We start from the raw sequence: 72089 nt of genomic DNA on the forward strand, positions 1-72089 counted from the left end.
AGGGTGCTGCAGTGCGGCTGGGGACATAGGCGCGGGCGTTTAAATCGGCGACCTCCAGGGAGGTGGAGAGAGTCCGTGCCTCAGTTAGGCTGAGGTCGTCTTTCTCCAGCATCCGCTTGCGGATAGCGGCAGACTGCATCCCAGCCACGTAAGCATCTCTAATCAGAAGTTCCATGTGCTCCGTGGCTGAAACTTGGAGGCAGGTGCAATTCCTCCCCAGGACAGCGAGGGCCTGGTAAAAATCGTCTAATGACTCACCGGGGAGCTGTTGTCTGGTAGCCAGCAGATGTCGGGCGAATACTCTGTTTACCGGTTTAAGAAACTGTCCTTTCAGCTTATCCATGGCCGCGTCATAATCTTTTTCCTCCGAAATCATCGTGTTGGCCGCCATGCCCACGCTGGAGTGGAGGATGTGAAGCTTCTGTGCCATGGTGGGGGGGCTGTTTGCGGATGCCAGGTAACCATCGAATCATGCCAGCCAATGTTTAAAGATTTCTGAAGCGTACTGAGTTTGCGGGCTGATGCGGAGGCATTCGGGCTTGATCCGGAGCTCCATCTTCAAAAATCTAGCTTATTAAATTGATGAACCATCAATTGAACGCGAGACGAGTTGCTGTACAAAAGTAAGGCTTTAATAAGCTACATGTTAGCCCTGCGGTCGACTACAGTAAATGGACGACCGCCGGGCGTACTGGGTATTTGTACCTCGCCCTGGAGGCGGAGTTAACTCAGCCTCTCGACCAATCGGGGAGCCGTCACATGACTGGTCTCAACCAATCGGTCGAGAGGCACATGACCGACCAGGGCCAATGGTAAGCCGGTGTTCTGCACCAATGTCAGGCAGCTATGTTAATCATACCACTACAGTCAGTCCGTCCAGGAATCGCCTCATCCCCACCCGGTCCCCCGGGTGGTTCCGAAGTGTACAGCTTCCTATAAAAGTTCCTAAAGACCTTGTTCAGCCCTGCTGGATCACCCACTAGATTACCTTCCCCATCCACTACCCTCCCTATTTCCCTAGCCGCTTCCCTCTTCCTCAGTGGCTGCGCAAGCATTCTACTGGCCTTCTCCCCATGCTGATAAATCTCACCTTTTACCTTTCTAAGATGTTCTAAGCCTTGCCTGTAGTCAGCACCCCAAATTCGGCCTGCAGCCTCTGTCGTTTCCTTAGTAACTCTGGCCTTGGGGATTCCGTGTAACTCCTGTCCGTCCGTAGAATTTCCTTAATCAGTCAGTCTATCTCTGCCCTATCTGTCCTGTCCCTGTACGCCCGGATTGAAATCAGCTCTCCACTGCCGTCAGTGCCTCCCAGAGCACCGCTGCCGAGACTTCTCCAGTATCGTTCACCTGCAGGTAATTCTGCATGCATTTCCTCAGCCTCTCACACACCTCCTCGTCCGTGAGTAGTCCAACTTCCAGCCTCCATGGTGGGCGGCGAAAGCTGTCCTTACAAAACTGCAGGTCTACCCAGTGCAGAGCAGGTCCGATATGGCAATTGCAGAATATTCTGCCTCCACTATTCCGGCCAGCAGGTCCCTACCCATCACAAAGTAGTCAATTTGGGAATACGCCTTGTGGACGTGGGAGTAATACCAGAACTCCCTCGCCGTCGGCTGGCTAAATCTCCACGGATCTGCTCCCCTCATTTGCTCCATGAACCCTCTCAGTTCCTTTGCCATCGCTGGCAACCTGCCCGTTCTTGAGCATGACCGGTCCAGGCTCGGGTCCAGGACTGTATTAAAGTCCCCGCCCATGATCAACTTACATGAGTCCAAGTCTGCGATCTTCCCTAGCACCCTCCTAATAAAATCCGCATCGTCCCAATTAGGGGCATACGCACTGACCAGGACTACTCTCACCCCTTCGAGCTTACCCCTCACCATAACGAACCTGCCACCCCCATCCACGAATGTGCCCTCCGCCTCAAATTGTACCCTTTTATTAATCAGGATCACAACCCCTCTCTTCTTAGAATCAAGCCCCGAATGAAAGGCCTGACTGACCCAGCCCTTCCTTAACCTAACCTGGTCTGCCACTTTCAGGTGCGTCTCCTGCAACAAGACTATGTCCGCCTTCAGAACCCGCAGATGCGCAAACACACGCGCCCTCTTCACTGGCCCGTTTAACCCTCTAACATTCCAGGTGTTTTGCCTGATTGGGGGGCACTTCAGCGCCCCCCCCCCCCCCCCCGCCTTTGACGATCAGCCATCCCCTTTCCTTGGCCAGCCCCCCAGCCACATGTTGCGCTTCCTCTGGCCCGCCTCCTGGCCGGCTCCACCCATGACCTCCTCACTGTTATCATGCCCAGTTTCCATCCCCGCCAGCAGAACAACACCCCCCTCCAGCCCCCTAGCAACACCATCCTATCACCTAACCCCTGCTCTAATCTAACTATATGGACACCCCCCACCTCGGCTCCCATTGGTTAGCTGCACTCAGCTAGCCTGGGGCTCCCAGCCTCGGCACCAGCCTGTCTCCCACCCATTGTTCCCAGTCACCCTTGACCCCTCCGCACCACTTCCGCAGATCAGCCCTACTTAAGCAAACACTCTATACAAGTCAGAAACAACCCCCACAATAGCACAATTCAAGTTAAACAAGAAAAAAAAGAGATAAGAAATAACAGGCACTCTTCAGTCCTAGCCATACAGCCACAGAAAACGATTGCACAAGGTCCCCCTGAAGCATCCATTTCAACCCAACCCTTTTAACTGTTTTCTTTATTAATTCTCCCCCAGCCAAACTCCAACTAAGCAAAGAGCCCAAACAGGAAACATTCAGGAAAACCACTCAAAAAGCAGGCAAAAACAAGAAAAAAAAGATACATCCCAAAACAGGAGACACACCAGCTATACTTAAAAGGCCTAACATGAGACCAAACATCCTCAGCTCAAGGCCAGCCCATGCTTCTTAACAAAGTCCATCGCCTCTTTGGGTTCCTCGAAATAGTGGTGCTGACCCTATACGTAACCCACAGTCGTGCCGGAAAAAGCAGCCCGAATTTCACATTGTTTTTATACAGTATCTCCTTCACCTGCCTGTAGCCTCCCCTCCTCCTGACCACCTCCGCGATCAAATCTTGGTACACACACAGGGTGGTATTGTCCCAAATACTGCTTTGTGTGCTCTTTGCCCATTGCAGCACCCGTTCCTTGTCCAGGTACCTGTGAAAGCATACCACCATCGCTCGTGGGGGACCCCCTTGTCGCAGCTGCCTCACTGGCACTTTGTGTGCCCTCTCCACCACCGGCGGGCGGGGGAACACCTCGTTCCCCAGCAACTTCTGAAACATACCCTCCACATATGCGGCAGCGCCTAGCCCCTCTGCCCCCTCCGGAAGCCCACAATTCTCACGTTCTGCCAGCGAGATCTGTTGTTCAGGTCCTCCAGCCTTTCCAGAAGCACATTTTGCTGGTCCCTCAGCCTCCAAATCTCCACATCCGCCACCATTTGAAAGTCAGCCTGCTCCTCCACTGGCTTGTCCAACTGCTGGAGCTTCTCAGCCTGATCATCCAGCCTTCTTCCCATCTGATCCATCGACTTCTGAAGCGGCTGCAAGTTGTCATGCTTCAAAGCCAAAAAGCCCTCCTGCATAGTCTGCAGCAGCTGCTCCATTGTGGGCTGGGCTGTCGGCTCCCTGCACTGAACACCAGCCATGCTGGTCTCTCTCACAACCTCCACTGTGCCCTTACTCGACCACTTCATCTGTTGTTTACGGTCCCTCTGGCTTCTTAGGTCCATACAATTTTGTATGGGTCCTGTGCCTGAGTACTATTGCTTTCCAGTTCCGCGCTCAAAAGCGCAAAAATGTCAGGGGAAAAGGTCCAAAAGTCCGACCGAAACGGGAGCCACCAAATGTGCGACCTACTCCCTCATAGCCGCCACCGGAAGTCAGGTGCAATATGGTTAAGGGATGTACGGAAGGGGTTGGGTGGGAAATGTCTTGTTTACCACGTTGATGTTTATATTATTATTGTTTTGTTTGTTATTGTTATAAAAGTTTTTGCAAATACTTCAATAAAAATATTTTTAAAAACAAGGAAACTTGTAACTCTTAGCTGTACCAGGATTAAATGTCAGCTAATTAGCTAGTCAAAAACTGAATTCTAACACATTGCAATACTGAGTTTAACAACACAGATCAATGTTGCTCCTCTCCAAAACACCAAACCGGTTTCTTAATGGTTGTCTGTTTTGTACAGTTAATCGGCGGATGTAGGACACCTGGTGGAGCTTTCCCATCCAAACACAATCCCTTCAGGAGTTGCTAAACTTACCTTTAATGAGGATAAATAACGGTGACCTTCTGCAGGAATCTGGGAGAAAAACAATTCAGTTTTGTGGTCTTACGTTTAAAAGAGATCAGTTTAAAAAAGATATGTACAGAATGATATATGAGAAATAGTACATAAGATGCATTGCACACAATTATGGGAAGGATACTGTAAGAATACTTCTTGAGGCAGCCTGTGCCAAGAATGTGTATCCCATTTAACCTGCAAAGCAAGGACATAATGATGTAACCAGGTCATTAGTAACTGATTACATATGATTATGTGTTATTGTAAATGCCCTAATTGACGGGCTTGGTAGAGTCTGGATTGCTCGTTTTGCATATAAATTGGCACAAGATGCTATTGATATGTATTAAAGCTTTAGTCAAAGTGAACAGTCACAGTCTTGCATCTGTCACGTGACGCAGCAGCAATGTGGCAGCGGTGCCTGCCTTTGTCTTGTTTGGATCATATCAAACTCTGATGTTGTGCTCATTAGTTGCAACAGTCAAAATGCTATGCAAATGAGCCTCACCAGGGGATTGGGACTAATACACTGTCAGCATGAAATCAGTCAGCACTTTGTGATGGATTAAAATTAACTTCAGTTCAAAGGAATGCCAGAAACTCTGGGGAGAGAGAGGAACTAGAGGACGGAGTGTGAACAATTCCCCACAGCAATATTTAGATTTCCTCTGGGCCATTTTTCAACTCTTGTCAAATTATTTCCCAAGTTATTATTACACAGGACATTTGGCAGATGCAAGCTTTTAATGGAGAAAACATCTTTAGATTTATAAATATTGTTCTTTTCTTACCCCACTTATCCTGAGTCTGCATAAGCTTGGAACAATGCCTTCACATTATTCTCTATGTTCACAAAACATTGTTAGTTATAATCATTTGGTGGTACAGAAGTTGGGTATTGCTGAAAAAAAAGACATGCTGTCAAAGATTTTCTTCTCACACTCATCAGAACAGATTTGCAAGAACACCAATTGTAAAAGGAACAACAACTTATACGCATGAGAAGAGATAGCTGATTGGTTGACAAGTGGACTCTGATAAATCTATCAATTGATTCTTGATTGGTCAATATATAAATGTTGGGATTCCAAGTACTCCATGCACTATAAAATTGGTCTTATTGGTAACATCGTAAATAGGACATAAGTCATTTGCTCACCGTGCAAGCTTGATGTTGATTAGGCGCATCAAAGCAATCTACTGGATAATGGCTAACCTGATCAGATAAATTGCCCACTGCATATCACACAAGCTCATGAACGATCCTGAAAAGTGTCCAGTTTTTTAAGCAATTGCTCATTACGTTAAAGATGACTGCAACATTCTTTGTTTTATTATTTCTCTTCCCTCCATCACCCATGAACAAACCGTGTTAGATCTTGACTTGAGACAGTCATGTAAAATGATGCTAGTGAATCCAGTCATCTCCCCATTATTACTTCCTATCAGGAGAAATGTGAAACACACTGCTGCACAAAGCCATTCCTCTGCCTTATGCCAGGTTTTGCTTCCACAGAATCATTTGCATTGGTCTTTATAAGTGGACACTGAGACAGAAGAGATCTGATTTGAAGTTATCTGAGACTGGTGTGCTGGCTATCTGCCATGTAATGTGACTTGCGTAATCTCGCCACCAATACTGTCGTTCAGAGCTCAATGCATCCTAACAAATATAGCTGCATAACATAGCTTCATCATTTGTAGCACACATTCCTAGTAACCAGCATTGTTATGCTTTTTACTATTTAATAAACAAGACTAGAACCTTTCTCACTGGTCTTCACATCTTTCCTTACCTTATACCAAATTGCAAAACTACAGTTAGAAACCAGAATACCAAGCTTCCCTTCTGGAATTTGGAATATCCTAGCATTTAACATCAGCTGGGCTCTTAAAAAAATGTAAATTCAGGATTTGCAAGTAAAGAACAACATCAAGGAAACAGAGATTATTATATTTGCACACAGCTTCTCTGATCTAGGCAATGTTTTAGGAGGAATCTGGAACATACTTAATTCAAAAAATATACCACAAAGCTACAAAATTAACCAGTCCAGCCTTGATGTTTAATAGGTCAATAAAATCGACTCAGTACTCTCAATACCCGTTGGTATTGTAAAAGAAAACAAGTGTGCCTGTAAACGCTACCACATGTTTACATTTGCAGCACTGTGAGCCTTCATATATTCATCAAAACCTAACAGGAAAGAACTGAATTACGTTCTGATTATTCAGTTTTAACACAGCAAATGAATTTGATTTGTGCTTTGTCAACAAAAGAGGAAAACATGAATGCATTGGAGATAAATCAGAAAAGATTCGAGAGATGAGGGACTTCAGTTATGAGAATAGATTGGGGAAGCTATGGTTGTTCATAGAAGATTAAGAGGAGATTTTATAGAGGTGTTTTAAATCATGAAAGAGTCTAGATGGAGTGGATAGAAACTGTTTCCTTTGCTGAGGTGGTGGGGCGGGGGTGGGGGGAGGTTGTTAGGTGGGCGGGGGGGAAGAGTCAGGAGACACAGGTTTAAAGAGGTTGGCAAAAGAACCAAAGGCAATATGAGGAAAAACATTATTTACCAGTGAATGGTTACAATCTGGAATGCATTACTTAAAAGGGTGGTGGAGACAAATTTAATTGTGGCTTTCAAAGGGAAATTGGATAGGCACATTAAAGGAAACAAATTGCATGGCTGCAAGGAAAGGACACGGGAATGGGACAAGCTCTCTGACAGAGAGCCAGCACAGGCTTGATGGGCTAAATGGTCTCCTTCTGTGTTGCAGCCATTTTACATTTATATTTCCATGTTATGTCCAGTCATACACAATATTTTCTAACTGGAACCTCTGGAGCTCAATGCGGAACTGAACTCATCGGTTACAAATAAGCATTAGAATAAACAGGATGTAAACTTGGATTTTGACGATAATTCAGTTAAAACAAATGAAAGAAAGAATTACATGTCCACAGAAATTAGGAAACTACAAACAGGTTAACTGCACAATGGAAGTTGTCACATACATCTTCATTGAAATGGTGAGTGACTGAGGCAATCGCTGCACAAATAGCTATCAAATTGATTGATACAGTAACAAAGCCCAGTGAAAAGAATGCTCAATTACTTGATGGATAACCTCCAAGTATGAGGAAGCTGCCAGTAGTTGTGATTGAAAGGATAAGTAGAGAAAGGTACAGCCTGTTTTAAAATTGCTCTCTCTGTCTCTCTCCTGCTCAATATCTCTATCCATTTCACATTCTCAAATTGAATATTGGAGGCATTTCCTTGTTTTGATTTTCCTGTGTTCTTGGTGTCGGTTTTTGTTTCTATTCCTTGAAGTGCAATCTTACAAATCGCATATTTAATTTACTTATTGGTGCTGAGTTAATTGATGTCAGGTTTCCTGCTGTTGCTGGGCTAAACAAGAAGAAAATCCCTCAGGATTGCTGCCCATGATCACTATCATAAAATCCCTGATTGGAGATTTGCTTCTGTGGAAGTTGTTAAGATGCCCTTCCTCTCCTCCCCACTCCCCCAACTCCAGGCTGGCAAGAGGCCAATACTTGCAAATAACGTGATAGAATTGGTCCCTTGTATAAGGTATCGGTATATGGTTGTGTCCACCTACAGAACTGCATCCTTTTGTAACTTTCAAAAGGAAAGGTGGGAAAGCTAGAAAGAAGAAAAAGCAATTCTGAAGTATTATTGTTTCAAACGTTGAACCATCTGTGCATTTTCTTTTCAAAAAATTCAACAGAGAATATGAGCAGGACCTCTGGTTGTTTAATTTGGAACACAACAGCATGATTTGATTATAAGAAGCTTTTTGCATTTGTTTGTATTGTTCAAACGTAACCTGTTGGGAAAACAAAGGTAGTTTTATGGGATTTATACATATATTGATAAACAAGAAATAAGTTATAGTTTTAAGTGGGTTTAATTTAATGTTGCTGTGCCTGGAAGGGTAAAACCAATAGTTAGATCCATGCTGAAAAAAGGTGTTTGTATGTGTGGGGGTTGGTTATGTTCCAACTATGCTTCTATTGTGCTTAGACGGCTACGGCATGAAGAATAAATAAGCCAGCAGTGCTTGCTTAGCAAGTGGGGCCTTGTAAAGTAGCGAAGATTTTAATCTTTTGTATATCTGATTTGTGGGCAGTTGAAGATAGGTGGTGAGAAAGAAGCAGTTGGTTTTTGAAGGCTAAAGAGGGAACATCTCTCTCAGTTTTGCTGAAAGAAAAGCCATACTGCAGAGTAATAGTTAAGAAAACAAATGCCAGAAATCTTAAGTCCAGCTAGTTAAGGAAACTAGAGAAATGAAGAGAAGTTTCCAAGAAGTCTGACAGGGAACCAGAACAGATTATTGTTCAATAAAGTCAGAGAAAATTGAAAAGGCTTTGGATATTGAAAGGCCAGAAATATATCTGAAGTGATTTTCAGGTTTGTGAGATTTTACTGCAGCTTATGGAATGTGAGTTGAAATAACTATGGAAATCGGTGGTTGGATCTCAGAGTTTGTATAAAAGCAGTTAAGACAAAGGAAACCTGAAAGGGGGTAGTGTGAAATCCTGGACCGGATTCACTGTTACAAGTAGAGCAGGAGCTTGGGTTATAAGAGTCATTTGCAAAGCCTAGACTGGATTTCAGAATGCAAGCCACTTAAAAAAGCATTATTATGAGAGAAGATTTTAAATTGTATTTTGGGGAGTGGGGTTTGGAAACTCTCATGCAATTATAATCTGGGGGGATTCTGAGGAGAAATCCACAGGCATTAGTTTAGGTCCTTGTATTTGATCATAGTCATCTCATTAGCTTAAAAGGGAATTTTTTGTGGTGATGAGACCATTGTTGCTCAAGATGTACTTTGATAATCTTTAACTCTGTGCAAGCAGCATGGTGGTGCAGTGGTTAGCACTGCTGTCTCACGGCGCTGTCTCACGGCACTGAGGTCCCAGGTTCAATGCCGGCCCTGGGTCACTGTCTGTGTGGAGTTTGCACAATCTTCCCGTGTGTGTGTGAGTTTCACCCCCACAACCCAAAGATGTGCAGGGTAGGTGGACTGGCCATGCTAAATTGCCTCTTAATTGGAAATAAAATTATTGGGTACTCTAAATTTAAAAAGAACTGTGTGCATTTGTTAAGCTAAGGGGGAGTAAAGGAGTACTGTATTATAATTAAATTTTTAAAATGTTTAATAAATGTTCTTTTCTTGTTGTTGAAACTAATTAGTGGTCCTTTGACATTTTATTTTTAAAAATGCAGTTACGGTCTTTTGAACTAGGGTTTCATCCTAGGATTTTCCCATCCAGTAATATCAACAGGGATCATCACAATCCAGTTGACAGAATAGGCCAAGATTTCCACTGTGGACTTTCGAACGCCACAGTCAGGATTAAATGTGGTCTAGTGCCTGCACTGTATGGGAAACAGTCACTCCTGATTTTTCTCAGAGTGATCAGCTATTGCCCAGCAGGTGTCCAATGTGGTGGGTAGGCGTCCCCTTCCAACCATGGTCTGGCCACCTCCACGCAGCTAACCTGTTTCCCACCACCCACGAGAACCTCAAGGCCAACTGGAAAACTCCAATCAACCTCAACTGACTTTAAAGTAAATATTTTAATTGGCTACTTGGTGTATGACAGTCACCCAAGGTCAGAATTAAATCTGGGTCCCTCGGGGCTGTGAGGCAGCAGTGCTAACCACTGTGCCACCACGCCACCCCTAATTGTATGCATGAATGGACCTTGGGGGTCTCTTCTGGGGGGCATCCAGACAGGGTTCTCTCTTCTTGGGGTCTCTGTGGGGGGCCGTCTTTAATTTGAGGTCTCTGGTGGGGGGATGAAGGGGGGTTGGTGGAGGCAGGGTGGCCCATTGTGGGGGGGGGGGGGGAGGGTAGCCCTCCAATTGACTTTGAAGGCAGCTCCCTTAAAGAGTTACCTCTACGGCACACCGCAAGGTCAACTCCATCAGGCCACACTTGTCAAGACCTGCACCAATTCTCGTCCAAACGATTCTCGGCCCAGAGGCCCGGAGAATCACATGTGCCTGGAGAATATGGTGTCCGGCCCATTAATAGGATGCTAATGGGTCTTAATGACCCATTTGCATCCTTCCGCTGTCATGGGTGCGAACCTTAATCCCGACGCCAGGTGGGGACAGGAGAATCGCATCCCGTTTTCTGCCCAACATAAGGGGCGGGACTTTCTAATCCCGCAGCAGAGTGACCACGCCATCGTAAACGCCGTCGCATTGTACAACGGCTGAACAGGCCGAGCCGAGGACTAATTCTGGCCCCTACAGGGGGCCAGCATGGCACTGGAGCGGTTGACGCTGCACCAGCTGCCGATCCTGGCGCGAACTGTGCTTTGCATGATCTGCGCATGCGCAATGGCTGGAGAATCACGGGAGGGCCACGTAGAGCGATCCCGACTGCCGCCACACTGACCATGCAGGCCCCAATGGCGGCGATTCTCCGCTCTGTGGAGAATCGCGTCCCAGCATCGGGGCAGTGTGGCACGATTCGCGCGGCCCCCCGGCGACTCTGTGGCCTGGATGTCCGGAGCCGGCGCCGTTCGAACTTGCTCTGAGATAGCGGGACCCCGCCCTGGATTCTCCGCTGCCTGATGCCAGTAGTGGAGATCCCAATGTGGCGGAAAATCCAGCCCCAGATAACCTGGCTGTTGTGATGTTGATTGAGGGATAAATATTGTCCAGGACACCAGATGTAATACCTGGCTTCAAACGGGATCTTTGATATCCACCTGAGCAGGCAGATGTCTTGCAATGCTTTAGAATAATTGTGCATTTTCTAAATGAACTGCAGAGTTGAGTTATATTGTTGCCTTGAGAGCAAGAGACCTAAAAATCCACCTATGTCCCTTCTTTATTATGAGAGCCATTCATTTGTTTTCAAGTGTCTTTGATAGAACATTTGAAGGAAAGCACCTCGAGCAGCTCTCTCGTAATACTGGACTGGAGTGCAGGCCTTGTTTCTGTGCTCCAACCCTAAAGTGGTACTCAAACCCAAAACCTCGTGATTCAGAAATTATAGTACTACCAACTGAGCCACGGCTGATAAGTCTGAAGTAGAAGATGGTGGTCTTGGGATGGAGCATGACAGAATGGACATGAACGTGGTTTGATTATTCTACAAACGTCCTTTACCTCAAATAGTTAACCCAATCTGATTAATTTGGAATGACAGCAGGGAAGTGCCCAGTATGCACATTATACAAGTAATTACAGCACAGATGTTTTATTTTTTAAATCTCCAGTTGAACATCAGAATGAAAGACAAAGGGCTAATTCCAGGATGAAATATACTTTGGTATACTTACATTCTGATTCAAATGTATAAAGAGCCCATGTAAATAATGATATAAAACATAAATATAGTCCAGAAGTTCTGTATTTAAACCACTCAGTGTAAGCTTAGGCACATTTTTGCATCTGTTGGATGAAGTGGTGACATTTTCCATGTTTTTTGAGGAAATTCACCACATGATTCAATTCATACATGAGTCAATTCATCAAACATTCATTCTGGTAATTACATATTTAGATTTAGTTAAATATCTGAGGCAAATTATTTTGAGCATAGCATAGATAGCTATTAGAAATTGTTTTCTCGACTTCCGGTGGCGGCAATGCGGAGCTAAGCCGCAGGTTCGGCAGCTCCCGCTTTTTTTGGACTTTCGGGCTCTTTTAAGAGCCCGCAACGGCGCTGTTTCGACTTTTCCCCCGGGGGAAACACAGCCAGTGTGCCCAGCGGCCGGTGGATGGACGGGACTCGCAGTGGAGCTGTATTACCACAGAGAGAGGTGAGAGGCAGAAAAAGAAAGATGGTGGCAGGCGGGGAAGCAGCAGCGTGGCAGCTGTGGGCGCAGGAGCAACAGGAGCTGCTTCAGCGCTCCTTCAAGGAGCTCAAAGCCGAGATTTTGGAGCCGTTTAAGGCCTCGCTGGACAAGCTGGTGGCGACTCAGGCGGGGGAGATTCGGGAGCTGCGGCACAAGGCTTCGGAGAATGAGGATGAGCTTTTGGGCCTGGCAGTGAAAGTGGAGTCGCACGAGGCACTGCACAAGAAATGGCAGACGAGGATGGAGGAGATGGAGAACCACACCCGCCGGAAGAATCTACGGATTTTGGGCCTCTCGGAGGGGCTGGAAGGTTCGGATTTGGCGGCCTATGTGGTCCTAATGTTAAACTCGTTGATGGGTGCAGGGTCATTTCGTGGCCCCCTGGAGCTGGAAGGCGCCCATCGAGTGCTGCAGCAGAAGCCCAGGCCGAACGAACCGCCCAGGGTGGTGCTGGTCCGTTTTCACCGCTTGGTTGACCGGGAGTGCGTGTTGAGGTGGGCGAAGAAGGCGAGGAGCAGCAGGTGGGAGAACACGGACGTTCGGATTTTTCAGGACTGGAGCGCGGAGGTAGCGAGGAGAAGAGCTGGCTTCAATTGAGCGAAGGGAGTGCTTCATATGAAGGGGGTGAAGTTTGGCCTTCTACAGACGGCTCGCCTCTGGGTCACGTACAAGGACCGCCAGCTCTATTTTGACTCTCCAGAGGAGGCCTGGGCTTTTGTCCAGGCTGAGAACTTGGATTCGGACTGAGGACTGGGGGGCTGGGGGGTAATGTACTTTGCTTGGAGGCTTTGCCCTCTTAGGTATCCTTTCGCCAATAGTGGCTGTGTAGAAGTGGATTTCATTTGGAACTTCACTGATAGGGTTAATATAACAGTTCTGAAAAGCTCTGTGAAAGAGATGTCAACAGGTCAAGGGATGAAATAAAGGGAGTGTGTTCTGACCGGCATCTGTGAAAGCAAAGATGTCAGAAGGTTATGGGATGGAATATAGGGAGTGTAGCTTGGCTCCATTTAATGGCCTGACCCGCATCTGTGAAAGCAGAGAGGTCAAAAAGGCAAAGAATGGAATGAATGGGAACCGGTACTTTATTGCAGAGATAACGTAATTAAGCTCGTTTGACCAGTTGGAACAAATAAACATTGAAATGTAAAAGGAAGGGCCTTGGAATGAGATAAGCCAGATGGCCATGGGATACAAAAACCTTTGTATTAATATTGATAGTGACTTGTGCTAATGATTATGTCAAAAATAACCTCCCGACCTCGAAGAATAATTCCATATATGTACATGTTCTGGATCCTTGCCAAATCATAGGTGTATCTAGGAATTTAAGGGGACCACCCCTAAGCTGTAAGATGTATAAAAATACCGTCCTTATTCTGGGATTTTGGCACTTCTCAAAGGTGGTTACCCGACTGCTTAGAGATTTGTCCCGGCCGTAAATAAACAAATATTCGTTACTGACGTGTTCGAGTGTTTTACTTCTGGACTGACGATCAGATACGTGAAAGCGCAATTCACATTTGGTGGCCCGTACGGGGATCTCCAGAGGGGTCTGCGCAACTAACCGGCGTAATTGACTGAGCTCGTTCAAAGTAGAGGACGAATTTGGCCCCCAACGTGAGTAAAAATTTCTTTTCCACCTTGGTATTCGCCTACTACCAGTTTGATCGTTGCTCAGCCTTGCCGTTGGTTGTCGAGAAGCCTCTGCGAGATCCAGGTCAGTCCAGCGAACCCGTTTTAAAGAGGGTAAGTGAGTGAACCCTGCGGTTATCGTCTCTAGGGGCAGCCTGAGACCGCCGCCGTGTTTCCAGGCAGCGTTCGCTGGAGTTACGGGCGGGGTTGTCAGGACTGCTAGGGGCAGCCTGAGACGACCGCCGTGATTCCAGGCAGCGTTCTCTGGAGGTACGGGCGGGGTTGTCAGGACTGCTAGGGGCAGCCTGAGACGGCCGCCGTGATTCCAGGCAGCGTTCGCTGGAGTTACGGGCGGGGTTCTCAGGACTGCTAGGGGACGATTCCGGGCTGTGGGCTCCGGACGGGACTGCCGCCGTGATTCCAGGCAGCGTTCTCTGGAAGTTACGGGCGGGGTTCTCGGAGCCTATCCCCCGGTATAACCCATACCTTCACCGAAGAATTTTACCTACTTACCCCTTAATAGCATTGGTGTCCTGGGTCCTGTGTTATTAAGGAAGTGAAGTAAGCTAATAACCACTTAAAATCTGGTCTTCTTGAGTTGTATTAGCTGTTTAAACTCGGCTGCTTTCCTTGTCTTTCTCCAGCAGGCTGCGTCTCTCTCTCTCTCTCTCTCTCTCCTGTTGCTGTTGCAGAGTGCTGCTGCTTCTGCTCCCTGGGTTTATATTCTCTTTCGAAGAGTTATTAAGTTTTAACGACTGTATTATATATGGGCTTGTTTCACTTTGATAGTTTAAAAGTATCTTTGATGTAAACATCTTACTACAACTAATTATTCATTTCAGGCATATCGTCTCCTCTCAGATTTGATTTAAAAAATGCTTTTGTTTCAATAGTTAACTTTTATTTCTGTGGTTTCAAATCATTTAATTTTCCAATTGTCCCCAGTTCATAACTTTGCCTTTGATTTTGACTTAAATGATGTTTCTCGTAGCCAGGTCATCTCCAATTTTCTTTTAATTAACTTGATGTTCGTAGAATTTTACCCCTTAAATTGACACTAAATTCGACTGAGCATCTTCCATTCTTTCCAGCTGTTTACTAAGAGAGTTTATTTCAATTAAGGTGTGAAACTTTGCTCTTAGCTGTATGCTAAAATTTAACTTGGTTGTGACTTGAAAGACTTGCCTGTTTTAAACATTCGTCACTTAATGCAATTGAAACTCTCATCCATGCTTTTTCAGATGCTTTCTGAGATAGTTACATTCCATGAAGGTGTGAGCCATTGTTTCTGCTGAAACCTGCTTGTGAGCAAGAATCTGCATTTTATAACCCTGCTCTTTGCAGCTGCTATTAACCTTTTGTGGGATCTTTCCCTGTACCCTCTCAAACCAGATATTGCCAGACTTTCATGTTTCAAATGACACATTTTTCTGTATTATCAAGAACCCACCGCAAAGAAATTAATTGCCTTGTGGAGGGAATACTGTCAGTCAGTGAAAGATGCATCTATACTGGCTAGCTGGCAGGAAAATGCCTCAAAATTGGGTATTGGCCTCACTGAAGGGGGAATTGTTAAAACAGTAGAGGTCTTAAAAAGGGAATGTAAAGAATATAAGAAACGTAAGAATGCTACTCCTACCCTGGCGCCGGTCAGCAATGCGAAGCAAGGTTGGGAGGAGGGGGACGATGGGGATGAGGAACCTCTGTTCAATTGCGGGGGATGTCAAAAGCCCCCACAGCCCCCACAGCCCCCACAGCCTCCACAGCCCCTACAGCCTCCACAGCCTCCACAGCCCCCACAGCCCCCACAGCCTCCACAGCCCCCACAGCCACCTCCGCCACCGCCCCTGGAATGTGATCAGTATTATGAGTAACTCAGTATGTTCAGAACTACATTGGTCTCAGAATAAACAGATAAAGAATTTGTGCTGGGCAGTTTCGAAACTGCTGCGTTGAAATTGACACTGCATGGCTCCGCAGGGTCCTAGTGCCCGCTGATCACAAACAGTCACTAGCAGAACCGCCTCAAGGAGGCACTCCTCCAGGCCCCTGCCCTTGGTCGACCCTTATATGATCGCCCTTTTCAGCTCTATTGCACAGTCCTTGCCGACTGCGCCACAGCTGTCCTGACCCAACGCCACGGCGACCGCTGTCGCCCGGTTGCATACTACTCCTCTAAACTCGATCCGGTATCCCTTGGCTATCCTATCTGTACCCAAATTCTTGCAGCTATCTACAACAGCCTGCAATCGGCTGCTAATATTACCCTCCAACAAGATATCACTGTCTATAGTTCCCATTCTGTTACGGCCCTTTTGGGACAGCTACAGACTCAGCATCTCACGATGGCTCGTCAGACCAAATATGAGATTGCTCTCCTTAATAACCCGAAGGTCCAGTTTGCCCACTGCACCACTATCAACCCTGCTGACTTTTTGACGCATCCTCCCACAGACATGCTCGACCCAACTCATGACTGTCTGCAACTGTTGCAGGAAGTCTCCTCGGTTCGAGACGACCTCTCCGATATACCCCTCACAAGTGCAGATTGTTCCTTTTTCACCGATGGAAGTTCTTCCGTCGGCGAAAGGGGGGATAGACAATCTGGCTATGCAATCATCGATCAAGACGATGACGTAGTAGAAGCAGCAGCATTTGAAGTTCCCTTTTCTGCCCAACAGGCAGAATTGTTTGCGTTAATACGAGCATGCATATTGGCACAGGGGAGGAAGGTTAATATTTATACAGATTCCCGATACGCCTTCGGGGTAGTACATGATTTCGGGCAATTATGGAAAAACAGAGGATTTCTAACCTCCGCTGGTACACCCATCTCACACCAGCAGTTAGTAACCCAGTTATTGCAGGCCCTTATGCTCCCAGACAAGATAGCGGTGATAAAATGCGCAGCGCATGCAAAAGGCACAGGACTGGTGGAAACGGGCAACAGGAGAGCGGACGAGAAGGCAAAAGAAATTTCTAAATCTGGCAAACTAATGGTGCCTAGAATGATGAGGCAGACTAAAACCCCCTCGGGAAAGTCCCCCTCTGAAAAACCTATGCCAACCATTGCTGACATAATCCAAATGCAGGAGGACGCTCCTGCAACTGCTGTAAATATGTGGAAAAACTTAGGATGTATATATGATATTGAAAATAAGCTGTGGGTCACCCCGGTAGGACAAACATGTATGACCGATGCATTAGCAGCCTGGGTGACCGAATGTGTACACTTTGCAACTCACTGTGGAGCTCGTGCCACAGGGGACATATTGTTAAAAAGCTGGTGGCACCCACGACTGCAAGAAATGGCCCAACAAATTAGCAGTCGGTGCCTAATCTGTCAACAGCACAACCCCGGTAAGGCCGTCCCCTGTGATCCTGGCACAACCCCCTTACCTGAGGGTCCATTTGAGACCCTACAAATGGATTACATTGAGTTGGAAAGATGTCAATGCTATAAATATGTGTTAGTCATTGTGGACACTTTTAGCAAATGGATCGAGGCCTACCCGACTACGGATAACAAGGCCTCGACAGTAGTTAAGGTGTTAATGCGAGAAATTGTTCCGCGATTTGGAATTCCAGCCCGGCTGAGCTCTGACAATGGTCCCCACTTCATAGGTCAAATCAATAAGGAATTCTGTGCTCTGCTAGGAATAAAGCAACAGTTTCATTGTGCCTACAGACCACAAGCCGCTGGAGTGGTGGAAAGGGCTAATCAGACTCTAAAGACTAAACTCGCTAAACTACAAGCAGACACTGGGGCCACTTGGCTCAAACTCCTGCCTTTAGCACTCTTCCAGCTACGTGCCACCCAGGAAGAAGTCCCCTCCAGGTTCTACTCACTACCCCCACTGCAGTAAAAGTGGAGGGACGAAACGCATGGGTACATATGCACCATTGTAAGTTAATTAAGTATCCATGATGTTCTAAACTTTTCCTTTAAGTCCTAGGAACACGAGTACCAGGATGAGGCCCCTCTTCGCCGTCACAATACTCGCCACCCTGCTCTCTCTCGCTGCATCCGAAAGAAGGAGATGCCTGTACGGAGGCCGACACCCACCCATGTGCCGGGAAGGGACCCCACGATGTGGAACAACGACAGATCTCCGATGGATCACCACCGCTATCAAAACCTGCCCGGCCACCGTTCCTCCCGACGACCAGAAGCGCCGATTCCTGATTACGTACATGGTTCTAATGTACGATCGCCGCACATGCAGGTGGAACCACCGGTGCATTGATAAGGACAGGGTACAAATTTTACCATCAAGGACTACTCACCCCTACTTGCCTTCCAGAAGGAAGCGGGCAACGCACCATGTAACGGCAAATTCTTTTCTGTTTATGTCCTATGTCTATGCTAAGAAAATGGGTGTCTCCTCTTGCTGGGTATGTACACAGGTCCCGACCCATGCCCATGGAGGCGTCCCTTGATATCTGTTCCTTTCTCGATCGAACAGACGGCTGAATGGGTTATATTCCAGAACAGGACAGTAACTAGTCACTCTGCCTTACCAACCAGGGCCTCCAGGTCCTCCTCTGTAAACCACAGGGAAGCAGCCCAAGAATGGCTGATTGCCGGCTACCCTTTGCGGGATTTCTTTGGTTGGCGACAGCCATCTTACTCAGCAGATCGCACACCCCCGTTCTTCAATATCCAGAACCCCCAGACCGGAACGGTCTGCTTACTCCGGGAAGTACGAACTCCTGGAACATATGTGTTAGGAACCAGTTCATGTAAGTACACTTTTGGTCTTACTGACTGGAAAGGCCACGCCATCATCAATAACATTATTAACCACACAGGGGGCCCTGATTGGACCCAAATATGGACCTCCTCGATGGTAACTAGCCTCACCTCCTATAATGGCACCTACTTCATTTGTGGCCATAAGGCTTACCCCTGGCTCCCCACTGACTGGGCAGGGTCGTGCTACTTGGGTTTCGTTGTTCCGGGTACTACACACTATGCCCAGCTCGAACATCATCCCCACTTTCGAGCCCAGAGGTCAGTACCACCGTGGGAGGTGGTGACTTCCCTCTTATGGCCCCAAATAGGCGCCATCTGGTCCCTCAAGAAGTACGCGCTCCTCCGCGACCTATTGGAACAGGTTGCAAATGACACCGCGGAGGGATTTAGTGAACTCAGTGCAGAGTTGGTAGCCGTACGAACGGTAGCCCTACAGAATCGCATGGCCCTGGATTATTTACTAGCCAAAGAAGGGGGGACCTGTGCTATCATAGGGACCGAATGTTGCACTTACATTCCAGACAGTTCAGAGAATATCACGCGTCTGGTAACCCATATCAGAGATGGAGTACAGCGCTTGCGACTCGCCGGTCAGGCTGACTGGTGGAGCTGGATGTGGTCCAATTCTTGGGCCACTTACCTATTCCATGGGCTCATTATCTTCGTTACCATCTGTTTGTTGCTCTGTATCATAGCTACTGGTGTGAAATGCCTATGCAACCGTTTGGGTGCCACTGCATTACCACAGATGCTTCAGAGATCCGCCCTAGACGAAAAAGAAAAACTGGTTCCACCTACCCCTGACCTATATGAGGAAGTGGCATCCTGCCGGAGCCTAGTAGAGGAGGAGTACCTCCGCCTCGCTCTCATTTCCATCTAAAGTATCCTGAGTGTTATGTGATCAAGGAATGATCAAAGGGGGGAATGTAGAAGTGGATTTCATTTGGAACTTCGCTGATAGGGTTAATATAACAGTTCTGAAAAGCTCTGTGAAAGAGATGTCAACAGGTCAAGGGATGAAATAAAGGGAATGTGTTCTGACCGGCATCTGTGAAAGCAAAGATGTCAGAAGGTTATGGGATGGAATATAGGGAGTGTAGCTTGGCTCCATTTAATGGCCTGACCCGCATCTGTGAAAGCAGAGAGGTCAAAAAGGCAAAGAATGGAATGAATGGGAACCGTTACTTTATTGCAGAGATAACGTAATTAAGCTCGTTTGACCAGTTGGAACAAATAAACATTGAAATGTAAAAGGAAGGGCCTTGGAATGAGATAAGCCAGATGGCCATGGGATACAAAAACCTTTGTATTAATATTGATAGTGACTTGTGCTAATGATTATGTCAAAAATAACCTCCCGACCTCGAAGAATAATTCCATATATGTACATGTTCTGGATCCTTGCCAAATCATAGGTGTATCTAGGAATTTAAGGGGACCACCCCTAAGCTGTAAGATGTATAAAAATACCGTCCTTATTCTGGGATTTTGGCACTTCTCGAAGGTGGTTACCCGACTGCTTAGAGATTTGTCCCGGCCGTAAATAAACAAATATTCGTTACTGACGTGTTCGAGTGTTTTACTTCTGGACTGACGATCAGATACGTGAAAGCGCAATTCACAGCTGTGTTTGCTGATGGTTGTTTCCTGTTTGTTTTCGCTGTTTTCGCTATTTTAGTTATGGTTATTTGGGTTCTTTCGGGGTTTCTTTGGGGCTGTTGGATATTTATTGTGGTGCTTTTTTTTGTTTTTTCCACTGGTGGGTTGGGGAGTAGTTTGGGTATCCCGATGGGTCATGTGTCCGTCTTTTTCCCGCGTGTTGGGTCGAGGGGTGGGGCTCGGGTTGGAAGCGCAGGCTTTCTTCCCGCGCCGGAGGAATTGGGGGCGGGGGCGGCGCTGGGAGGGAGGGATTGGCGGCTGTGTTGCATCCGGTGGGGGGGGGGGCGGGGTTGTGGTTATGGCGGGAGTAGCCGGGATCAGCAGATGTCAGCTGACTCACGGAAGCATAATGTTGGGAGTAACGCAGCTAGGGGGGCTATAGCTTGGGGGGGGGGAGTTTGGGGGGGGAGGAGGAGGGGGGGGTGCAGGGACTGTGAGGGAATGGATGGTGATGGGGGGATTGGGAGGGGGGTTTGCCACCATGGGAGTGGGCTTGGTGGGTTCCCTGGGCACGTGGTGGGTTGAGGAAGGGCTATGGCTGATCGGCGTAGAGGGAAGGGGATGGCCCCTCGGGTTCGGTTGGTCACATGGAACATGAGGGGGTTGAATGGTCCGGTGAAGCGATCCCGGGTCTTGGCTCACTTGAGGGGGCTGGGAGCGGATGTGGCTATGCCCCAGGAGACGCACTTCAGGGTTACGGATCAGGTGAGGCTAAGAAAAAGTTGGGTGGGACAGGTGTTTCACTCGGGGCTTGATGCAAAGAACCGTGGGGTGGCAGTTTTGGTGGGTAAGAGCCTGTCGTTCGTCGCGTCCAAAGTGGTGGCGTATAGTACAGGTCGATATGTGATGGTGAGTGGGAGACTTCAAGGGGAGCGGGTAGTCTTGGTTAATGTCAATGCCCCCAACTGGGATGATGCGGGCTTCATGCGGCGTATGCTGAGTCTGATCCCGGACCCGGAGACAGGGAGACTGATTCTGGGTGGGAATTTTAACACGGTGTTGGATCTGGCTCTGGACCGCTCTAGGACGAGCAGGAGGCCGGCAGTGGCCTCGGTGCTGAGGGGCTTCATAGATCAGATGGGAGGGGTGGGCCCTTGGAGGTTTTTGGAGCCGGGGGGTAGGGAGTTCTCCTTTTTCTCCCATGTTCATAAAGCGTACTACCGGATTGACTTTTTCGTGCTTAGCAGGGCGCTGATCCCGAGAGTGGTGGGGGCGGAGTATTCGGCGATAGCCATTTCTGATCATGCTCCACATTTGGTGGACCTGGAGCTGGGGGAGGGGAAGGATCAGCACCCGCTGTGGAGGTTGGATGTGGGGCTTTTGGCAGTGGAGGAAGTGTGTGGGTGGATCCGTAGGGGTATAGAGGGGCATCTGGAAACCAATGACAACGGGGAGGTGCAGGTTGGGATGGTTTGGGAAGCGCTAAAGGCAGTAGTTAGAGGGGAGTTGATATCTATTCGAGCGCACAGGGAGAGGGGGGAGAGGATCGAGAGGGAGAGGCTGGTGGAGGAGATGGTCAGGGTGGATAGGAGATATGCAGACACCCCGGAGGAGGGGCTTCTGAGGAAGCAGCGCAGTCTCCAGGCGGAGTTTGACATTTTAATCACCCGTAAGACGGAGGCGCAGTGGAGGAGGGCACAGGGGGCGGTGTATGAGTACGGGGAGAAGGCAAGTCGGATGTTGGCTCACCAGCTCCGGAAGCGGGAGGTGGCTAGAGAAATTGGGGGAGCCACGGATGCAGGTGGGAACTTAGTGTGGGCTGGAAAGGACATCAATGGGGTGTTCAGATCCTTTTATGAGGGGCTGTACCGGGCGGTACCCCCCGGGGAAGCAGGCGGGATGGACCGCTTTTTGGATAAGCTGGAGTTCCCAAGAGTAGAGGACGAGTGGGTGGCGGGTTTGGGGGCCCCAATTGATTTGGAGGAGCTGGTGGAGGCGTTGGGAAGCATGCAGACAGGGAAAGCGCTGGGGCCTGACGGGTTCCCGGTGGACTTTTATAAGAAATTTTCAGATTTGCTGGGCCCGCTGCTTGTGAGGACCCTGAATGAGGCCAGGGAGGGGGGGCTCTGCCCCCGACGATGTCCAGGGCAATTATCTCTTTGCTCCTGAAGCGGGACAAGGACCCCCTGCCGTGTGGGTCTTATAGGCCGATCTCGCTCCATAACATAAATGTCAAGTTGTTGGCAAAGGTGCTGTCCAGGAGGGTGGAGGATGTGGTCCCAACGGAGAATCATGAGGACCAAACGGGGTTTGTAAAGGGGAGACAATTGAATGCCAATGTGTGGAGGCTCCTGAATGTTATGATGATGGCGCCGGTGGCTGCGGAGTCAGAAATAGTGGCGTCCATGGGTGCGGAGAAAGCTTTTGATAGGGTGGAGTGGAGTTGCCTGTGGGAGGTATTGCGGAGGTTTGGGTTTGGTGAGGGGTTCATTAGCTGGGTGAGGTTGCTGTACAGCTCCCCGGTGGCGAGTGTGGTGACGAATGGGAGGAGGTCAGAGGACTTTCGGCTTTCCAGAGGGATGAGGCAGGGCTGCCCCTTGTCTCCCCTGCTCTTCGCGTTAGCAATTGAGCCCCTGGCCATGGCGCTGAGGGACTCGAAGGGTTGGAAGGGGATTGTGCGGGGGGGGGGGGGGGGGGGGGGGGAGGAGCACCGGTTGTCACTGTATGCAGATGATCTGCTGCTGTTTGTCGCGGACCCGGCGGAGGGAATGCCAGAGGTGCTGAGGATACTTGAGGAGTTTCGGGACTTTTCGGGATATAAGTTTAATGTGGGGAAAAGCGAGCTGTATGTCCTGCACCCGAGGGGTCAGGAGAGGGAGATAGGGGAACTCCCATTGAGGAGGGCTGAGGGGAGCTTTAGGTATCTTGGGGTCCACGTGGCTAGGACCTGGGGGGCTATGCATAGGCTTAACTTTTCGCGGCTGGTGGGGCAGATGGAGGAGGAGTTCAGGAGGTGGAATGCGCTTCCGCTCTCGTTGGCGGGCAGGGTCCAGTCAGTTAAAATGACGGTGCTCCCGAGGTTTTTCTTTCTTTTCCAGTGCCTCCCCATGTTGATCCCGAAGGCTTTTTTCAGAAGGGTGAATAAGTCGATTCTGGGGTTTGTGTGGGCGTGGAAGGCCCCGAGAGTAAGGAGGGTATTTTTGGAGCGAAGAAGGGAGGTAGGGGGCCTGGCGCTGCCCAACCTGTGTGGATATTATTCGGCGGCGAACGTGGCGATGATTTGCAGGTGGGTGAAGGAAGGGGAGGGTGACGCATGGAAGAGACTGGAGATAGCGTCCTGTGTGGGTACGAGCCTGGAGGCGTTGGTGACGGCCCCACTTCCACTCCCCCCGGCAAAGTACTCCACGAGTCCGGTGGTGGTTGCGTCCCTCAAAATCTGGGGACAGTGGAGGCGGCATAGGGGGGGAGGTGAAGGCCTCAGTTTGGGCCCCGATACGGGGCAATCACCGTTTTGCACCAGGGAGAACGGATGGGGGATTTGGGAGTTGGCACAGGGCAGGCATCAGACAGTTTGGGGACCTCTTCTTGGATGGGAAGTTCGCGTCTCTGGAGGAGCTGGTGGGGAAGTGGAACCTCCCCCTTGGGAACGCTTTTAGGTATAGGCAGGTCAGGGACTTTGTTAAGAGGCAGGTGGAGGAGTTTCCGCGGCTGCCGCCAAGGGGGGTGCAGGACAGGGTGTTTTCAGGGACGTGGGTCGGGGAAGGGAAGATCTCGGCTATCTACCAACTGATGCAGGAGGAGGAAGAGGAGGCCTCAGTAGATGAGCTCAAAGCGAAATGGGAGGAAGAGCTAGGGGAAGAGATTGAGGATAGGACATGGTCGGATGCCCTGGAGAGGGTGAATTCTTCCTCCTCTTGCGCACGGCTCAGCCTAATTCAGCTGAAGGTGCTGCACAGGGCTCACATGACGGGGGCAAGGATGAGCCGTTTTTTCTGAGGGGAAGACAGGTGTGGGAGGTGTTCGAGTGGCCCGGCAAACCACATCCATATGTTTTGGGCATGTCCGGCTCTGGAGGGGTTTTGGAAGGGGGTGGCGGGGACTTTGTCTGACGTGGTTGGGTCTAGGGTCAGGCCGGGCTGGGGGCTCGCGATCTTTGGGGTAGCTTCGGAGCCGGGAGTGCAGGAGGCGAGAGAGGCCGGCATTCTGGCCTTTTCGTCTCTAGTAGCCCGGCGCAGGATTCTGTTACAGTGGAGGGATATGCGGCGCCGGAGTTCAGAGACCTGGGTCAACGACATGGCTGGGTTCATCAAATTGGAGAGGATGAAATTTGCCCTGAGGGGTTCGGTACAGGGGTTCTTTCAGCGGTGGCAGCCCTTTCTCCATTTCCTGGCGAAGGGGTAGAGAGTGGTCGGTCTCGGCAGCAACCGGGAGGGTGGGGGGGGGGGGGGGGGGGGCGTTCAGGGAGGGTGGGTTTGGGGATGGTTGGGGGGGTTTGTTTTTGCGGCGGTGGGTTTGTTATGTTATTTTCTTCTTTCTTGTATTGCTATTTGTTATTATTTAATTTGGGGGCTAGAGTTCTTTTCTTGTTTTGGTGTGGAAACACGCCTTGTTTGTTTTAAATTGCGGGGAGAAAATTTGTTATTGTTATTAAAAAACTTGAATAAAAATTATTTTTTTTAAAAAGAAATTGTTTTCTCTCACAGGCTCCCTGTAGTTTGAAATCCATTAGCGAACTGTGATCGTTCTTGGAAAGGGTACTTGAAAACAGATAAATGGCTCTCATAATAAAGAAGGGATAAAGATGGATTTTTAGGTCTCTTGCTCTCAAAGCAGCTCGACAACTCAATTCTGCAGTTCATTTAGAAAATGGACAAATATGGTAAAGCATTGCTAGCTTTCTCCTGTCAGGGTTGATCAAAGGAACCTTTGACCTATCTGACCATGCGCCCGATAGCTTTGTACATCCAACATGACAAAACATTTCATTAAGCACTCAGAATTGGAAAGCTGTAAACATGTGATGGAACCATCAATTCACTAGACACGTGCTTTAAGATATGAACAGTGGTTTTAATCTACTCACTACAGAGCCAGCCTGTTACCCGTTGAACTCTCAATGAACTGCAGGCTGGATCTGGACAAGGGTATTTATACAGTAGTCCAGGGGGAGGAGTCGTGGGCTGAGCCAAGGGTGGAGCCCTGTACAAACTCCTGAGCAATCCCAGAGCTCCTCCCCCTAGTGGTCGGATAACGCTACTGCGCTTACAATGTTACAATTACTAAGTTACATTCACCACATTCACCCCCTGCAAAAAAATCAAGTCCGGCGGGGGTGGTGGTCTACAAAGTAAGTCTGTCCGGTGGTTGAACTGTCCGCTGTGATCTGCAGAGCACCGGAGTTGCAGCCTCTTGCAGTGGCTGGATGGGTGTTGTGTGCTGGGGAACGATGGTGGACTCCAGGGAGGGTTGTGTCCGAGCTTCATACTCTTCTGGTTCGACCGGGGACTGGGGGCGCTAGGGGCTGGCTGGCGCGGGTGCATGGAACTGGTGGAGCGAGCTCGTGGGCTCGGGAGCGCGAGGGGGCGGCAGCATGGGGTGTAGGGTGAGGGGTCCTTCTGTGGGAGTAGAGGGGGCGCTGGATCCGGCGGGTGCCAGATCCCGGAGGGATACTGTGTCCTGACGGCCGTCAGGGAACTCGACTGAGGAGTACTGGGGGTTGGAGTGGAGCAGGCGCACCTTCTCAACAAGGGGGTCGGTTTTGTGTGCCCTGACGTGTTTCCTCAGGAGTACCTGGCCCGGTGTCCTCAGCCATGCTGGAAGTGAGACCCCATGGTAGTGCCCCTGGAAAAACTAAAGAGCCTCTCGTGAGGGGTCTGATTGGTCACTGTGCATAAGAGGGACCTAATAGCGTGGAGCGCGTCTGGGAGGACTTCCTGCCACTGGGAGACTTGGAGCTTTCTAGACCGGAGGATCAGTAGGATGGTCTTACAGACCGTCACGTTCTCCCTCTCCACCTGCCCGTTCCCGCTGGGGTTGTAGCTGGTAGTCCTGCTCGAGGCAATGCCCTTGTCGAGCAAGTACTGACGCAGCTCGTCGCTCATGAAGGACGAACCCCGGTCGCTGTGCACGTAGCTGGGGAAATCAAACAGGGTGAAGATGCTATGCAGGGCCCTAATGGCTGTGTGGGAGGTCATGTCGGGGCACGGGATAGCAAATGGGAAACGGGAGAACTCACCTACGACGTTTAGAAAGTAAACGTTCTTGTTAGTTGATGGGAGAGGCACTTTGAAATCAATCACGAGGCATTCAAAGGGCCTAGAAGCCTTGACCAGGTGGGCCTTGTCTGGTCTATAGAAGCGCGGTTTGCACTCCGCATAGATCGGGCAGTCCCTGGTGACCGCTTTTACCTCCTCGTTGGAGAAAGGCAGGTTTCGGGCTCTGATGTAGTGGGCGAGCCGGGTGACCCCCGGGTGGCAGAGGTCGTTGTGGATGACTTACAGTCGGTCAATCTGCGCGCTGGCGCATGTCCGGATAGGGCATCCGGAGGCTCGTTGAGCTTCCCGGGACGATACTTAATATCGTAGCTATAGGTGGAGAGTTCGATCCTCCACCGAAGAATTTTATCATTTTTTATTTTGCCCCTTTGCGAGTTATCAAACATAAAGGCAACCGATCTTTAGTCGGTGATGAGGGTGAACCTCCTACCTGCGAGGTAGTGCCTCCAGTGACGAATAGTCTCCACAATGGCTTGTGCTTCTTTCTCGACTGAGGAGTGTCGGAGTTCTGAAGCGGAGAGGGTACGGGAAAAAAATGCAACTGGTCTCCCTGCCTGATTTAGTGTGGCTGCTAGAGATACCTCTGAGGCGTCACTCTCAACCTGGAATGGAGTGGATTCATCCACCGCCCGCATGGCCGCTTTGGCGATGTCCTCCTTGATGCAGTTGAAGGCCTGGCGTGCCTCAGCTGACAGGGGAAATCGTGTGGCCTTAAATAGTGGGCGGGCTTTGTCCGCATATTGAGGGACCCACGGGGCGTGGTAGGATAAGAAGCCCAAGCACCGTTTGAGGGCCTTGGGACAATGGGGGAGTGGGAGTTCTAAGAGGGTGCGCATACGGTCCGGGTCTGGGCCCCGGACTCCGTTTTCCACGACGTAGCCGAGGATGGCCAGTCTGTTTGTGCGGAAAACGCATTTTTCTTTGTTGTAGGTGATGTTTAATTTCTGTGCCATCTGGAAAAAACGGTAGAGGTTGGCGTCGTGGTCCTGCTGGTCATAGCCGCAGATGGTGACATTGTCCAAGTACGGAAACGTGGCCCGCAGCCCGTACTGGTCCATCATTCAGTCCATTGCTCGTTGGAACACCAAGACCCCATTAGTGACGCCGAAGGGGACCCGGGAGAAATGGAAGAGGCGGCCATCGGCCTCGAATGCCGTGTAGTGGCGGTCCTCCGGGCGGATTGGGAGCTGGTGGTATGCAGACTCAGATCCACCGTGGAAAACAGCCGATACTGGGCGATCTAATTTACCATGTCTGCAATCCTGGGGAGGGGATACGCGTCGAGGAGCGTAAATCTATTTATGGTCTGACTATAGTCGACAACCATGCGGAATTTTTCCACGGTCTTAATGATCACCACCTGAGCTCTCCAGGGACTGTTGCTGGCCTCTATAATCCCCTCACTGAGAAGCCTTCGGACCTCTGATCTGATAAATACCCTATCCTGCAGGCTATACTGCCTTCTACGAGTGGCTACGGGTTTACAGTCCTTTGTGAGATTAGCGAAGAGAGGAGGGGGGGGAGATTCGCAGTGCAGATAGTGAGTGGGGGCAGGGGCCCGCCGAAGCTGAGGGTGAGGCTCTTAAGGTTACACTGAAAATCTAGGCCTAATAAGAGTGGCACGCAGATGTCGGGCAAAACGTAGAGTTGAAATCTTGAGTAGTTAGCGCCTCGGATTGTGAGTGTCGCGGCGGTGCGCTCCTGGATCTGGACAGAATGGGAGCCTGAAGCGAGGGAGATAGTTTGCCGCACGGGGAAAACGGGGAGCGAACAGCATCTTACCAGGTCTGGGTGTATGAAGCTCTCAATGCTCCCGGAGTCGAAAAGGCATGGCGTGTTGTACCCGTTGATTTGGACCTCTGCCATCGAATTTCGCAGATGCTTCGGACGTGATTGATCCAGGGTGACTGCCCCGAGTTGCGGGCCGCGTGACGCGCGCTCGGGGAGGTCGTACTCTTCCGATGAGTTGTCCGAGCGTTGGGATGCAGGTCGGGCCCGTGGATCGCACGTGGCACGCGGCGAGGAAGATGGCATCCAAGATGGCGGCCCCCATGAGTCGCACGTGGCCGGCCGCGTGGTGGAGGTTTGCCAAGATGGCGGCCCCCATGGATCGCACGTGGCGGGAGGGGGTGGGGTCGGGGCATAGACCGCTGCGTTTCGGGCCCCGCGGGCCTGCGGGTGTGGAGAGCGATTACTTTGTGCCGCTGGGGAGTTGGAAGCTGGGGCCCTTTTCGCGAGGCACACTCTCGCGTAGTGGCCTTTCTGCCCGCAGCTGCTGCAGGTCGCATTGCGGGCCGGGCAGTGCTGCCGTGGGTGCTGATTCTGGCCGCAGAAATGGCAGGCTGGAGCAGCATAGTGGCTGGCTGGAGCAGCATAGCGGCTGACTGGGGCAGCATGGTGGCTGGGCGGCCGCGTGGCACAGGCCTGGGGGAGTCGCTGGTCGGGGGCCCATGATTGGGTCGCGGGGTCCGCGGGGAACGAGGTGAGGCTGCGGAAGGAGACCTCCATCGTGGTAGCAATTTCCGCAGTTGTTGCTAAGTCTTGGGCCCCCTTTTCCAGCAGTCTTTGGCGCCCATAATTAGACCTGAGGCCCGCTACAAAAACATCGCGTACAGCAAGTTCTCTATGTTCAGCCGCGGTAACCGCTTGATAGTTACAGTCATTTGATAGATTATTGAGCTCTCTTAAAAATTCGGCGAGTGATTCTGTAGGCCGCTGGCGGCGAGTCGCGAACACATGGCGTGCGTAAACATCGTTAATGGGCCTTACATACATCTTATCGAGTATCGCTAGCGCTGCAGTATATGAACCAGCCGAGTTTAGTTGCGTAGAGATTCTGTGGCCCACCCTCGCGTGCAGTAGACTTAACTTCTGTTCCTCTGTTGTTTCGGCTGTGCTCGCTTCTGCCAGGTAGGCCTTAAAGCACCGCAGCCAGTGGGAGAAGATTTCTTTTGCCTCTGCATCCTGTGGGTCAAGTTCCAGGCGTCCAGGCTTGAGGGCTGATTCCGTGATCGATCCTGACTGTTCTTAAGTAGGTTAAATTTAAGATATGAACAGTGGTTTTAATCTACTTACTACAGAGCCAGCCTGTTACCCGTTGAACTCTCGATGAACTGCAGGCTGGCTCTGGACAAGGGTATTTATACAGTAGTCCAGGGGGAGGAGTCGTGGGCGGAGCCAAGGGTGGAGCCCTGTACAAACTCCTGAGCATTCCCAGAGCTACTCCCGCTAGTGGTAAGATAAGGCTACTGCGCTTACAATGGTATTGGTAAATACAGTGTGAATTACTAAGTTACATTCACCACAACATGTTTTTTGCTGCAATACCAATTGTTTACTGTAATGGTGAACAGGCCTATGAAAGGGCCTCAAAAGTTTGCCCATGAATTGTAATCTTAGCAGCTGCAGGCCTCAAATGGCTTCAATTGTGACTTGATGAAGACTGATTTTTAGGTATATTCTGAACATGGTTAAATAGAAGATCTGATTCTAATTATAATGACTTAATTCTATAGTCCATGCTTTATTCCTTTCTTCCGGTTTGCCATTTTGCTGCTATTACCCTCCTTAGACAAATACTGATCCTCTATGGCTCCCTGAGGTAAACAAAGCATATTCTCCTTCATCTCAATGTCATTGTCACCCTGCACCAATGTTGCTTCCGTCACCAACATCGCTGCTAATCTTCCCAAGCCAACTTCTCACCATGCCTACTCCTGCATCTTCTTTAAATAGATAGCATCAAAGATCTTAACAATCATCAGTAACTACTCTCTCAGCAACCTTCACACGTCCATACGGCTACCTTAGGGCTATCTGTACTCTTTAGCTATTCACTTCCAAGACGACGCTCCGCTGTTCATTATATGGAAGCAATACTGAGATGCAACAGAAACACAAAATCCTCGGTTTCATTCCTGATCCGGGTCAGATGCTAAGCTATGAAGGGGATGAAATTGGATTGAGACCACAATGAGTTGCTACTTTAAAAGGGCCATGTATAACAGATAAGTGAGGACAAAATTGGACTTTGCTCTGATGCCCTCAGTGGCAATAACAATTTAGTTTAGGAAGTGAAGAACTGTCACTCAGGGCACACTCTGGAGGGTTGCTGACAACAATGAAATCAGGGGCTGGATTCTCCGATTCCCCCAGCTGAGTGTTTCTCGGTGGCGCTCAGTTCGCTTGCAGCGGGATTCATTATTCCTGCCACTTATAGAATCATAGAATGTACAGTATGGAAGGAAGCTATTCGACCCATCGAGTCTGCACCAGACCTTGGAAAGAGCACTCTTAAGCCCATGCCTCCACCCTATCCCTGTAACCCAGTAACCCCACCTAACCCTTTGGACACTAAGGGGTAATTTAGCATGGCCAGTCCACCTAACCTGCACATCTTTGGGCTGTGGGAGAAAACCGGAGTAGCCGAAGGAAACCGACACGGACATGGGGAGAGCATACAAATTCCACTTAGTCCAAAGCTGGAATTGAATCCGGGTCCCTGGAGCTGTGAGGCAGCAGTGCTAACCACTGCCACCGTGCGGCCCACTTGTCAATGGGATTTCCCATTGAAGCCACCCCCACGACCCAGGAAACCCAAGGGAGGGGATGCGCTGCTGCCGGGAACAATGAAGTGTAACGGCCGGAGAATTCCAGTCCAGATGCCAGCAACAGTCAGCACAATCGGGGGAGAAGAAAAAAACCAGGTAAATCCTGGAGGATAATAAACTAAATTTCCATGACTGGACAAGCCTCTCCGAATTATGTTATATCCTTACCAATTTTTATTCTTTCATGGGATGTGGGCAGCACTGGCAAGGACACTATTTGTTGCCCATCCTTAATTGCCCTTGAATGAGTGACCGGCTCAGCCATTTCTGAGGGTCGTGAAGAGTCAACCAGATTGCTATGGGTCTGGAGTCACATGTTGGCCAGACCAGGTAAGGATGGCATAACGGACATTAGTTCACCTGATGGGCTTTTACAACAATTGATGATAGTTTCATAGTCACCATTACTGAGGCTAGCTTTTGTTATGGGAGAGGTGTTTTCAGAACCCCAAAATGTATCATGGAGTTCAACCAACCCCCACCTTTAATGGATTGTTGCTTTTGAAGCACATGGCTTGTTCCCCAGGTGTAGTATTACAATTATGGACACGTGGGTTTTAAAACAAAACAATGTTTATTCCATGAACTCAAATTAACCTTTTAAATAAACATTGGATCTCTTACAACCCTTTACTTCAAAGATAACCCCGAAAATAATACAACAGTACCCAATCCTGCAAACTGTTCCTTCACACATCCAAAAGACTTAAAAAATCCTTCAAACAGAAGCACATTAGATTTATATTCAATACTGAGACCTTTTACAATTCCGATTTCACCAAAGGATTAAGAGATAGTCCTTCATAGCAGAGATCACCAGCAATGCAGCTCACAGCCATGACCCAAGCTTTCTTCAAACTGAAACTAAAACTCCCAAAAAGCAGAAGTGAGCTCAGCTCCACCCCCTGTGTCATCACTTCAGTAATATGATCAGCTTAATTTCTTAAAGGTATATTTCTTAAACATCCAATTCTTAAAGGCACTCTCACATGACACTTTCAACTGCAGATTTATTAATTACATTAGAATTAGGTGGAGTTTAATTGAACCTATGTCCACAGAGCATTAGCCTGGGCTTCTGGATTACTAGTGCAGTGGTATTACCACTATGCCATCTCTGAGCTTTCTACTTTTCAGTCTCCAAATTCACAACAAGCATGGACAGGGTGAAAAATGACAATGCAACTGAAGCACGGCCTTATTACACTGACCCCCTTAAGATACGATAAGGTCTTCTTTTCCAATTTGAACTGGTATTATATGCCCCAACGACATACAGCTGTAGTAATTCATCGACTTCCTAGTCTCCATCTGTGTCCCAGCATGTAAATAATTCCCTTAAAGGCACAAACCAACTGTACAAAACAAAACCAGTTCAAATCATAGCATAATATAAGCTTGTAAAGAGATGAGTGATTGATAGAAACAGCTCAGCATTCCATAGATTGAGTATGAACATGATGCAGTGGTACAAAACGTAATGCAGTAACACTGGGGGCTAAACTGGATAGCCTCCTGAAAACACACACAGTGGTTGCACTGCACGATTACCCCCTGCCCCATGCAGCACCGCACCTGCACGGTGCTCCTCAGTCACATGATGTCTGCATGCAGCCAATGTTAGCCATGATTTCGATTGGCTTCACACATCAACAGGAGCCCAAAAGCAACAGTTGCTGCCAGTACTTAAAGTTAGATTGCACTGGTTAAAGAGGATGTTCATTGGGACTGGAGTGGAACTGGGGAGTCCTTTAAGGAGTTGAATCTGATTTCAAAAGAAAGAGTAATGACTGAGAGAGTGGGCACCCAAAGTTTCCCAATGCAGAACTGGAGATCTTGATAGAGGCGGTGGAATCAATAAGACTCATCGTGTAACAGCAGCAGGCCAGAAGGACCTCCAGCTCTACAGTGAGAAGGCAGTTGGAGCAGAAAGTAGTGGAATTCAATATGAGTTGTGGCTGCTGCTGCTGAGGACCTCCTTAAGAAAGTGCAGACATCTCAAACATTTGCATCTGGAACAACCCGGCTAGATATGGCCTCCTGCTGTGAGCCCCTCTCCGCCTCCCCCCTCTTCCAGCAACTTGCCCCACTTTATGTGACTTCTCATTCTCACAATTGTACTCAATTCCAAGATGAAGGCTGATCAGTGCACCCATGTCTTCAAGCAACTGGTTTGTGCAGAAGTCCAGAGGTCAGCAAAACAAAATTTAACACCTGCCATACCACTCCACATAGACTTTTGAAACTTGAAATGACTATGGAAAGTTGCAAAAAAAAAAAGCATGAATTTGCAGTTCCAGCCAGAAGAAATCAACCAACAGCTAACCTGCAATTAGCTGACACTAACTTTATTAATGAAGATGGTCTGCCTTTCCTGCTGAAAATGTGCATTCAGAGAGATATCCTGATCTGTTTCCACTACTTACATCTGGTGGTCATTAACTGAGCGTGTGCTCAGTTAAACTGGTCTCCAGTGCATTTCGTATCAGAAGTGTGTCTACACATCACAGATGCCATTTTGGATCTGAAGAGTTTACTTAGTGCTCAAAAAACAGGTTCCCTCACCTGTGCCGTTTTACATTAGCAACAGCAAAAATCTCTTATTCACTAGTTATGTGGAACACACAGCATTTCATTATATCAAACAGAACAAAAAGACTCCCGATAAGAGCATTTCTTTTACTGAATATAGGTATAATGGTTCAATATTTAGATTGTAATAGATTGATGTAAACTTCTCAAGTTGCCGTTGGAGGTATGAAATATAAACTATACTTTGTCCAGAATATGGACAATTATTAATATGCGTAACACGTCATGTTTTCACAGATGCAAATATAAAGGAAAATATCAGAAAATTATAAATTTAACAGCAATACGTGGTTAAAATAGGATGGCATATGATATTATCTCAACACATAAATATATAACAACCCTATTATAAAGGTTTCAAATATTAATGTGCTCAGAATGCACTGTTGTTCAGAGGCCAGAGGGCATAATTTGTAGATGAGTAACAGATTAATAGTCAGTCACAATAGAGTCTTACTGTTACTGGTAAATGAAGAATAGGAGTACCGTTCATTCCACCTGAACACTATGTCACTTGCTACCTAACAGCATGCCGGGTGTACTTTCACCTGACAGATTGCAGTGGTTCAAAAATCACCTTCTCAAGGGCAATTAATAGTGGACGATAAATGCCAGCTTTTGTTAGTGACACCCACATCTCGAACACCAAACTCGAACGCCAAAAATTAAATTTGATTTGTAACTGATGGACAAAAGGCATGCTCTCACTTGGGTCACGATACCTTAGACATAAATGGTACACTAGTGGTTGCATATTACTTTGTAGATACGTGTATTGAGATCAATACCATATCACAATACTCTATGGTTCCAATAGGGAAATTTTCCTTTGCAGTGCAAAGTGACAATCCCACAGACAGTGGCAATATATATAACATATGCCAGACCTACTTAGTACTTTCATTGTCAGGCACCTCTGCACTGAAGAGCACAAGTCGAACTAGTTAGTGACATGGTGCTGTAAGTTTGGATGACAGCGCTCACTCAGAGTTGGAATTTAATCCTGCCATGAGATTTCACTCAAGCAGGAGGAAATGGGGCGGATGTGGGGGAGGGAATGGGGTGCTTAGGGGACCCTGGGGTTTTGTGGTACATGTCAACTTTAAAACAAAATAGCCAAACACTTAAATGAGATCAAGATGGCTACAGAATATTCAGAAAAAATTGGAAGAACCTTTAAGCCAGTTTTCAAATTTTGTTTGTGGCATGCATGATTTCAAGACCCATGGACAAAATTAACTAGTTAGTTACTACCCACTTACTAGTCACATGCAGATGGATTTTTGGGTTACCCTTTATACTGATTACTATTCTATTCTCATATTTTCTCTATACTAGCCTTATTTTCCTCTTCACTTCTGCTTTTAACTTGTTTCGTCCGGTTCTCACTTGAAGAAATCACCTGATATACATCTGTTAGGAAGTAGATATAGTTGAAGTAAGGTATAGTTGTATTTATGGCTGTTAGGAACAATATTCCTTTACATTTGCAAAGTCTCAAGCAAGCGACCACTCGGAAGCAACAATTTGGTTTTATTCATGTCACTATACACTCCTCCTATTCCCTGAAGGGTCTCCCACACCCAGCCCCCACCTGGGCCGGGGTATTTATATGCCAGCAGTCCTTTGAACTAGGTAGATCATTTAAGTAGATCATATTCAGGTGAGGCCACAAAGGCCCTGATGTTGCAGATCCCTGGTCTCCTGTAGGGTTATAACAAAGTATAATTTTTTAAATATTTGTGTTAAGAAAAGTGAAACCTGGGTTTTGTTTCAGTTCGGCGTTTTGTGCGGTGGAGCTGGCAAGCCTGATGTTTGTATGCATGAATTTTCAATCAGGTTTTACAACTTTTGACGGGAAGAGATGGATTACCAAAGGGTTAATAGTTTAGGGAAGTTAAAACTAACACAAACAATAGAAAAAACTATGCTTTTGCCTGGCAACAAAGCATCAGAAAAAAAGACCCACATAGATCGGGAGAGACAAGAAAAGCGGTCTTAGTTTAGGTTCATATGGATATTCTATAGGGTGACAACAGAAAGGTCTAGGGGCGCGATCTTACGAAAAAGTGTCTTTTTTTTTGTAAAATATTTTATTAAAGCATTTGTGATTTTATAACAGTAACAGTACACCATATACAAACAACTATAAACATAGTGCGAAGACCATCTACCTCTCCCTCCCTCACAGGTCCCACCTTCCTTGAACAGTAATCTAGACTAAACCCTCCTCCCTCCCCCCCCCCCCCCCCCCCCCCCCTCTGCTGACAGCTAATTTTCTCTAAAGAAATCGACAAACGGCTGCCACCTCTGGACGAACCCTAGGATTGACCCTCTTAGGGCGAACTTGATTTTCTCAAGACTGAGGAAGCCAGCCATGTCATTGACCCAGGTCTCTGATTTCGGGGACTTCAAGTCCCTCCAGGCTAACAGTATCCATCTCCGGCTATCAAGGAGGCAAAGGCCAAGACTTCGCCCCTTGGACTCTCGGGTCCTCCGACACGCCGAAAATCGCCACCTCTCGACTCGGAGCCACCCTAGTTTTTAACACCGTGGACATGACATTTGCAAACCCCTGTCAAAATCCTCTAAGCTTCGAACATGCCCAAAACACGTGAACATGGTTCGCTGACCCTCCCGCACAGCTTGCACACCTGTCTTATATTCCCAAAAACTTGCTCATCTGGGCCACCGTCATGTGTGCCCAGTGAACGACCTTAAATTGTATCATGCTGAGCCTGGCGCAGGGTGTTGACCCTGCTTAATGCATCTGCCCAGAGACCTACCTCTATCTCTCCCCCTAATTCATTGTCTCATTTGTGCTTTAGCTCCGCTGAGTTTCCGCTGACTCCATGAGTTCTTGATAGATATCCGAGACATTTCCCTCTCCCACCTATACTCTAGAAATTACCCTATCATGTATCCCACATGGCGGTAGGAGCAGGAAGGATGGAACCTGCCTTCGCAAGAAATCCAGAATCTGCAGATATCTAAACCCATTCCCTCCCGTCAACTCAATCTTCTCCTCTAACTCCCTCAAACCGGTGAAGCTCCATCTATAAACAATTCTCCCATCTTCCCGATCCCTGCTTTCTGCCATCCCCAAAACCTCCATCTAGTCTCTCTGGGGCAAACCGATGGTTGCTACAGATTGGAGCCCAAACCGATGCTGCCTCCACTCTCACGTTTCCTCCACTGCTCCCAGACTCTCAGGGCCACCACCACCACCGGGCTTGTGGCATACCGGGCCAGTGAGAACAGCAGAGGTGCCGTGACCAATGCCCCTAAACTCGTGTCCTTACAAGATGCTGCCTCTACTTGCTCCCACACCGACCCTTCCCCCACTACCCATTTCCTAATATCATGGCTATATTTGCCACCCAGTAATACTGTAGTTGCTAAAGTTCGGCAGCACCAGCCCACCCTCCGCCCGGCCATGCTCCAGCATTACCTTCTTCACTCGCAGGGTTTTACCCGACCAAACAAAACCGGAGATCACTTTATTTATCCGCTTGAAAAAGGCCTTTGGGATAAAGATGGAAAGGCACTGAAAAACAAACAGAAATCTCGGGAGAACCGTCATTTTCACCGTCTGTACCCTCCCCGCCAGTGATAACGGGAGTATATCCACCTTCGGAAGCCTTCTTTCATTTGTTCCACTAACCGGGTCAAGTTTAGTTTATGTAACAGCCCCCAGTCTCGTGCCACCTGGATCCCTAAATAATGGAAGCGACCTCCCACCACTCTGAACGGCAGCTCTCCCAGTCTCCTCTCCTGCCCACTTGCCTGGATCGCAAACATCACGCTTTTCCCCATGTTAAATTTGTACCCCGAAAACCGGCCAAATTCCCCTAAAATCCTCATGATCTCTGCCATCCCCCCTAACAGGTCAGAAACATACAGGAGCAGGTTGTCGATGTATAGCGAGACCCTGTGTTCCACCCCACCCCGGACCAGCACCTTCCAGCCCCTGGAAGCTCTTACCGCCATAGCCAGTGGCTGAACGGCCAGAGCGAACAGCAACGGAGAGAGGGGGCATCCATGCAGTCTGAAATAGCCCGACATCAGCCGGTTCGTTCGAACATCCGCCTCTGGTGCCTGGTACAGTAGCCTGACCCAGTCGATGAAACCCCGGCCAAACCAGAACCTCTCCAACACCTCCCACAGATAGTTCCATTCCACCCGGTCAAAAGGCCTTCTCTGCGTCCGTTGCGACTGCTACCGCCACCTCCTTTCCCTCTGGGAGTATCATGATTACATTCAAGAGCCTTCTAACATTGGCCGTTAGCTTCCTACCCTTAACGAATCCCGTCTGGTCCTCCCCATCACCTCCAGGACACAATCTTCTATCCTTGAGGCCAAGATTTTAGCCAACAGTTTGGCATCAACATTCAACAGGGTAATCGGCCTGTTAGACCTGCATAGCTTGGGGTCCTTCTCCCGCTTCCGGATCAGTGAGATCGAGGCCTGTGACATTGTCGGGGGAAAAACACTGCGCTTCCTTGCCTTATTAAACGTCCTCATTAGCAGCGTGCCCAGCATCTCAGAGAACTTTTTATAATATTCCACTGGGAACCATCTGGTCCCGGGGCCTTGCGCGACTGCATAGCCTCCAGTCCATCTGCTATTCCTTCAATCCCTATCGGGGCTCCCAGCCCTTCTACCAACCCTTTGTCCACCTTCGGCAACTCCAGCCCTCCCAGAAATTGTCTCATTCCTTCCACTCCGGCTGGGGGTTCCGACTCATATAGCCTGCTGTAAAACTTCTAAACACCCCGTTGACCCCTGCTGGGTCCAAGATTGTGTTCCCTCCCCTGTCCTTCACTCTCCCTATCTGCCTCCCTTTTCCTGAGCTGGTGCGCAAGCATTTTACTAGCCTTCTCTCTATACTCATATATAGCCCCTCTCGCCTTCCTCAACTGCTCCACTGCCTTCCCCGTAAATAACAAGCCACGTTCTACCTGTAGCCTCCGTTGTTCATTCAGTAAATTTTTGTTAAAAAGTCAACAGCATACTCCTGTGAATCTGTTCATGAAATACTCTCCAGTTTAAAAAAAAAAGCGAAGTGTTCAACATTGCCATAGTTTGCTGACAATTGTGCCGTTGGCCAAGAGAATCTGTCAGGGTCGGGGGATGGCCAGGAGATGAACCATGGGGTTGGGGTGGACAGGCTTGGAGCACCATTGCAGCGGCCTGCAAGGCAGCCATGCAGCTGTGCACACTGCTCACGGTCACTATGTACTTAGGGCCACGGTCGTATGGGTGTCCCCCCCCCCCCCCCCCCCCCAGGGCATCCCCCTAGGTGCCTTCTGGTCCCAGCCAGTTCATCAGATGGATGGATGCACTCATGCGCAACCAGTGCCATCTTGTTGGCTGGGATGAGTGTGTGTGGGGACTGCAATGTGCATGTGTGGCTGCAACTTGTCAGTCTCCTGAGTGATAAATCATGGACCCGGCGAATCGCGCACCGCTTCTCATTGGAATCCATTGTTTTCCACGTGGCAACGGTGCTAGCCTCTTAACGGTTGCTGACTCGGTCCAGGTTTGGCACCAGTTTTGCTGTCGTGGAACTCCACGAGTCCTGCCCCGGCGTCAACACTTAGTCTCAGGAATGGAGAATCTCGCACATGATCTATCAAGGCAGGTTTGCAGCCATCTAGGATGGCCACCTGCAAAGGACCATGGGAATTATGGCCAACCCAGGACTCAGAAAGATACACAGCCTATGTGTATCTAAAACACAGATAACCAGACCTGATCAAAACCACCGCTCGTTTGCATTTTAATGGTCCATTTTCGCAGGATAATAGACCTCCAATCAAGCAACCGGTACAGCCACAGACAGATCGGCGCCACTCCCCTTTATTCAGAAAGCACAACTGCCAAGCTCAATGACAGCTAAGGAACCGCCCAGCTACCAGGGTACCCGAAGTGAGTGATCAGAGCCCTGACGAGCTATTGGGTCCAAGGTTAAGGACCGCCCCAAAGAGCACAAAATCCTAGAGAGATAAAAGAGAGCTCAGCCATGTGTTCTGTCTCTTTTGGATCCGGCCTGTGCCAACCCAATTGCAGCAGGAACAGCCAGTTAAGTTCAAGACCAACGATCGCTACCTGATGGATGAGCCCAGCAGAGACAGAGCCACTTTCTTCGAACCAGCCAAGTGAAGTCCAGGTAAAGGCCTTATCCATTTGCACAGTGCCGGTCGCCTTGAAGTTAAGAATAGGTTACTGTAGCTGACAGATGTAGTTTAACTCGTAGTAGATATTATGTTTGCATATTGAGATAACTCTTGTGTATGTAAATAAACAGAGCAACATTATTGGCGACTCCGCCGGGACTCGATTAGAAGTGGCTTTGTCACTCCGAGAGAACCCACAAACTTTGAATCCAATTTGCAGAAAGAGAAGGAACCACAAGTGCAAGTTCCATATCGACCAAAGAACCGAATTTCGGAAGTGTGTACTAACCCGCATGCGTACCTAACAGGAAGAGTAAGGTAAACTCATTAGAATTGTGTACAACTATCAAAGGATTGAGAGCCGGAAAATATCTTAAGTCATACCCGCTGTTCAAAACGCCGCCTTATTCCCCTGTCCCAAATTAAAAGTAGAGAAAGAGATAAGAGAAGTAATGGCCACTAAAGCAACGGGAAGATTGATGAACCCACAGGAATCCGAGGTCGCAGCGGCCAACAGAGCAGAGCAATGTCCCATATGGAAGGAAAAATTAAGGAAATACTTAAAGGGGAAAGGATGGCCCCTTTGGTTGAATTTTTGCGCTAATGATCGGTAAGGTCCAGGAAAGATAGGACAGACTTGGTGGAAGAACCTAAGCGAGGTCCACAAGAAAAATGTAGGGAAAGTCAGAAAGCCGATGGCAATAGTGTCCTGTTTGGCACAGCTGTGAGGCACAGAGGAGGTTGTGAAGATGCTCCGTAGGCAGGTAATTGAGAAGGAAGAAAAGAACAAGGGAAACAGTAACGAAAGCGAGACGATAATTGAGCAACCCCGGGGACAGTTAGCAGCTAAGGATAAGGAAATGGCCAATGTAAAACGTGCACATCAATCTTGTCTAGTTCACCTTAGTAGCTTCCAGACCCAGTATGATCAAGCCTACCAAGATACACAGCACACAGTCCTGGTAAGAGAGGAAACAGAACAGATCGCCCAGTTAACTAACAAATGCGCAGATTTGAAAGCAGCTTTGAGAGCGCTCCACAACTCCACTAAGGAATAGAGGTAGCGTACCGTTGACCGTGCTAAATGCCGACAATAGATAGGAAAGTTACAGTCGCTACTCTCAGTACAGAATGGCTTCAGGTACACTTCTCGGGTAGAATTTAGATGAGGAAGATGCTCCTAATTGGCAAGAAAGCGTCCAGAAATACATAGAGGACACGGGAAATCAAAATTGAGCCCCCCACACCCCAAAACGAAAAGCACCCACAGCACCGACTGCACAGGCAGCACACACCCCACTCACAATTCTACCCCCATGAATCCGGTTACCACACAACGCACGTCATCGGATCAGGAGGAGCCTGATATTGTTTACACCACCCCACTATCCATAACCCAATTAAGAGAAGGTTGCACAAAAATTAGTCAATTCCAGCCCACCGCAGACCCGCACAGCTTCTTTGAGGAGGTGAGCCAGCAAAAAGTTATGTACAGCCTAGACGAGAGAGAGGAAGTAAAGCTAATAGTTATGAGCCTTAGCCAGTCCGTAAGATCAGCTTTGCCAGAACCCCAAAATGTAGCAGGAGGAACCCTACAGGAAATGAAAACAGCCATATTAGATGCCATTGGTTATAACAAAGGAGATCCAGTCGAGGGTTTAAATCGCTGCAGGCAAAAGAAGGGAGAACATCCGACCGCGTTTGCTGGTCGCCTATGGATTAATTTCATGGCAGTCTAGGGACAATTGAACCGCTCACACCTAATGAGGACAACACTAAATGGTCCCACACCTTAGTCTCGCATGCCACAGATGCAGGTCAAAAGGCTTTTGTAAACTACGACCCCGCAGACCACACACGCAATGAGGTTTGGGTACTTAAACAACTTTCTAGAGCATGGAAACAAACCCTACACTGACAGACAGATCAGGACGATATAGAAGTAAACATGCACCCAGTTAGGACTAGCCAGGACCCAGCATGGATAAACGAGGGTAGACACGAGGGACAGCACCCCAGAGCACAGGCACCGGTTGTTACAATTGTGGCCACATAGGACATTATGTCCACGATTGCCGACAAAACCCCCTGAACCATCAACGATATCAACAACCAAATCACCCACCTCGGAACAATGTTAGGCCCATGCATAATGTTAGCACCCGTTCAGGCGACTTAGCGTTTAACTCCACAGATTGACGGTGGTCGGACACTCCAACTTGGGTCTGTGGCACACGCTGGGACAAGTCAGGCAGGCACAGTCCAGGGACATACAGTCGATTTTCTTTGGGACACAGGAGGATCCCGCACCACTTTAAACTCCTCCACCATGTTTCAACAGGACAAATGGCCCACCACAGACACCATCACCCTGAGTGGATTCACAGGCCACATGCAACAAGGATATATTACAGCTCCCCGACCCATCCAGATAGGGAACGTTAGCACCAACCACCCCATCGTTTTAGTTGACTTACCCCAAACCGCAGCGCACATCTTAGGAATTGATTTTATGAGCTCCCACAACCTTTTGATTGTCCCAGTAAACAAATGTGTCTGGTGAATGGCTAAAACAGCTAGGGCTCCCGCTACACTCACAGTAGGGTATTATAAAAACAGGATTTGCTCAGTAGGGGACTATTGGTTTAATCCGCAAACAATTAGTGGAGACCAGACAATTGGAGAGGACCTCATAAATCACAAAGCTTCATTCGCACAACACAAACACGACTGTGGGAAGATCCCAGGTAAAGATTTCAGGTCCCGTTCCAAAGCCGCAAAAGCAATACAGTTTCCCACAGCAAGCCAAGGGTGAAGTTTTGAAGATTATTAACAGTTTGTTAGACCAAGGAGATATTCGACCCATGGCTTCCACAAATAATGCCCCAATTTGGCCCATAAAAAAGCCCGATGGTTCATGGCGACTAACGATCAACTGCCGAGAACTTAATAAGGTAACCCCTATGGCAGCCCCCATTGGTGCCACGAATCCCATGACCATGCTCAAACAGGGAGTACAGGCAAAATATTTCACAGTGCTGGACATTAGCAATGGCTTTTGGTCCATCCCGTTAGACAGGGCCTGCCAGTATAAATTCTCATTTACATTTCAAGGGCAGCAGTACACGTGGACATGCCTCCCATAAGGATTCCATACCTCCCCCTCCATTTTCCACCAACAATTGGCCAAAGGACTTTCTAAATTTTCCTGACCCGAATGCCTAATACAATATGTAGACGATCTGCTCTTGCAAACGGACACAAAAGAGGAACACGTAGAGCTCTGATCTGAATTACTAGGCCTACTGCAATCAGGATGTAAGGTAAACCCCAAAAAGGCCCAGATTTTAAAGGAAAAAGTTCTTTATTTAGGCACAATCACCCCCCACGGGAAAAGAGAAATTGAGAAAAAACGCATCGAGTCCATCGTTAAATTGCCCCTGCCCCAAAATGTCATTGCACTCCGGTCATTCCTAGGTTTGGTAGCATATTGAAGAAATTATATAGATGGCTTTGCCACCAAAGCAGCCCCACTCTCAGAGCTCCATAAAACGAACGCCCCATGGGAATGGCTTCCGCAGCACACAGACGCCATTGATGATTTAAAATGCACCCTAGGCGCAGCCCCACTTCACAAGTTCCAGGACTTGCCCTATGCCATCATTGTAGCAACCACTGACCAAACCCTATCAGCAGTACTCCTGCAAGAACGACACGATCACTTAGGATCCATAGCCTATGCCTCAAGAGTATTAGATCCCGTAGAGCAAGGATTCTCAGCATGCGAACAGCACTTGCTTGCAGTCTTTTGGGCAGTACAGTACTTTGCATACATCACAGGGCTCAACCCAGTCACGATCTTGACCGAGCACACCCCCACTCAACTATTACTAGAGGGTAGATTAAAGGATGGTTCAGTCAGCCAAATCAGAGCAGCTCGCTGGACACTACTGTTACAAGGCAGGGACATTACGTAAGACCCACACATTTCTGGCGGATAATCTCCAATATGCAGGGACCCCACATGAGTGCCAGATCATAGCAGCCCAACACCACACAGGACCCTTTATCGTAAAGTCACTACACCCACGAGGAGGCTGTAAGACACAGGATTCCCAACCCACAAGGGATACTTAAAAAATTTACGTAGACGGTTCTTCCACAAACGAAAATGGAGTTAGAATTACTGGTTGTGGAATTTATGAAGAAGACACAAACGGACGCCAACTAGAAAAGATCTCTTTAAAATTGCCCGGCCACCTAGGTTCACAAGCAGCAGAACTCGCAGCCATAGCCTATGTAATCCAGCACCCCGACTCTTTTCCAAGCCCCGCTGACATACACTCCGACAGCCTGTATGTGTGCAACAGTTCAACAGAATTCCTGCCCCGTGGGAATCTCGAGATTTTGTTTCAGCCGATGGAAAACCCCTACCTTCTGCCACGTTAAAGCACATTCTGAAGACAGCCTCAGATCGCACATACGGTATCATTAAAGTAATAAGCCATCATCGCTCCTCGCCACCCGGTAATGTAAAGGCAGACGCCTTCGCCAAAGCAGGATTGCGCCATGGTCACTACTGGCAACCACCAAAAGCGAACCGATACACTCAGTCCAGGTTTCCCAGACCAATATTGAGGATTTATCTCGAACCCAAAAAGCAGACGACACCCTAAAACAGGTTTTAGACGGCAGCTTCCCAGCCCCTTATGATAAATGGAAGGACGCACTGACTGTACAGGACGGCATAGTTTTAAAAACGGAATTTATGTGGTCCCCACCCAGGACAGAAACCAGCTCATTTACCAATTTCATGACGGACATGGACATCAGGGGATAGACAATACCATTGCCCATTTAAGACCTTTGTGTTGGTGGCCCGATGTAAAGCGATGTAACCCCATTATGTCGAGAATTGCTTTATCTGTGCTCAGAACAATCCTGAACGTTACTCAAAGAAAGGACAATTACCTCACACCCGACCTGTGAATGGCCCTTGGACAAATTTGCAAATTGATTACATTGGCCCCTTTCCCCCTTGCAGAAACGGTTTCAAGTACGTGCTGGTTGTACTGGCTGTATTGCCTGCTGCCCATGTGATGCACCCAGGGACAGTAGGGGGGGAATCTGAGGTGCTGCGGTGTTCCTAAGCCTCCCCGGCGAGAGTCACGGGACCCACCACCCCCTCCTTCCTCGGAGTGCCCGATGGCCCCCGGGCTATTCCATGGGACAGGGGTGCAAGCAAAGCTAACCCCTGTCAGTCCTGGAGACCCGCTGCCTTCTTGAACAGGGTCTGCATGCTTGTGGCCATGGAGCACAGGGAGTGGACCAGCTCCATCTGGGACCGTGCCACATCACACTGCGACTGTGCCACCACCTTCTGGGTGTATGCCACATCAGACAGTGACTGCACCATCTCCCTCTGGGACTAGGTCATAACACTATGTGTCCATGCCTCTCGGCCAACGCCAGAGCAAAGTTATCGACGCTCTCAGCTGTTGCCCGCTGTGATTGGGCCACACTCAGGAGCGCCACTGCAATGTCCAGATGGCTCTGAACATGACTGCCTGTTATAGGGGAGCCCGGTCCTGGGCCTCGGCCACTGCCTGCACAGAGTGCCCCAAGCCTTAGGCATGTTGACCCATAGCTGAAAACATCATCCCCAAGGCCTCCACTACGGACGTCACCCGTGCGGTGTTGGATGGGTAGCACACATCAACCCCTCATGTAGTCCCTGGCTCTGCGACTGCACAATCAATAGGATCTTCAGTTCCAGAAGCCCGAAATCTGGCTGGATGGCAGCTAGTCCCTGGGGTTGGTCCACCCTCCGACTGTCCATCCCCTCGGAAGTTCCCACCCCCACCTGCTGTACCAGAGCATGTGTGTGCTGTGCACCAGATAGTGCCCCAAGAGCCTCTTCACTAAAGTGCCCAACTGAGGTGAGTGTCTCTGGGATGGTGGAGGGTGCTGGAGACAGCTGTGATGAAAAATAAGTTTCATCGCCAAACTTGAGCTCTGGGGTCTCCTGGGATTCGGGTCCAGGGCTCCCGTCCATGTCAGTATCGTTCTTGTCGCTGGTCAGCACCTGGGGTTCTGGCTCTGGCTGAAGTCGGGGATGTCTGGGTACCAGAAGGGCCCCCCATCACCAACAGCTCCTGCAAGACACAAGACAAGACACATGATTGCATCACAGGCTGGGGGGGATGTGTGGGGGTGGTTGAGGTGTGTTGAGGTGGGGGAAGGGAGGTGTTCGGGTGGGGGTTGTAGGGTTGATGGGGTGGCGGAGCGGGGGTGTGGGGGTGGTGTGAGGATGGTATGGGGCTGGTGGTGGGTGAGCGGGTGGTGTGCAGGTGGATGCCACACCTGCCTTGGGGAACCACAACTCAGTGGGGTCTCACTTCCTCTCCCGATGCCAAAACTAATTTATTATAAAACTATAATATAACTATTGATTACGGCACCACTGCCGTTCCCGCCGGCGAGGTACTCCACTAGCCCCGTGGTGTGGCGGCCTTGAGGATCTGGGGTCAGTGGAGGAGATATGTTGGAGCTGTGGGAGCATCGGTCTGGTCCCCAATATGTGACAACCACCAGTTTGCCCCAGGGAGCTTGGATGGGGGGTTTTGAGTATGGCGAAGGGCGGGAATTGAGAGGATGGGGGACCTGTTCTTAGAGGGGAGTTTCTCCAGCTTGAGGGCGTTGGAGGAGAAGTTTGGGCTGGCAAGGGGGAACGAATTTAGATATTAACAGGTGCGGGACTTTCTGCGCAGGCAGGTATCATCCTTCCCACTCCTGCCACTAAGGGGGATCCAGGATAGGGTAGTGTCTAGGGGATGGGTGGGAGAGGGGAGCATCACAGACATCTACAAAGAACTAATGGGGGCGGAGGAGACGCAGACCGAGGAGCTGAAGCGTAGGTGGGAGGAGGAGCTTGGTGGTGAGATGGAGGATGGCTTATGGGTGGAGGCGTTGAGCAGAGTCAATGCAACCGCAACATGTGCCAGGCTCAGCTTGATCCAATTCAAGGTGGTGCACCGGGCCTACATGACAGTTGCCCGGATGAGTGAGTAGATTCCTTGGGGTGGAGGACAGGTGTGTAGGAAGGGGGGGGGGGACCAGCGAACCGTGTCCATATGTTCTGGGCGTGTCCAAAACTTAGGGGATATTGGCAGAGGTTTGCGGGTGTCATGTCCAGAGTATTGAAAACAAGGGTGGCGATGAGTCCAGTGCTGGCGATATTTGGGGTGTTGGAGGAGAAAGAGGCGGATGTTCTGGCCTTTGCTTCCCTGGTTGCCCGGAGATGGATACTGCTAGCTTGGAGGGACTCAAAACCCCCAAAGCCGGAGACCTGGCTAACTGACATGGCGAGCTCTCCCGGCCTAGAGAAGACTAAGTTCGCCTTGAGAAGATCACTGTTAGGGTTCGCCCGGAGCTGGCAACCATTCATCGACTTCTTTGTGGAGAATTAATCGTCAGCAGGGGGGTGGGAGGGGGGGCTAGGGTAACGTAGAATAGGGGGTCAAATAGGCGGGTCTTGGAGAGATGGGAGTCGGTGATTGCACTATGTTTGTTGTTCTTGTTCATTGTTTTTATACTGTTGCTGTTTGTAATGACAAAAATACCTAATTAAAATTGTTTGTTTAAAAAAACATTTTTCACGGAGTTATAGATCTGGAAATATATTGTTATGTTGTTTGAGTTTCAAAACTTCCTGTTGATTACGTCGAACAATTGATCCTACTTCTGTTTGAATGATATAGAAGCGTGGTGCTACTTGACAAATAACTTTTGCAGGAGCAGACCATCCTTCATCAGGATTTTGATCCTGATTATGTCTCCTGGAAACAGTGTTTCCAGTGTAGTTGCATTGCAATACTATTGTTGTTGTTGTTTATCTCATTGATGTTGCATCTTTTTTATTACAGGTAGATGGTCTGGGTCAGGTAATGTAATGAACGGGAGAGTAGTCCTTAACTCCCTGTTCATCAACAATAGCGCTGGTTGAAATTTTTGACATGTTTCACATCTAAGTATCATATCAATGATGTCTCAGTTGGTATGTGGCCAATACACAGCTTGTCCCGCTCTTCTCTTGCATTTTTCAATGCCAAGGTGACCTTCATGTATCTGGTTCAGAATGGTGGGCGGAGAGACAAAGCTATTACTGTCGATCAAGTAAAAGTAACGGTCTATCCACAACTGTTAGTTCTGCTTGTATATTCCTAAACTTGGAACAATTCCCTTTGGCCAACCAGTGTTTAGATGGTCTATGACTCTTTGAAGCATTGAATCCTTCTTGGTTTCTTCACGGATGAGGTTCAGTTTCACATCTGAAGCAGGAAGAGTTTCAGCTCGAAGCTGCACTTGAGCTTCTGTGCTGTATAAATTCAGGAGCTTGCTGTTCTGAATTAATTGAACATGAGAAAGCATCAGCAATGATCAAGTCTTTGCCTGAAGTATATAGGAGTATGAAGTCATATCTATGAATCTTCATCAAGATTCGCTGTAACCTTGGTTTCATATTATTTAGATATTTTTGTGTGATATGACAAGTGATCTGTGGTCAGTTTCAACTGTAAAGGTGGGAAGACCATAAATGTTATCATGAAACTTTAGAACACCTGTCAGTAAACCCAAGCATTCCTTCTCTATTTGTGCATACCATTGTTCAGTCAGCCTCATTGCTCTGGAAACATAGACAACTGGTAACTGGTAACAACTGGTAACAAATTGTCATCTTTCTGCAACAGAACTGCTCCAATTCCGCTCTGACATGCAGCAGTTGAGATTTTTGTTTTCCTGTCGGGGACAAAGAATGAAAGAAGAGGTGCAGTCGTTAGTTGAGACTTTAAATCAAACCATTCCTTTTGATGATCGTCAAACCATTCAAACGTGGTAGACTTCTTGAGGAAATTTTTGAGAGCAGTAGTTCTGGATGAGACGTTGGGAATGAACTTTTCTGGAAAATTCACACCTAAAAATCTTAAAACGGCCTTTTTGTCCTCTGGGACTTTCATTTGTTGTATGGCAGCAATCTTGTTGTTGTCAGGTCACACACCATGTTCTGAAATCTGGTCTCCAAGGAACTTCAGAGTCGATATACCAAAACTATTTTTGGTTCTATTCAGTTTCAAACCAAATTTATGTACTCTTTGAAATATTTGTAATAATCTTGAATTGTGTCCTTCTCTTGTAGATGATCACACAATTATATCATCCACATATACACGTACACCTTCAATGTCTTCAGTCATCTGTTCCATCACACGGTAGAAAATCATTGGAAAAATGTTCTTCTTGAAAAGCTTCTTCCTTTGTATCCACTCTTCTAACTTTCATCTGTTTTGAATTTAAATTCGAAGATTTAAATTTGAGAGTGGATCTGCACAGTGCAGTGAAGTGGTTGTGTTTGCCACATTGTGAGTAAATCTTTCCTCGCGCTGGACATTTTTTTTTTAAGGGCGGGCGTATCCACACCTTCCACATGTAATCACGTACAGGTCATCACGTACAAAGTTTCTTCATGCATGCGCAGATCGGTCTTCTTCCATCTCGCATCTTTTTGAGAAGTGCGCATGTGTAGGTTTAGAGCGTGCATGCGGAAGAAGGCTGCCATCACAACGCGCATCTTTTTGAGCTGCAACACAGCCTTAACATATTCTAGGTTCGTTTTTGGGCCCTTTTTTGAGATGAGTATTTCATTATACTGCCCTTCGTATAATTGATGAACATTTTGATTGAGTTTTCAAGCTTGAGATCTTTCTGTCTCAGCAAACGTCCCTTGAGCTTATATCGATTATTCCGCATACAATTTGATCCCTGATCATTGAATCATTTAACATGGAGAAATTACATGTTTGAGCTAATAGTTTGAGATCAGTCACAAAGCAATCAATTGATACACCTTTATTTTACATTCTTCTTTTCAAGCCAAAACGCTCAAAAGTTTAATTTATCGAGATCTTGCAATGAAGATCGAACTTTTCTATAACCACTTCAAATTTGGTCTTATCTTGATCCACAGCAAATTGAAATGAGATATACAGTTTTATGACGTGTGGACCAGCCATTTTTTGAAATAGAGCTAATTTACGATTATTACACACATCGTTTAAATCAGAAGCATCCAGAAACAATTGAAACTGCTGCTTGAACACTCGCCAGTTAACATCAAGTTTACCAGTGATCCGGAGTTGGCGTAGAGCATGAGCTTTCTCCATCAGGCCTAGATTCTTCGATGTCCTGCAGTATCAGATCCAGCCTTCAGAATTCGAGTTGCATGCTAGTTTTTCTGACTAAATCATCACTAAACTATCTAACTAGCCTTCAGCACTCACCTGGCACCAGGTTATATTACCCTTTGTGGTAACGTGTTGTGTTCTTTGTCTTTTCTTCCAGAATGATCCGATGTGTTGTTGACAAAGAATTCACCAATAATAAGATTGAAACAAGACTAATTTATTATAAACCGTTGATTAAATGAAGTTCACACACTCTACTGAGCTACAGTTAATAATTAATTAATATTGAATGTCTAGCAGTACTCAATAATCTAAATAATCACTAACTACACTATGATCTAACCTCGTGTTAGCTCTGTCTAATTTAATCTTCTCCTAATTCTGTTATCATGTTTTCTCCTTGCACTAATACTCAGAATTCCCTCAGGATCTGATTTATATGCAGAGAAATGGTGGCGCCCTCTAGTGTTTGAATTACACAGAGATGTAATAACTAACATGACTATATAAATATCATTACAGTGGTGGCTGGAGGCCTCCTACCAACCCGGGGTGCATGATGAACTGCCTCTTCTCCTCTTGCAGGGTGTCCAGTTCCACATCAGTGAACATCAGGGCCACCCGTCTTGCTACCATCCTATTGGCTAGGATGGTGTGCGTGGGTAGTGAAGTGTGTACGTGCATCTGCAGCTTGTCAGCCTCCTAAGTGCTAATTATGGATCCGCACCGTTTTCCATTGGAATCGGTTGTGTTCCTCGTGGCGCTGGTGCTCGGCACTTAATGGTCGTTCAATCGGTCCAGATGCGGCGCCAGTTTTGGTGTCGTGGGAGTCCATGAATCCTGCCCGGATGTCTACACTTCATCTCGGGATCGGAGAATCCAGCCACCTCTAGCTATTGTCCTGTTCAATTGCAAAGACCTTTGTCCCATTGGAACAATAGAATATTATCAGCGCCTCTAAAAATCATTAACTCATGCTAAAGTTTGAAATGAGCAGCTAATGTTTTGCTGCTGCTCAATGGAAAACATCGGAAAACCTAACAGGTCATGGAGAGTGTAATGAACTCCAATTGGCTTTATTGGTTGGCCAATTGGAGTATGAGCTCCCTCAATGATAGCTCATTGACGGGGCCCATATAATCACCTGTGTAGGCTTTGTGAGGCAGTCTTAAGTTGACTGGACTGCTAGCAGCACTGTTTGTAGCTGCTCCTGTAATATCGTTATTGTAAATAAATATTGGTGTGGTGACGGAACTCCTGCCTCCTGTGGATTACTACAGTGGCGACGAGGTAAACTACGAATTTTGCGGAGACCAGCTGCCGCACTCGGAGGGTAAGCCTTGCCATTTTAAAAATGCCGTTTTTTGGGAGGTTAGAGACATTCGACCTGGCTATTGAGGACTGGTCCCAGTATGTGGAGAGAATGTGTTACTTCTTCCGGGCAAATGATATACTGACGGACGAAAGGAGATGGCTTATCCTGCTGTTGGCGTGCGGAGCCTCCGCTTTCGCCACAATACGTAGTCTGACTTATCCCGATGCGCCGGACACGAAAACTTTCCAAGAAGTAACGGAATTGGTGAAAGAGCACTACGACCCAAAACCACCCCTCATTTTGCGTAGGTACAGATTCTACACAGCGAAGCAGGAAGACAGGGAGTCAGTCACGAATTTCTTGACCCGCCTGAGAAGGCTGGCGGAAAAATGTGAGTTCGGCCCAACGCTAAATGAAATGCTTCGGGACAGGTTAGTGTGTGGTATAAACGACCTCACAATACAGAAATGCCTGTTGGCGGAAATGGTGCTAGACTGCAGGCAGGCGTTACAGCTCGCACTGTCCCTAGAAAAGGCAGCAAGTGGGGCGCAAGAACTACAGGGCATGCCAATGGAGGTAGATACCTGTGAGAGGGACTACCACAATGGGTCCTGCTACCAGATAGCCGCTCTCAGGAAAAACCTGAGGAATAGAGGGAAAAAGGAAAACCCCAGAACTGCCCCCAAGTCTGCCAGTACTAACTGGAGACAGAGGGAAGTACCGGCTGAGGCTCCCCCAACAGAAAAGGGCCGTTTCTGGCACCAGACAGAGTGGGGTAACAACGACAGAAACCCTAGAAGGAGGTGGCAAAAGAGGAATAACAGGTGGGGACGCAGGGAAGTACACAACCTAGACGCCCCATCCTCCTCCGAAGGGGAACAATTATATAATATTACAACGAAGAAAGCAGAACCCATTAGGATTACCCCACGGGTGAACGGGCGGCCGACAATAATGGAAATAGACACGGGTGCGGCCGTATCAGTAATGGGAGTGGCAGCATTTAGAAAAATCAAAGATGGACTCCAGCCACTAACCCTAACAAAAACATCGACAAAACTTAAACCCTACATGGGGGAACCCCTGGAAGTTCTAGGCACGACTCATGTACCTGTGGAATATGAGGAACAATTGCTCAGATTGCCGTTGACGGTAGTAGAGGGCTCCGGACTGAGCTTAATTGGAGGGAACTGGCTGAAAGACCTAAAATTAGATTGGATGAAAATTTTCCAGAGTGGAAGCGGGCAGCTGAGTGGAGTACTCCAAAAATACCTGGAGGTCTTCCAGGAAGGTTTGGGGGAAATCATAGGTGCCAAAGCAACTTTGCACGTGGACCCAGAAGCCCTTCCGAAATTTTGTAAGGCCAGACCGGTACCTTTTGCATTAAGGAAGAAAGTAGATGACGAAATAGAAAGGTTACGGCGCGACGGCATTATCAGACCAGTACAATTCTCGGAATGGGCAGCGCCGGTGGTACCAATTTTGAAGCCAGACAGCTCGATACGTCTCTGTGGAAATTTCAAACAGACAGTAAATAAATACGCACTGCTGGCCAAATACCCAATCCCGAAAATAGACGACCTATATGCCAAATTGGCAGGTGGGCTTTTGTTCACGAAACTAGACATGAGCCACGCCTACCTGCAGTTAAAACTGGACAAGGGCTCCCAGAAGTTCGCTACGGTCAATACCCTGAAGGGCCTTTTTCGTTATACTAGGCTACCTTTTGGAGTGTCATCAGCCTGCGCTATATTCCAGCGTATGATGGAAAATATTCTGCAGGGACTACCGCAGGTGGCGATTTATTTGGACGATGTCTTAATCACGGGTAGGACAAACAGGGAACACTTAAGGAACCTGGAGGAAGTGCTCAGGCGTTTCGCAAAGGCAGGCGTATGGCTAAAAAGGGAAAAATATGTTTTTCTGGCCCCACAAGTGACGTACCTGGGATATAAAGTAGATGAGTCAGGCTTACATCCATTAGAAGACAGAGTAAGGGCAATAAAAGAAGCCCCAGCTCCCACCACAGTCCAGGAGTTACGATCATTTCTAGGGTTGGTAACCTATTATGGAAAATTTATTGAAAATAGGGCATCCATCCCAGAACCCCTCCACCAGCTACTAAAAAAGGGGCAAGAATGGAAATGGTCCACCCGCTAAAACCGAGCATTTGGGGACATTAAGGAACAGCTGTCATCCGAAAATGTCCTAGGGCATTATGACCCAAGGAAGGAGTTGGTGGTCACTTGTGATGCATCCCCATACGGGGTAGGAGCCGTCTTAGCCCATAGAGGAAGGAATGGGGAAGAACGGCCAATAGCCTATGCTTCGAGGACCTTGGCGATGGCAGAGATGAAGTACGCCCAAATCGAGAAGGAAGGACTGGCGGTGATATTCGCAGTAAAAATATTTCACCAGTATCTGTACGGGCGGAAATTCACCGTAGTGACGGACCATAAGCCGTTATTAGGGTTATTAAAAGAAGACAAGTCAATCCCCCGATTGCATCAGCTAGAATCCAACTCTGGGCGTTGCTACTGGCGGCATATAGATACGTTCTGGAGCACAGACCGGGAACGCGAGTAGCACATGCAGATGCTTTGAGCAGACTTCCCCTCCCGGACACTCCGCCGCAAATACCAAAAGTAGAGGAGATAGTAATGACTCTAAATTTTTTGGACACCCTACCAGTAGACGCACAACATATTCGGTTGTGGACGCAAAAAGACCCAGTTTTAGCCAAGATGAAGCATTTACTGCTAACAGGGGAACTGGAAAGACCAGTGGAGCCCCAGATGCACCCAAACTGGAGCAGAAGGGACCAAATAACCGTAGAAGACGGTATCCTATTATGGGGAGCCCGGGTAATGGTCCCAGCTCAGGGCCGTCAGGCAATCTTAACTGAGTTACATCACGGACACCCAGGGGTATCTAAAATGAAGATGCTAGCTCGAAGCTACGTTTGGTGGCCAGGTTTGGACACAGACATAGCAGCCTTGGTACGTCGGTGCCAGGAGTGCCAACAGGGGCAAAGAGTGCCACCAGCGGCGCCATTGCACCCGTGGGAATGGCCAGGCAGACCGTGGACCCGCCTGCATATTGACCACGCCGGCCCTTTCATGGGCTCAATGTTTTTGGTGATAGTGGACGCCCACTCCAAACGGTTGGACGTCCACCGGGTAAACACGGCAAGCACAGCATCGACAATTGAAAAGCTCAGGGCCTCGTTTGCAACACATGGACTGCCGGAGATATTGGTGTCGGACAACGGAACGGCATTCACAAGTGGGGAATTTGGAAAATTCCTGAAGGAAAACGGAGTCCGTCACATCAAAACGGCCCCTTACCATCCAGCGACCAACGGCCTGGCAGAGAGAGCGGTCCAGACACTTAAAGCGGGACTCAAGAAGCAGCCGGCAGCGTCAATAAACACAAAGCTCTCCCGCTGGCTGTTTGATTACAGGACCACACCGCATTCCACAATGGGCATACCGCCAGCTGAACTCTTAATGGGAAGGCGGCTGTGAACGAGGCTGAGTCTCCTTTTCCCAAATTTAACGGGGAAAGTGGAGAAACAACAGGAGGCCCAACGCAGGGGGCATGATAATAGTCAGCAGCAGAGACATTTCCAGGTGGGGGCACCGGTTTGGGTCACGAGTTATGGGACTGGACCAACGTGGGTCAAAGGCACGGTAGAGTCCCAAACAGGGCCCATATCCTATGAGGTTTCAATAGGAGGTAAGGTGCTGAAGAAACACCTAGACCAAATAAGGGCAGCGGAACCACACCTGGAGGCAGGCGAAGCAGGACCGCCTCAAGCTGGGATAGCCCAGACGGAAAGGATACCCACACCCCAGCCTCGAGCAATTTCTCCAGACCCCGTCATCCAGTCATCAGAGTCGGAGATGGACACACTCGACGAGGCCGCCGTGACACCTCTCCCCGAGGAGGAGGACGAACAACTTCCAAGGAGGTCGTCAAGGAAAAGACGGGCACCTATAAGGTACACCCCGCCCACTTCGGAGAACGACCCGGCGGACGACACAGAGGTGACAGACCCAGACATGAGGAGCAGGAAGAAGCTCAGAGGAATGGCAGCTGGCAGGAATTCCTCGGACCTTGGGGGGAGCTGTGTAATGAACTCCAATTGGCTTTATTGGTTGGCCAATTGGAGTATGAGCTCCCTCAATGATAGCTCATTGACGGGGCCCATATAATCACCTGTGTAGGCTTTGTGAGGCAGTCTTAAGTTGACTGGACTGCCAGCAGAACTGTTTGTAGCTGCTCCTGTAATATCGTTATTGTAAATAAATATTGGTGTGGTGACGGAACTCCTGCCTCCCGTGGATTACTACAGAGAGGAAAAGCAGACAGGAGTTAAAGCAGGTGGCTGATCCCACTGCTGCCATTACCCAGCTTGAGAGAATATTTAACATTGACCTATAAGAGACAAGAAGGGTTGTGATGTGTGACAGACAATGTATAACAGATAAGGGGTGTAACATGGCTGGTGTGTAATGAGTGGGCATATGACAGTAGGGTGTATGACTAGAAGAGTTAGTAGCAGGTGAGTAATATAACCAATGGGCTGTGTAATTGACAGGCAGACTATTACAGGTGGGCGTATAAATGGAAGGTGTACGATGCTGGACGCATGATGGGAGGGTCGTATGACAGCGAGGGGGTTATTGGACTGAGAATCTGACAGAAGGTTTGTGTAACAGATGTTGCTGTGTGAGGGAATGGCTGTATAAGGGATGGAGAATCTGAGGGAAAATTGTCTAATGGATGGAGGAGTATCTGAGGGAGGATTGTATAATGGATGGAGGAGTATCTGAGGGAGGATTGTATAATGGATGGAGGAGTATCTGAGGGAGGATTGTATAATGGATGGAGGAGTGTCTGAGGGAGGATTGTATAGCGGATGGGGAGTCTGAGGGAGGATTGTATAATGGATGGAGGAGTATCTGAGGGAGGATTGTATAATGGATGGACTGTCTGAGGGAGGATTTTATAGCGGATGGGGAGTCTGAGGGAGGATTGTATAATGGATGGAGTGTCTGAGGGAGGATTGTATAGCGGATGGGGAGTCTGAGGGAGGATTGTATAATGGATGGAGGAGTATCTGAGGGAGGATTGTATAATGGATGGAGTGTCTGAGGGAGGATTGTATAGCGGATGGGGAGTCTGAGGGAGGATTGTATAATGGATGGAGGAGTATCTGGGGGAGGATTGTATAATGGATGGAGGAGTGTCTGAGGGAGGATTGTATAGCGGATGGGGAGTCTGAGGGAGGATTGTATAATGGATGGAGAATGTATCTGAGGGAGGATTGTATAGCGGATGGGGAGTCTGAGGGAGGATTGTATAATGGATGGAGGAATATCTGAGGGAGGACTGTATAATGGAGGGAGTGTCTGAGGGAGGATTGTATAATGTATGGAGAATGTATCTGAGGGAGGATTGTATAATGGATGGAGGAGTGTCTGAGGGAGGATTGTATAGCGGATGGGGAGTCTGAGGGAGGATTGTATAATGGATGGAGGAGTATCTGAGGGAGGATTGTATAATGGATGGAGGAGTGTCTGAGGGAGGATTGTATAGCGGATGGGGAGTCTGAGGGAGGATTGTATAATGGATGGAGGAGTATCTGAGGGAGGATTGTATAGCGGATGGGGAGTCTGAGGGAGGATTGTATAATGGATGGAGGAGTGTCTGAGGGAGGATTGTATAGCGGATGGGGAGTCTGAGGGAGGATTGTATAATGGATGGAGAATGTATCTGAGGGAGGATTGTATAGCGGATGGGGAGTCTGAGGGAGGATTGTATAATGGATGGAGGAGTATCTGAGGGAGGACTGTATAATGGAGGGAGTGTCTGATGGAGGATTTTATAATGTATGGAGAATGTATCTGAGGGAGGATTGTATAATGGATGGAGGAGTATCTGAGGAAGGACTGTATAATGGAGGGAGTGTCTGAGGGAGGATTGTATAATGGATGGAGTGTCTGAGGGAGGATTGTATAGCGGATGGGGAGTCTGAGGGAGGATTGTATAATGGATGGAGGAGTATCTGAGGGAGGATTGTATAATGGATGGAGGAGTGTCTGAGGGAGGATTGTATAGCGGATGGGGAGTCTGAGGGAGGATTGTATAATGGATGGAGGAGTATCTGAGGGAGGATTGTATAGCGGATGGGGAGTCTGAGGGAGGATTGTATAATGGATGGAGGAGTGCCTGAGGGAGAATTGTATAGCAGATGGGGAGTCTGAGGGAGGATTGTATAATGGATGGAGAATGTAGCTGAGGGAGGATTGTATAGCGGATGGGGAGTCTGAGGGAGGTTTGTATAATGTATGGAGAATGTATCTGAGGGAGGATTGTATAATGGATGGAGGAGTATCTGACGGAGGACTGTATAATGGAGGGAGTGTCTGAGGGAGGATTGTATAATGGATGGAGAATGTATCTGAGGGAGGACTGTATAATGGATGGAGTGTCTGAGGGAGGATTGTATAGCGGATGGGAAGTCTGAGGGAGGATTTTATAATGGATGGAGGAGTGTCTGAGGGAGGATTGTATAGCGGATGGGAGTCTGAGGGAGGATTGTATAATGGATGGAGGAGTATCTGAGGGAGGACTGTATAATGGAGGGAGTGTCTGAGGGAGGATTGTTATGTTATTCTCTAAGTCTCAATGAAGACTGAAGATTTACAGTTAACACATTCAAAGGGTTTGTTCTGTTTCCAGAGCTTAACTAGATATAATACAGTCAAGAGGTATGACCAGTGAAGCTAAGGTAATCTGCCTATGCTGAGCTGTCTCTGTGTGCTGCTGCTGCTCCCGAGCTCTGTGCTTCTAAAAGAGGCGGATCCTGCCTTGGGTTGGACCCTTTATACTCATCTCTGATGCTGCCCTCTAGTGGTGCTGTGGCTGTTACATCTGTCTGCAGTCCCTGGTGTATGTGCAGAAATATATACAGATGTACAGATCACTACAACCCCCCCTTTTGAGTTGATATGTTTCCTAAACTGACCGCAAGAAAACTATACAGGACAAGTGGTGAGAATAAGCAAATCTGCACACTGTGAAAATGATAAAGTAATACAAATAAAATTAACAGTGTTATGAGTCCATCATTAGAAATGTTCATATTCGTCTTGTGGGTGTGTTGAAGTGTTGTTACAAATTCAGCCGGTCGGGTGCCTTACGTCTTCTGCTGGAGCATCGTAATGGTGGAGGTGGGGATGACGGTTTGATGTCATCAAGAGTACTGTCTGGCGTTGTCTGGCTAGGAACGTCCTGTGGACTAATGGACTTGGTCAAGTCCAGTCTGGGAAACACCGGCGTCGTAGGTCGAAGCATTAACAGATCCCGGCGGTTGCGGAGAAAAAGTACTCCTACCGACGACTTGACAATGTAGGACCGCGGTGCCTCCTGCCTGATCACCATGGCTGGCTCAGACCATCCGCCTTCTGGGTCCCTGATCCTGACGATGTCGCCCATGTTCAGTGGCTTGAGTGGGATCACATGTTGATCGTAGTATTGTTTTTGTTTGGACCGTAGTACCCGCATTTTGTCGAGTACCAGAGCGTTATCGGGGTCTCGGAATTGAATCGCCGGTAGGGTTGTCCGGATGTTCCTGCCAAAGAGCATCTGCGCTGGCGACAGTCCTGAACTCAATGGGGTTGCTCGGTAGGATAACAGTGCTCGGTTGATGTCCGAGTGTGAATCTGTTGCTTTGCTAATAAGCCATTTAACGATGTGGACACCCTTTTCCACTTTCCCATTTGACTGTGGGTAGCGCGGACTGGACGTTACATCCTGAAAGCTGTATCGGTCTGAGAACTCTTTCCACTCCCAGCTCGCGAAGCAGGGACCATTATCTGACATTATCTCACGCGGGATTCCATGTCGTGCGAATGTCTCCTGGCACGCCTTGATGACAGATGACGACGTGAGATCATGGAGTTTCATTACCTCCGGATAGTTTGAGTAATAGTCCACGATCAAGACATAATCATGCCCTGGGGCATGAAATAGGTCAATGCCCACTTTTGTCCACGGCGCCATTGTGAGTTTGTGTTGCTGCAGTGGTTCTTTACACTGTGTGGGTTGATGTCTTTGACAGGTGTCACATGTCATGACCATGTCCGTTATGTCTTGATTGATGCCGGGCCAGTACACAGCCTGTCGGGCTCGCCTTTTGCATTTCTCAATGCCTAGGTGGCCTTCATGAATTTTACGTCGCATCTCGGCGCGGAGTGTGGCCAGAATCATAATCTGCGCATTGCATAGCAGCTGGCCGTCAACATCAATCAATTCTGACTTGACATTCTGAAGTTGTGGACACCGTGCTGGAGTATGTGCAGCACCCTCCGTAAGGTTGTATCTTTCTGCGGTTCCTGTCGGATTAGGCAAAGCTTCTTATCCGCAAAGCAGGCAAATTCTCCATGCATAAGTGTGTTTGGGCCTCGATTTCTCTGATAGGGGCTGATGGTGCGTTGTCAGTGCCAATGGATCGGGACAGTGCGTCGGCAATGGCAAGGCCTTGTCCCGGGGTGTATATTAGGGCAAAATCATACCTTCGCAGCTTCATCATGTTGCGCTGCAGATGAGGTGTCATGTCATTTAGATCCTTGTCTATGATATGGACCAACGGTCTATAGTGGTCAGTTTCCACAATGAACGTGGGCAGGCCGTACACATAGTCATGGAACTTCAGAATCCCAGTGAGGAGTCCGAGACATTCTTTTTTGATCTGTGCATATCTGCACTCAGTTGGGGTCATGGCCCTGGACGCGTATGCCACTGGGACCCAGTCAGACTGGTCGTCCTGTTGGAGGAGAACGGCGCCACTCCTGTCCTAGCTGGCATCAGTGGAGATCTTGGTGGATCTGGTTGCGTCAAAGAAAGCAAGGGTCGGTGCCCTTGTTAGTTAATGTTTGAGATCCACCATTCATTTTGGTGGCGTTGTGTCCACTCAAACGCAGTGTTCTTTTGTAGGAGATTGCATAAAGCTGCCGTCCGTGCAAAGATTTGGGATGAACCTGCCGAGGAAGTTGACGAAGCCCAGAAATCGTAGCACCGCCTTCTTGTCATGCAGCGTCTTCATGGTCCAGATTGCAGCGATTTTCGCCTCATCAGGGCTGACACCCTGAGATGATATGGTGTCACCCAAAAAGGTTACAGACTCCTTCGCAAATGTGCATTTTGCCTGGTTCAGTTTCAAACCGTATTTATGAATCCTCTGAATATTCTTCAGTGGCGGACCATACGATGATGTCATCCACATAGACTCTGACACCCTCGATGCCCTCGGTCATTTGCTCCATTATCCTGTGGAAAATCTCTGACGCAGAGATAATGCCAAAGGACATGCGATTGAAGCAGAAAGGACCAAATGGCATGTTGAATGTGCACAATAATCTGCTTGAGTCATCGAGCTGTATCTGCCAAAACCCCTGCGAGGTGTCGAGCTTGGTGAAGATACGAGCATTCGCCATCTCAGACGTGATCTCTTCACGCTTGGGGATGGGGTAGTGTTCCCGGCGAATGTTCTGGCTCAGGTCCTTCGGGTCTATGCATATGGAGGTTTCTTAACACAGACAATGGAGCTAACCCAGTCAATCGGCTGTGTGACTCGCGATATGACGCCTTGTGACTGCAGTCTGTTGAGTTCCGCTTTCAACTTCTTCTGCAGTGGAGTTGGAACCCTCCTGGGCGACTGAATGACGGGTTTGGCGTCTCTTTTCAGCATGATTTTGTATTGGCAGGGTAAGGTGCCCATGCCTTTGAATACGTCGGGGTATTCTTGTCGCATGCTGTGGATTTTAGCTTCCAGGCTCGATGGATCCTGGGTGTGCATGTAAATGCGTTGCACCAGCCGCAGGTCTTTGCAACAGTGATGATTTGACGTGATCTACAATCTCGAATCGTAGCTGCTTGCATATCGTCTTGCTGTCCACCCGGAGATGGAACGATCCCTTTGAGGCGATCTGATTGCCGTTGTAGTCCTTCAGCCGACATGCAGCAGGTATTATTTCATGGTCTCCTGGAATCAAATGGAGATCCTTGCTAATGAGGAGATTAGCTGAGGCCCCAGTGTCAAGCTTGAAGACTAATGGAAAGTCATTGACTTGCACAGTCGCAGTCCACTCACTGCTGGAATCAATGCTGTTGACCGGGTGAGGCGTGGCGATTGTTGCGTCATGTTCCTCGATTGTCTCGATTGTGTCCACAACAAGCGAGTTGTCCCAAGCGAGGTTGTCCTCGTCCGAGGAATACTCATCATTAGGTTTTTTGTGCTCCGTTGAATCTATGCTTTTTACATTCAAGTTCATGTGTAGTTGTCTTCATTAACAGTGCAGCTCTGCACTGTGAGGCAAAGTGATTGTATTTAACACACTTTAAACATTGTTTCCCAGAAGCTGGACATTGCCCTTTTAAGTGGGTGTGTCCGCAGCGGGGACACGTCATGACGCTGTCCCTCCACACTCGTGCATGCACAGAAGGCCTTTCTTCCGTGTCAATTCTTCGGGAGAACTGCGCATGCATGTAGCCTGCATCCAGGTTCGCGCGCGCGGGATTGCCGCTAGAGGAGCGCCGTATGGAAGCCGAGGCCACCATTTTAATGGGCTCAACATCGTGGTGAAGGCCTTGGTCCCGGTAAGTAAACTCCTCATATTCTTCTTTACCTTTTTCATAAGTAGAGCATCTTTGCATGGTTGTTTCTAGGGTTAGGTCTGTTCATTTAAGTAAGGATTTTCTAAGTCCCTCATCAGATATAACCATTGATTATCTGGTCTCTGATGAGGGAGTCAAGGAGGTTTTCAAAGTTGCAGGATTGAGCTAGTAATTTTAAATCAGTTACAAAACTGCTGAAAGATTCTCCCGGTTTTTGCAAACGCCTGGTGAACTTGAATCTTTCAAATATCTCATTGACTTCAGATTGACAGTGGGTTTCAAATTTTTGATGATTATTTCCAGCTTGCCCTTGTCCTCCCCTGTCTGGTAGGTAAAGGAATTATGTATTTCTAGTGCCTGCGGCCCAGCCAGGGATTAGAGCAAGGCTATCTTCTTGGCATCAGACGCTGAGGTTAGATCCTTAGCTTCTAGATATATTTTGAACTGTTGTATAAAAAGTTTCCAATTGGAATGCATATTACCAGTGGTCTGGAACAGGCGTGGGGGTTGGATTGGGTCCATCGTGCCGATTGGTATCTGAAGGGTCCGAATGCTGCGAAGCCTTCTGTGGTCGAATGTCTGGTTTAAGTCCTCTTCTCTTGCTGTTGTCTAGCTAGCTTGCTGAAATCACACCTGGTACCATATGTTATTCTCTAAGTCTGAATGAAGACTGAAGACTTACAGTTAACACAAGCTCTTTATTCAAAGGGTTTGTTCTGCTTCCAGAGCTCAACTAGATGTAATACAGTCAAGAGGTATGACCAGTGAAGCTAAGGTAAACTGCCTATGCTGAGCTGTTTGTGTGCTGCTGCTCCCGAGCTCTGTGCTTCTAAAAGAGGCGGATCCTCCCTTGGGTCGGACCCTTTATCCTCGTCTCTGATGCTGCCCTCTAGTGGTGCTGTGACTGTTACATCTGTGCTGCGGTCCCTGGTGTATGTGCAGATGTAAGTACAGATGTACAGATCACTACAACTGTATAATGAATGCAGAGTCAGTGGGAGGATGATATAATGGATGGAATGTCTGATGGAGGATTGTATAACAGATGAGGTGTCTGAGGGAAACACTATAACGGATGGGGTGTCTGACGGAGGAATGTGAACTGATGGAGGGTACATTTCAACAACCACGTTGCGCCAAAGAGGATTCCCATTTTGCCATTCACCTGGCCCACTCCCGATGGCAAGATCCGGATTTCACCCAAAAAATGGCGGGAATATCATTAGGCCTAATTTGCATTCATTTCAATCTTTTTAACATAATTGAAGTCGAAGCCCCACGGGAGTTATCCGCCCCTGCCCCCAGCGAGAAGTCATACGGGCACTGTTTAGTACTCCTTTTAAAAAATGTGAAGCTGGCGCAATGGCTGCCGAGGGAATTGAGGAGTCGAGTAGCCCTTTACTGGCATGCAGTGCATGGGCACCAAAGCTGCTCCCCAGTACTCAGGGGTAGCCGGGCTTGTTTGAGGGCTGCAGGTCAGGTGTTGCCCATGGGTCGGGGTTAAGTGAGAAGCTTTGCGTATGTGAGGCCTTCAAGCCATCTTTAAACATTATGGAGACCCATAACAGGGCAACAACAATTACATCTAGAGTGCCGACCAGCACTTTCAGAACAGGAGCTGCAGCTCATCTCCTGAAAATCAATTGATCCCCTTTGACTGTAAGCAGCCTCTAGCTTCAAATGAGGAATTAGCCTTATTAGGTGTGATAGCACTTCACGCTCTTGAATTCTCAAGTGCCTCCTCAGTGACACGGGTGCCCAATCTGAGAGGATGATGTGTGGACTGGATGTCCTGTAACCTTTGATGCCGGAAAAGTGTTTCTGAACTCTAGGAGTGTCAGCATCATAGAGCAGCTGCCAACAAACACTAAAGAGCTGGGCTTCACCACTGAGAATCCCCTTGCAGCAAAAGAGTAAGTGTCTGGATGAGCAGAAGACAGCTGAACACAGCCTCCGTAAATTTTCCCAGCAAAGTTCGGGGATCTAGGGGCTCCTGAGCTGGCATGGGGTGAGTGTGCAGAGCAGGGTTTGCCAGCATAACTGCCTTGCTGGATTGCACTCTAAGAGAAGGCAGGACAGTAATGGTAGGATGGGGAAGCCTAGCTGTTTTGGGGATCCCGGGATGGAAGGCCTAACTGATTGTCAGTCTCTCCGAATCCAATTCCTACTAGGAACCAAAATGTTTGTTTGTGTGGATCCCGCGGACACTGACTCACTGTGTTTGTGACAGCCGAGGCGGGCAGGCGTCATAGTAGACCACAACGCCAACACAGGCTGGAGGTGGCACTCCATGTGCATGGGGCACTGCACACCCTGAAGACCCGGATGCCTATCGGGTGAGGAGGCAGCCAGAAGTGGATTCCAGGGCCGATTCAAGATGTACAGGCGTCATTGGTCCTTCCATGAGCTGATGGACAACATATGCTGCAGAGGTCTCCGTCTCAACAGAGAGACAGTTTGGCACCTGTGTCATGTCCTCGTGAACATGGCACCCTCTGGAGGAGGAGAACACTCACTCCCTAAACATCTATGCCACTGGGTCATTCAAGGGCTCGAGCGGGGACCTGTGTGGCACCTCGCAATCATCAGCCCACAGGTGCATCGGGATGTGACGGTTGCTCTGTATGCCCAGGCATCTGATTATATCACCTTCGACCTAGGCTAGATCCACCAAGATGCCCTGTCTGCAGGATTTGCCACCAAAGCCAGGCTGCCCCAGGTCTAGGGGATAATTCATGGCATGCATGGCACTCTGCGAGCATTAGGACCATCAGGGAGTGCCCTATATTAATAGGAAGGTAATCCACTCCTTGAATCCTCAAATCATGTGCGACGACAATCTCAGAATCATGCATATGTGTGCCCGCTACCCTGGGAGCATGCATGACAGCTACATCCTGGGATAATCAGAGATCCCGGTATCTTCGAGGACAATTCTAGGATGACGGGTTGGTTCGTGGGGGACAAGGGGTATCCGCTGAGCGCATGGCTAATGACACCGGTGCGGAGGCCTGAGACCAAGGTGGAGATTAGATATAATGAGGCCCACGTTGCCAACTGTGCTGTCACTGAGTGGAGCACCGGGCTGCTCAAAATGTGAGCCTTTACTGCTCTTAGCCTGAAGATGACCTAGACGATGGGGGACTGGCTGCAGCATGCCAGGAGGACCAGGGAGACCATCACAGTCTCCAAATTCTCTTAGGATAAGTGTGTCCATCAGCTCAACATCCCCATCCCCACCTCACATTCCCCCCATTTCCCTCTTCCCAATACTCACCATTCCTCCCATTGCCCACCCTGTTCCCGCCTCCAAGGCTCTATATCACATAACTCCAGGGTGATGCGCCTGTGTTGGCACTATCAGCAGGTCCCCATACAATGCAGGAGAGTGATGATCACTCATTTTGAGGAATGCTCTAGCGCTCCTCAGGATCTGAAAGTTTCACTTCTGTCTTTCTGCTGACAGCACGCTCACACCCATCCACATGACGGAGTCTACATCAGGGATTTGTGATCTTGGATGATTATGCAATGGGATGGGTGGGTGGGTGAAATTGGGGTGAACAGGGGGTGAGGTTGCAGGTAGGCCCGCTGTGAAGATCAACATGACAAAGATTTCACATGTATGAGGTGTGAAATATTTTAATAGTGAACATTGATTTCCATTCCCTCTAGCTACAGACAGTGAACTCACCAGTGCCCAAACAGTGGTCTCCCGTGGTCCAGTTCTATGTCTATGTGTGCCTCCAGGATGCACCTCAGGAGGTAGAGGAAGCCAGCTGCCTTCCGCGCCCTGTGGTCTTTGATGCCCCTGGTGGTCGTCCTCTGGAGGGCTTGGAGCCGGAGTGCTTGGCTGGCTTACCAGTGTCACTGGCATCACCATGCCACCCTGCTCTGCCTCCTGCCCTTGAGAAGCGCCGGTGTCAGGAGGGGGGAATCAGAGAACTAGAGACCGCCATAGTCTCCTTGGTGGCAAACCCCAGGTTGGGCTCCAGCGCTTCCCCCTCCCTAAAGGTGCCCCGAGGGGCCTGGATTATTCTAAGGGATGGAACAACAGCTGGAGTGTGCTCCAGAAGCCTCGGAGTCATCTGGCGCTGCCAGTCCTAGAGGTTCACCATTGACTGCACAATGGTGTCGACACCCGCAGCGATGCTCCTCAGTGGCTCTGCCACGTTATGGAGTACGTAGACAATGTCCGCCTGCGATTGGGGCATGTCCCTCATAGACTGGAACATGATGGTGAGGCCCTCAGCCATGGTTGTCATAGACTGAGCCAGGCCTTGGACACCACCATTCAAGGCACAGATGTTGTGCTCCAGGTTTTCCACTGCAGTCGCCAGCCTAGCAGTATTGGTCTGGTGTCACTCATTGCCAGCACCATCTCCTACGCCTGAAGGCTTTGGGACTCCTCCAATTGGCTTTGGATGTCCAAGCCCCATCATATGGTGATCCTGCAGGACAATGGGCATGTGATCAATGAGAGGGAAGGATCATTTTGGCTGACATAAACAGTTCACTTGAATCAGGTCACCGCCAGGGCCCGTTTCTCCTGGGTGTGAGGCCTCGGATCTCTGGGACTCCCTGCGTCTTTGCCCTTTCCCTCTTATTATCTTTTCCTGCAGAGACAAAGAGAGGGCATTGTGAGTCATACACTTGATGGGTCAAAAAGGTCGATAGCAGGTGGCATGTATGGGTACTGCACCTAGACATGATGGGGTTGTGAAGGTGGGTGCCAGGTGGCTCCGAGGAACAAGCGCAAAGATCGGATGTTGGAAGGGTGCAACATGTCAGCCAGTCGATTGGGGGGAAGGGGGTGGTTTGGGAATTTGAGGGGTGACATGCGGAACTTTAAAAACAAATTTAGTATGTCCAATTCATTTTTCCAAATAAGGGGCAATTTAGTGTGGCCAATCCACCTATCCTGCACATCTTTGGGTTGTCGGGGTGAAACCCACGCCAACACGGGGAGAATGTGCAAACTCCACACGGCCAGCGACCCAGAGCCGGGATCGAACCTGGATCCTCGGCACTGTGAAGCAGCAGTGCTACCCACTGCGCCACCGTGCTGCCCAGGTGGCAGGCAGAACTGATGTCAGGAGAGCGGTGGCAGCTCATTGGAGGTCATTCATCTTCTTCCGGCATTGGACGGAGGTCCTGCTGGTCATGCTCCTCGCACTCACTACAGCTGCCACTGCCTCCCAGGTGGCATTGCTGACTGTTGCTGATTCTCCAACCCCTTGGGGAAGTAGACTGCCGCGTCTCTCAACACCATTGAGAAACTTGGCCAGGTCGGCATCGCCAACGTGAGGAGCAAGCCTCTGCGCTGTGTAAGGACCCTTCCTGTTGATTCTCTTATTTCCCATTTCTTATTCTTTGTCGTTATAATTTTTCATCCATGGATATTTAATGGGCATATACCTTTAAATCGAGCAGAGGAAGTGAGGAACTCAAAAGCTGCAAAATACTACACTGCGCTATAAAGATTGAGATTTATAACAGAAAGAACTGAGACTTTCAGGCACTTATTATTCAGGCACTGAGAGATCGGAGGGATTCAGTTCAATTGGTTGGCTGGTGGTCAAAGACCGTGTCCTGCCCAGCAACAGACCAGTGATTGGTTTCAGTCAGTTGGGAAGAGATGATCCTGGAGCCCAAGCGATAAAGCTGTGAGTTGCTCTTTCTCTTTCTTCAAAAAGGTTTCCTGCCTCTTGGTTCCTGAATCTGCAAAGAAGTCTTGAGATCCTGATGAATCAGTCATAATAAGCACCCATGCACATCATGAGGTAAAAGCAGGCAATGACAGACACCCAGGTGAGCCAATCAACATACAGAACAGAACATGACCAATCACCAGACAGAACACCAGAGGGGGGCTGCCTCTTTCCACTGGTGACAACTGTCGTGACAGTCAGGGTGTACAAATCATTCAACATCTTCTACACGTAGATCAGAGCTAGCCTGGTCTAGATAGTTAATGTTAGTTTATTTAGAGTAGTAGAGAGTCAACCCACAGGCAGCTGTTACCAAAGTTCAATAAATTTTATATTGAACCAACGCCCACGTTTGGTGTATACTTGATCAGCTAACTGCATTGTGTGCAGTCCGTGTTACCCCAGGGTGAACAACACGACAGAATCTACAGTGAAAACCATTACAGGCGGAAAGCACGAACCCCCAACTGATGGTCTGGACAAAAAGATGTAAAGGAAGACGTCCACCTGAAACAATTTTTATCCGTTTTACTTTGTATTATGTTCCTTTGCACTCCTCTTTCCCTTCTGGGGTTGTCTGTCTTGTGTGTGTATATAGAGGGTGGGGCGAGTTAAGGAATGGAGGTTAGGAAATAGAGAATAGTTAACCAATTGTGAATTAATAGTTAATTTCAATTGTGTTGCGATTCCAGGTCAAATGGGGCTGGAACTGACCGCGAACTGACCCAGCGTATTGTAACAGCTGTGATTCTCGTGTGTGTGTTGACTGGGAGGGAATGGTGTGAGAGTGTTTAAAACCAACACCCTCATGTTAGCAGTGAACTGCTGAGGTGCGAGTCGTGCGAATCAGATGGCGAGGGAACCAGGCTTGTTGAGATTCATGTGGGGGCTCATTTTTGGGACGAAGTGCAGTTGAATACAGGCTATGATCTCATGCACGCGAAACACCCGTCAAATTCACCCAAAATGACACTTTGAAATTTTTCTGCTGAATCGCGCCCGGAGTGTCTGAGGGAGGATTATATAATGGATGGAGTTTCTGAGGGTCTGTATAATAGGCGTTGGTGTCTGACAGATGGCCAACACTTTGCTTTCACTGCTGTCACTGTTGATTTTTTACATCAGTTTTTCCATCACTCAAACATTGTGGAACGTAATAGGCAGGATGCTCCCGAATCGGCACGATGGCCCGATGCCAGCGTAAACAACGACGTGAACCACACCGGCATCGGCCAACCGGAAGTAGCGGAATTCTCCGCACTTCCGGGGGCTAGGCTGGCGCCAGAGGGGTTGGCGCCGCGCCAGCCGGCACCGAAGGGACTGCGCGAGTTAGTGCATGCGCAGAACCGCCGGCGTGGTTCCAAGCATACGCAGACTGGCCGGCGTATTCTGACACATGCGCAGGGGGGTATCTCCTCTGCGCTGGCCATGGCAGAGCCCAACAGGGGCCGCGCAGAAGGAAGAAGTGCCCACACGGCACAGGCCCACCCGTAGATCGGTGGGCCACGATCGCAGGCCAGGCCACCGTGGGCCCCCCCCCCTGTGGTCGGATCCCCCCCACGCGCCCCTCCCCCCCCCCCCCCCCCCCACGCGCCCCCTGAGGACCGCACCAGCCAAGTTACCTGCCAGGTCCCGCCGTGTGGGACGATGTCCAATCGACGCTGGTGGGACTGGCCAAAGACGGGCGGCCGCTCGGCCCATCTGGGCCCGGAGAATTGCCGGAGGGGCCCCGTCCGAAAGCCGGCAGCGGGGGGGGGATTCACGCTGCCCCCTGGGGATTGTCCGACCCAGTGGGGTGTTGGAGAATCCCGCCCAATACCTACCTCAGTTTCTCATTTCTCCCTCAACTTTCAGGCTTTTAAAACCCAGCTTCGCCTCACCTAGTCATTATGGGCTGATTTACCACCACTCATTCTCCTGCTTTCAACACAGGTATTACTCTGCACGATCAACCTTTACCCTTCATCCAGTTTTCTAATTAGAAAAAAGGCCTTGTGTGCAAAAATCACTTCATCCAAAATCAATATTAGATGCATTTTCATTGTTTGATGCTTGTACAGCAAAGTACTGATTTACATTGAACTGGAATCTTAGTCTCACTAGCCCTCTGTTTGATCTGTTCTGGAATCATTTATGGAAACCTCTAAAAACGAATTTGGTTAAAGTCAACATAGTACAGACAGTCTGCATCTTTCCAATAAACATCAAAGGGATTGCTGTGATTTTGATCCTTAACGTGCTGTGGGGGATGGGTTCTTCTCCCATCAAATGTTTGATTTGATTTGTTTCGCTCAGAGAAGTCACTAATCAGTATATGAAGTGAGTGGAAAGCACTTCAGTGTGTGGTTAAAAGAAAATCAGTTGTTAGTTCTTTCAAAATGCCATGAACTTCACCTTTCTTGATATTTATAGAAACTTCTGATTCGGTGAAATATTCTCGAGATCTGTCGAGGGGCCATTTTATTTCAGAAACGTGTCAAGGAGGATCAATGTATCATCAGCAGCATATATATACTGCAGCACATTTATTTCAAGCCTCCATTAACAGTATCCTTAATGGAAACAATGTGTACAATCATAAAGGCTTATTAACATTTCAACATGATTTATTTTGTTCCATTTGCAGTTTAGCATTCATCTTGAGAGGGTTAGAATACAAGAGCAGGGATGTACTTCTGAGGCCGAATAATTCTCTGGTCAGACCCCATTTGGAGTATTGTGAGCAGTTTTGGGTTCCATAGCTCATAGTCCATAGAATTAACAGTGCAGAAGGAGGCCACCTGGCCCATCAAGTCTGCACCAGCCCCTGGAAAGAGCACCCCAGCCAAGCCCACAACTCCACCCTATCCCGGTAACCCCACGCAACCTTTTTTTTTGGACACCAAGGGCAATTTAGCATGGCCAATCCACCTAACCAGCACATCTTTGGACTGTGGGAGGAAACCGGAGCACCCGGAGGAAACCCACGCACACACGGGGAGGACGTGCAGACTCAGCCCAGAGAGTGACCCAAGCCACAAATCGAACCTAGGATCCTGGAGCTCAATCTCAGACTAAAGATCCTTTAAAACAGAGATGAGGAGGTATTTATTCAGCCAGAGAGTGGTGAAACTGTGGAACTCTTTGCCACAGAAGGCTGTGGAGGCCAAATCACTGATTTATGACAGAGATAGATAGGTTCTTGATTATTAAGGGAATCAGGGGTTATGCGGAAAAGTAAGGAAAATGGGGATGAGAAAAATATCAGCCATGATTGAATGGTGGAGCAGACTCAATGGGCTGAGTGACTTAATTCTGCTCTTTTGTTTATGGTTTTATACTCTTGTTGGACTACAGGTGCTGGCTATCTCCAGGTTCCTGATTGCTGATTGTCTTCTGTATTGTGCCCAAGTGGCCATTCTTCATGTGTGAGTTGTTATGGGCCAGGGTTTAGAAAACTCCAAAGCGTATCATAGAGTTCACCTGATCCACAACTGTTTATAGATTTTGGTTATGAGGAGCATAAAGGCCTACCTTTTAGGTGTTATTCAACAGAGGCCTTAAGCACTTTTAATCAAAAACAAAGCTTATTCTACAAATTCAGTTAACATTTCTACGAACACACAGTAAGCATTTTTTATCAACTACAAACATTAATACCCCACACAGCTACAGTTCTCTATACATATAACCCTTAATAACTTCCGTTTCAACTGTTTCAATTTGATAACAACATCCAATAAAACCAAAAAAACCCTTTTCCCAAAACAGTAGGTTTGAATTCTTTCCAGAAAACAGTTATCACTTTTAAATTATCAAGTGATCTGGATACCTTTTAACACGCAGAGAGAGAATGAGAAGGAGAAGCCTTCTTTGTCTGAATCCAGCTTCCAACTGTGTAAAACCGAAAGTAAAACTCAGAGCTACAGCCAGCTCTCAGCTCAAATCAAAAATAAACCCAGTGCCACAACCCAGCTCCACCCACACAATGACATCACTGAAGTCATGTGATAATACAGAACATTTCTTAAAGGGACACTCCCATGATAGAGTGAACACAATAAAAAGTTTGAAATTGCACTTGTGCACTACCAGTGGGTTGGGGGAGTGGGGATGGACGGGGTTACTGGACATCAGTCTGAAGCACAAATCCTGTCCAGATTTTCCTTTCAACCAATTGAAACCCATCTACCTCTGACATTATAACCATCTCTACGCAAACTGGTGATCCAACCGTGACATCACTGCCTTAACTGGCTTGAAGAATCTCTTTATTATAAAATATACACGGTAACCTTTCAAAATTCTGAGGTAAGATTGGTTCACAAATGTTCAGTGGATCTGTGTGAGATGTA

The sequence above is a fragment of the Scyliorhinus canicula genome, chromosome 1 (genome assembly GCF_902713615.1).
Source record: "Scyliorhinus canicula chromosome 1, sScyCan1.1, whole genome shotgun sequence".
NCBI lineage: Eukaryota > Metazoa > Chordata > Chondrichthyes > Carcharhiniformes > Scyliorhinidae > Scyliorhinus > Scyliorhinus canicula.